The sequence below is a fragment of the Aulonocara sp. 'chitande type north' Nkhata Bay genome, linkage group LG4 (assembly GCF_057382095.1).
Source record: "Aulonocara sp. 'chitande type north' Nkhata Bay isolate Kocher_YH1m ecotype deep benthic linkage group LG4, A_spYH_male_GT1.1, whole genome shotgun sequence".
In the NCBI taxonomy this organism is placed as follows: Eukaryota; Metazoa; Chordata; class Actinopteri; order Cichliformes; family Cichlidae; genus Aulonocara; species Aulonocara sp. 'chitande type north' Nkhata Bay.
Window position 1 is genome coordinate 29,267,522 of NC_141347.1, and position 71,123 is coordinate 29,338,644.

Here is a 71,123-nt window from a genome sequence, read left to right on the forward strand (position 1 = left end):
TGGAAATCTTGAACTAAACTGTAACAAAACATACAGTTGGTGACTGTACAGCTTCTGCTGCTCTGTTTCTCTCACAGAGATTAATGAAATTCCAAAGCCTTTAGTAACGACTGCTAAAAGGAACTCAGAAAACACAGGCAAGAGTTCCTTAAGAGAACCGGTGGCTGCTTCTCAGGAAAGCATTCCAGTCCTCAACTACACATTCTAAAAGACTGCAAAAAAACATCTGCAGGCACACATTTAAATGCAGCTCCAAGTACTCAGTCATACCTCTTGTCTAATGTCTAACAACTTCCCTTTTTCTAGTTACTTCCTCAATATTAACTTCAATGAAGAAACAGTCAGTTACAGTAAGAATGCATAGTCCTCTCTTTGCTGGACATTATTTCCATTAAACTGAGATGTTCTATAAACTCCTTGCATTTTAAAAGAATAATTACCCAGGAAAATTCAGGGCTAAGCCATTGTTATTAATGTTATCCCAGTTTTTCTGTAAACATTACTGGGTTCTTTGACAAATTAAAATTAATTTGGAAAACAGTTTTCTCATGAATCAATAATAGAAATGTGTATTTGACACCTCACGAAAAACATTCTTCTCCATTTCCCAATGCTATCCAACATAGGTTTACTAAACATGGCCAAAGTCAACAAATCTAAAAGCATGTATATTATAATAATGTTCTACTAAGCTGCAATCTTTCTATACATTTTCTATATAGTGAGCTCATCTTAATACAGTCATATTTGCACTTTCTTGCTATCTTGCAAAGAAAATGAGAACAGGATATTTGCACAGGAGGAACAAAAGGTTTTTCGTTTAAGGGTGGACTTGGACCAGTGCTGCTTCGCTTGTAAATGCAGGCCAGGAGTTTGACTCTGGGCCAAGAAAGATCCAGCAAGCATTGGTGCATTATGGAGGCCCAGCATAACTTGGACCTGAAAAATAGGACCTGCCAAGAGTGACTAATGTAAACAATTACATCTGGTGAATGTAATTGTTTAGCTCTATCAGATTACATGAGGGCTCTAATGTTTAAATGAAACAGATAAGAGCATAAAAAGATATATGACTGCATATATTGCGACAACATATAATAACATACATAACGGCTATTCTTATGAGGACTCCTATAACAAATATAGCAAGTTTTTTTTTCTATCACTAATATGCTCTTAATTTTTTTTACCAGGTAAGAACATCAACATATCCATGTTTAGAGTTAGTACAGCCTTTGTGACAAAAAATAAAAATAAAATGAGGGTGCCACTGAGAAGTATAAGCAGTACGACGGAAATTATATTCTGTACAGTAAAATCTACAGTAAGCCACTATAACAATTTACCTACCAATGGTCACCTTTGATGTTTAACTATTTAGCGATTCATTTAAAATGAATATAATTTGACTAAACAGTAATTTCATGTGTATACACGCGCTGTTATTGTGTGCACGCGCACTAACTTCCTTCTAGCCACATTCACCGCCATTTCACATAAAACTTAGGCCCAAAATGTTTGAAGTATTCGTTAAACAGTCAATCATGTAAATCGAGAAATCGAGTTCTCGACAAACAGCGGGAAACACTGAAGTCAGAAAGCTCTTAACTTCGTTAAACCGTTTATGATAAATACTATATATTCTTCACTTACCGTATTTCCCGTAACTAGGCGTCGGCCGATGGCGATCTTGACATCATGTAGCTTCTTTCCTGTTTCCGCTTGAATTTCGAAGTAGTTTTTGGGTTCCCTTAATTTTTACAATAACAACATTTAACGCCAGAATTCAAAGACATATTGCGCTATTATTAATCACTGACTGTAACAGTATGTTTAAATGTTGCTCGGACCGAGCACAATGTTTGCGTGTGGCTGTAAGGTATAGTTGTGCTTTTAATTTGAAGATAAAATGCACTCTCTTCATGTAAGCGTCTGTTTTTAATTTAAAGACAAGAGGATAAGCGGTCGTGCAGCGGGAAAGGGGAGCTGTTTAATAAACTGCACATAAAAAGCCTTTGTTTGTCTGTTTGTTCTATGTTGTTAATAAACTATTACTATATATCGAGGTCTTGCTTGCTTTCTGCTGAGATATAGATATTTGTATTTTAATATATATGGCGTTAATGATGTATTTTACCAAGATGAGTATCTACAGTAAATCTTAATTAAATTCTCCTCGCTGGAGATTTTAACTCGCACTGACTATCTTCTGTCTCAGACAGTTTTACATTTACAAATATTAATCTCACGGAACTAATTTACAGTCCTACTTGTCCAAATCTGAAATGCCCTCTTTTACTAACTCTCCCCATAAATATTCCCATATTGGTGTTTTGCAAATGGTGCCAGTAATCACTGTGTTATAGATGCAGTCAGGTAATCGATACTCCTGAAATCAAGACAACAAATTGTTTTTTAAACAACATTTTTTTTAGCAACCTTTCTTCCGCAATTCACTGTAACTTGAATAGAACCTGATTAGTGATATTGATTTGCCATGGAAATACATTTTCATTAAAATATTAAATAAACATGGCCCTATCCGCAAATTTAGAGTAAAATGCTGTCCAGTCACCTCAAAGAAAATGATGGTGGCTGGGCTAAGGCCAGAAAAACTAAACCTGGTTTATTCCTAGCTATAAAAAAAGTGACATTCCTAACGGCTTTAATAAATATTTGGTTTCTTCAGGGTCTTTATTTGAATCTTTACATAAAGATTTAAAACAGTTTAATGAACAGGTCATCTTTGCAACTACTAGAAATTAATCTTGTATTCAACTCTTCAGCTTTTCTTTTCTGAATGTCATGGCGATCCACAAGGCTTTAAAGCTGCTGGCTACAATGAATTCAAGACCACATCAATTTAAATCTTATTTTCTTAAGCTGGATGAACCACAAACTTATCATTTTTAATCGTATGCTTTGGAACAGTGGTGATATGGAAATATAGAAATATTCCCTTTTTTGATGATAGGGAGGTGATAAGGAGGTCGTCCTTCATACGTTAAAAACTACAGATCACACAGTTGGGCATGTAATGTTAATAAACAGACCGAACAATAGTGGTTTATCAGTAAAAACTAAATGACTTGTCAGTTAAAACACAGTGTGTCCTCTTTGCTGAGTCTTCTTCTTTGTTTCTCCCAGTATCCACAGGAGCTCCTCAGAGATCTATATTGGGACCACTCTTTATCTCTCTATATGTAAATAACCTTTGTGATATTTTATCCAAATACTGCATTCCATTTATCTGTAGATGACACAGTTAACTATTTTTCATCCCCTTGAAGAGTGCAAACCTTTTAACACAAACCTGCCTTTGAGGTTTGTGTTAAATCCAAGTTCATGTTATTCTCAAATGGCAAAAGAAGTTGTTGTCTACGCTTCCTAAGAGCAAAAGGATTCAAGTAATTGAAATTAAACTGGCTACATGTTATAAATATCTAGGTATCATTGCATATCATAATTTGTCAGGTGAAAACACACTGAAATGCTTGTGTCCAAACTGTTCTCTGTATGGTGCTGCCAAGTAGCCAATATCCATAGACTTTCCCATTGGTTGGTTTTTATCTGAAAATATAAATGGAAATCTCTGCTTGGGCTGATTCCTCCTACCATCGGGGAGTTTAAGTCCAATTTAAAGGAGCAGAAGAATAGTTCTTTTGGTCAGAGGGACTGTTTTTATTATTACTCTTGTACTCGCCTCTGTCAGTGCGCAACAGGGTGGCTGTGGCTACAATGTAGCTTGCCATCACCAGTGTGTGAATGTGTGTGTGAATGGGTGGATGACTGGTTGTGTAAAGCGCTTTGGGATCCTTAGGGACTATTAAAGCGCTATACAAGTACAGGCCATTTACCACTTACCAATGATCTGTTATTGCATATCATCCAAATGTTTGTCTTGACATGTCTGTACTGATTATCATTCGTATTTGTTTTTGTAATTGTTATAATTTTATGTGTTGTATTTGCTGTAACATCTGCTGCCCTCTTGGCCAGGTCTCTCTTGAAAAAGACTGACTCACTGACTCACTCACTAAATCTCTCTGAGAGTTTTACCTGGACAAATAAATGATAACAATGATGAGTAATCTAACACAGCATATCATCAGCCCCTACGTCATGGTGTAAGAAAAATATCTGTATTTATATGAATCTACCACAAGATGGAGCGATAACCTACTTAAGTCTTTTACAGGTTAATACACGGGGCCATACGACATGCATTGTCCTCTGAGCTTCACTGATGTGAAGTCTAAGTTGTGTGTTTAAATTGGTATCTTTCACGCTCATTATTTTTTATAAACATTTCAATCACTTGTTGAACAGGATAATGCACTACAGATGCAGCAGAACTCACTTGTCCTAAAGAACATTTCAGGAAATCATTCCTACAGTGATACATTCCTACATTCTTCTACTACTCTATAATAGATGAATACACTTGTCAGGTAATAGGTTTCCACAAATACTTATAGATTTCTGTATTATACCTTACTGCTCATTTCTTTGATTTATAGTGTAGACATTATATATTAATACTATTTCCACTACTCTTTTGCACAATGTCAGTCTCTTTTTTTTCCTCATGAATATCTAACTTCTTAAAATGTTTGTCTATCTGCTTCTACATCTCTAAATGACATTTTTATTAGCCACCACCAATGAATAAGGATTTTGTCATTTAATTTTAGTGGCCAAAATATTGAGTTTTTAATCCAATGTTAGTTTCATTTTTAAAGACAGGCAATTTAATTTAAATGGGTATTTAAAAAAACCTTTTTAGATTAAAATAATTTTCTTAAAATCCTAAACTTCGTGGAGGTTTTCACCTCAAAAATCAAACATGTAAGCCTATGCGCAAGGTAGTTTTAGCAGTTTCATCCATAGAACCATGTTGATACTTATACAATGATGCTGATCTCTCAACGGATCTTTTTAACGATCACTGTCTTTTCCATTTTGTCTTGTTAGAACAGCATTAGCTTCTGTTTTAACCACTTTCATGGAGCTCATCCCACTGACTTCTTCCTAGAGTCTCCCATTTAAATCTTGATAATGTATTGATAATGTTAAGTAATGTAGGAGAATGTTTCATTTTGCTAATATTGGACTTGACCTCTGCCTTAGATATCTGCCTTGACCATCACATTATGCCTCATAGGCTGGGATACTGGATACTGGAGATACTGGTCTGTTTTGGAGTGGTACTATCTGTATAAATGATCTGTTTTTCTGGCTGCCTTCTAAGTGAGTGCCACAAGGTTCTGTTCTGGGGGCTTTACTGTCATAGCTGCTTGCTCTTCATTGCATCTCAAGAACTTTTGATGTCATTTCTTATCACTATTATGCAAATGACATTCAGTTACATATTTGTACCTAAGGTAATAGAACCCTAGGTTCCCAGGCCACATTTGTTAAATTTTCTACCAGGAACCCTCTGGCAACGTTTGCTTCTGCCTTCACTGTGGATGATCATTTTAAATCTCTGGTTCACTCTTGTTTTTTGTCACTTATGAAATACAGTCAAATTGAGTTCCATTGTGTCATAATTTGACTCGGAAATTGTTATTCATGCCTTTATTTCATCATGTTTAGATTACTGTAATTCATTGTTTACTTGTATCAACAAAGCCTCATTGGAACATCGGCATGTTGTTCAGAAAGCCAATGTGAGGTTTTTGATTAAGTCTTCAAAGTGCTCACATTGTTACTCATTCAGCTGCACTGGCTACCAATTAACACTAGAGTCCACATTAAGATTCAGGTTTTGACTTTTAGAGGTCTGTATGAAAATGCACCAGTGTACATCAGTGAACTTTTACATCCATATATCCCTAAAGCAGGCCTTGAGGAAGCTCAGAGTTTATAGGCCTGCTCATTGTGCATCAGACAAGGCTGAGAACTAAAGGGAACAGAACTGTCTCCCACTGAGCTTGAGCACTGTGAAGTTGGTGGATTTTTAAAAAGTCAGCTTTTTAAACTTGCATTGAAGTTGTGCTATTTTTGTTGTAAAGAACTTTGTGATATTTAACTTGAAATGTGCTTTACAAATAACATTTTGTGGCTTCATCTGAAAAACGTTCTGAGATGCCCTTAGGTGTGGATGCAAACCAGAGAGGGTGACAGCCCGGGAGGGGGTACGTTTCTGTACGAAGTAACATTTTTTGACACTTTTCTGACCAACGGCAATAGATTTTCTTAGCTAAGTATTCCACTCAAGCTGATTCTGTCATTTACAAGCATCTTTGAGACAGAAATGCATTTTTGTTTCCAAAGTAGCCTAGCTTACAACTGTCTACCAAACTACACGTTCCAGACAGAGAAATCCTGTGTGCCTTTCTAGTTATTTGGTATATAGTGCTTGACCATTGTATTTTACCTGGAAATTGTCTTGCTTGTTTTAGCCATTTGCATACATTATATAGCTACTGTTTGTGTACCTCTTTACATTCCATTTGCATTGTGTATGTAATCTGTCATGCACCCATCACTTGTGCAAGCATTACACAAGATATTTATTTGAAACCAACCAGTTCAATACTTTTAGTATAATATACCATCTGATTAATAACAGAACACAAACAATCTATTAGATGTTGGGTTCAAGCTCATTTCTAATTGATGCAAAGTGGAAAACTATCTTCTGGTGTGACAAACTAACATTTGCTTTTAATTTAGGCCAATATCTTTAAAAATACAAGGGTGTATTTGTACAGGTTAAATGTAAAAGTTAGACATGCTGCTATCCTTTTGACATATTTTTCTGGGAAGGTCTTGCCTACTTCAACAAAACAATGCCACATTTTACAAGTATTACAACAGTGTGGCTTTGTAGAAAAACAATGCAGGTGATAAACTGGCACACCTACAATGGTTTCATGCCACACATTATGCATCATGAAACAAAAAAAAAATATGAAAAAGAAAGCCATGAACCGTAAAACAAACAAGAATGTCAAACAAGAATAAGAAAATAGTTTTGCTTTCGAAACTACAAAACATGCTGCTGTCCCAGCTTTTTAAAAATGTAGGCCTAGATGTTGTTGAGATCAAATTCCAAATAAGATGTTTCACCCTAACCCCACCCCCCAGATCAACAGGAGTTGAGAAACCAAACCAAAAGAAGTACATCTTGGGCCCCTGAAGGTATTTATCTATATCAGATATCATGGCATCATCGTGTTGCCTAGTAGCCACTGAGCAACAAAATAAAATCACCAGTTATATAATTTACGCACTAGTAACACATAAAAGGTTAATATAATGTTTCTTTCTCATTTATATCAGCAAAGGTCTGATTATACATCCTTAGCAACCACCTAGCAACGGTCTAAAATAAGGTAATTTTAGCATAGAAACGACATCTACAACCTCTATTTTTTGAAGTTTTCTAGGGTCATGTAATGCGCAAGGGGAGATACTTAATAATTCTATGCTAAATTGCACATAAACAAAGCCTTTATTTATTTGTTTAATTTATTTATGTATTTGTTCGTAAGTAACCACCTATTTAACCTATTTAAATTTCTTGCTGTTGTTTGCATTCTGCTATGATACAGCAGAAAGCACTTTAAATATATATACATGCTTATCTTTTAGTTTACTAAAATGAGTAGTCTATTTAATACAATATATTATCATGTGAGAAATGTGTTGATCTAAGGCCCTTGGAGGTTCTTATCTATATCAGATATTATGGCATCATCATGCCTTGAAAGTAATTAACAGAATACAATGACCCAATATTTTTTGTTTGAATGCTATTTCCAACTTATTAAGTAAACGTAAGCTTAATTTGTTTTTACTGTCTTAGGGCATTAAATTCAATGAAACAAAAAACTAAGTTAGTTTCATTCTTTGTCATTGTTATTTTGCTCAAATATGCCAAACACAACCAGAATGAGAAGAATTGGTTCCATGCCTTTAAGGAGCCCCCTTTTGTCTCACAGCTTTAATTCAAGTGAATTAATTCTTTCTATTATTGAACTGCTCTTACCCTCTTAACCACCCAAAGACAAACTAAAATTAACATGGAAAATATTAAAAACTAAACAAAAAAGAAACACTTTAACAAAACTGAAATGAGCAAACCCACTGTAGAACCTAACAAATTAAAGTGACAACAAAAACTAATAATTTTAGCTAATGTCCTGTCCATTTGTCCTCTTTGAGGCGTAAGTTTAAAATTAGACTCAATCAAAATGTCGGTCACTGTCTCAGTATTTGAGATAAAAACGTTTGTGTTGTCTCGCAAAAAGTGGGACACTAGGTCACTCTGCTCTCCGGTTGCCTAACACTTCAACATTCACACAAGTAAAATACACATTGTGTAGACGTAGTCATGTTGATACGGTCTAGCTTTCCATGTACAACGCTGGAAGTTGTTGGTGGATATTGGCAGTGAAGTGTAAATTCACCGCAGAACGTCCTCCCCACCACAGCGCGCTTCTGTTGGACACAGACTGAGCGAGTACACAACTGCTGCTGCGTTCAGAAAATGGCCGACAGATTTTCTAGGTTCAACGAAGAGCGTGATTTCCAGGTAATGCATGTTAAATATTTGGTCCACCTCCATATTTTTTAAAGTGTCGAGGTGTTTCAGTAAGTTAATATCTATTTGAAGGTTAAGGACAGTTTTGACGTATCGTGTACACCATCGTGCATTTCGCTCTAGATCCCCGTTGCTAGCACTGCAAGCTAGCTATGCTAACGCTAGTGCACTGCGGCTCTTTTGATATTAACTTGCCTTACGGCTCAGTGTTCGCCTGAGTGCTATATTTGACCCATGTCTTGGATTATCGTCTTCATTATCAACCGTTTCTTTCTGAAACTACAAACATTTAACCACGCAACAGCAAAATAGATACTGGAGTCCCAATTAGCTCATTAGTGACCTTGGGCATTCTGATTATTTTTCGACATATGCTAAGGATGGATAGTGAGCTAACATAGCTAGCTTGTACGCACATTGAGCTGTTGTAGCATTAATAGCCATAAATGACTGTATTATTTTGACAGCTGAAATTCCACCACAGTTGGTCATCATCAGGTCAAGATGAATCTAGCAACAGATAGCTGTCGGATATTATTCAGAAATTGCCCCCGGTATCGACTTGAAAACACAGAGTGTAAGTTAGGAGCATGTTTAGCGACACATTTTAAGTACAGTGTCCTTGGTCATTCATATACTGATTATCTGCTAATGTAACTGTGTAAATGAACTGTCTTTTAGCATTGGTTTCACACCGATGACACTTTTGTTTTGTTTCCACCCGCATTTAAACGTCTGGCTGAATATTGACACAGTAACTGGGAGTCTTTGTAAATATTTTGCGTTATCTTAATAAGTACATCTCCGATGCCAGTTAAAAATCTTATGTTTGTCACATGACGTTATTCAGGTTGTATATTTGGCTTGGTTCTGTAGCTGAATAGATTAATTTCACAACCTCTGTTTGAGCTGTTTGTCCCCCACAAGCCCATCTTGGATCTAAGACCGCACCCAGTAGAAACCAAATACTGTTATGCTTACTAGACTACAAAATAAACTTGCATCTTGACTGTTGGTATTGTTTAATTATAAACCCTTCGCTAGAGGGTCATTCGTCCACTGTGTAACTCAATTCTTTCAAACATCTAAACCTTTTTTTTTTTTTTTTTAAATTCTTGTGGACTTCCCACTTTTGACGTTGTTGTTGTTGGGCGGTCTATAAGCTGTTACTGCAAGTGAGAATAAAGTAACTGTTTTAACATCTGTTTGAAATGTGTTATCTGGTTCAAAGATACTTCAAAAGAGTGGATACATGGCAGTGTGGCGATTTGAATCTCAGATATCATTCTGATGCACATGTTAATGCTTTTCTGTTCTTAATTACAGTACACTAATGTGGAAGGAGTTTTAATAAATAAAACAAGCCCATCACCAACACATTTAGCATGGAGATTTCAAAACACTGATTCTAGGAAGCATCACCCTATCTATTTGAAAAACTTGCATTGCCTCATTGTACATACATGGACATAGTTCAGTTCTTTTTGTCATGTCTATGTCCCCTTTATTTTATACTTTTTGTAAAAAAGCAGGAGACTTTCTGTGTTGATAGCAGTGTTCAGGCTGGGTTAGTTTATGAGTTTAAAGCTTTTAATTGAATGCTAATCCATGGATGAATGCTTGTATCTATGATTTCTGCTCGTATTTCTTAGATTTTTCTGTTCCGTTATTAAGATACATTTTAAAAATGACATTAAAGCATGTAATCTTTTGGGCTGGTGTTAAGCTTTTTGGTTAAAGTTGGGTGTATTTTGGTAATAGTATCAAACATAATTACAGTTGGAAATCAGCTGTTTCTTTGAGCAGTGTTGTGACAAACTACCAGACATGCAATTAAGTTCTAATTATAAGCTTGCATATAAGAAACTGTTTTGTTTTTTCCCCCTCTGCACCCACTGTGGAACTTGTTTTTTTTGCTGGTTTGTCAGTGAGAGATGAATTGCTGTGTGGTCTGAATGAGTCTGTTGAGGGCAGCTCCAGCACAGCACAGTAGAGCTCTGTATGTGAGAACTGCTGCGAAGGCATTCATATGCTCAGTATTCAGAAAGTTTCTCTCTGACTCCATGGATAAAAGCTTGCTGCCAAGCAACACTATTCAGGAAACACCCACAGATGGTCTACCTAATATCTATAGCACAACTAGCCCAACAACCCTGTCCTCTTTAATGACTTAGCAGTGCTGTTGGACCTGTAGAACATGACTAGTCTTGACTTGCAGAATAATATAACACAATTCATGAGCTCCTGCATAGAGTAACTCTCATTTCCTAATGCGATGTGGTATGGGACATCTATTTAACTGCAATAGCACAAGTGGCAGTTTACTCTCGTAATGCAGATTGGAGAACATGGTCAGAGTCATTTCTATGCAGCACTGGTGTGGGGTTCATGTATTAAGAGTCAGAGTGATGAGGAAGCAAACGGCAGTGAAAATTAGAAGTCATTGTGGTGGATAGAGGCAGTGTTGATAGCACATTAAGTGGTTTGGACAGAAAGTCTGTAGAAGAGGAGATGAGGGGGGAACTGCAGGGAGCCATCGATTTGTTCACAAATAAGCCCTTTGCGCTTCCCAAGCAGCTCTTCTTCTCATAATCCCCGGCTTCGCTCATACTGATGCAGGGTCCTGTTTCGTCTGAATTAATGACAGCAAGTATGGCATCTCATCACCTCATTATAGTAGGCTGAATTAAATAGTTGCTTATCTCTGCAAAACCAGGCTTCCTGAAAAAAAAGTGCTGCAGTTCCATTGCCCAGCCACATAAGCATTGGTTTCTTTTGTTTTTAAACAGACATTTCTTTTCAGAGTTTCACAAAATGACCAAAGTGATGTATGCTGTAGAGTATTAACAGTTATCATCCAGTGCAAGAAGACTTAGGAATATAGAGGGAAACTAAATATTCTTCTGCTTACAAAACTTTGCTTCTTTTTCTTTTCTATTTTTTTTTAATAGTTGCTTTTGATTTACCTGTCCACACTAACCTGTTTGTAGATGCTACAAGTAAATAGTAAGTAATACACCGTCCAATATCTTTGTAGTCTTTCATAATTCTGAGGGTAGAATAAAGCAAACTCATAAACATGACCTTTGTCTCTCCTCTGCTGCCAGAGAAAGGAAGCCATCTGTCTCTGAGTAGAAACTGCTCTGTAAGCTCACTCCTTCAGTTGGGGTGGTAAGCCCATTACTCACTCTCAGCCTGACCCAAGATTCAGTTTGTATTTCTAAAGCTATGCTTCATATTCAGTCAGATATCCTGAGGAAGCATTAAGTCACTGTAACTGCTGGAAGAAATTTAATGTGAAATAAAGAAATGGAACTCAGCTGTCACTTTAGTTTTTAGTCAAGGTTATCAGATCTTTTAGTTATTTGTGTGCTGGTCTGTTGCTCAGTGTAAAGGGCGGCGTAAAGGTGTACCAGGCACAGGACACTCCTCCCTTCATATTGCTGTCTCATTGTTTTGAAAGTGCAGACATAAGAATCAAGCAATGTGTTGTCTTGAAATGCAGATTTTATGTTCATTCCTGAGTTCTTCCTACAAATTTCTTCCTGTGAACTGCTATCAGTGCTGCAGCAACTAATGGTTATTTTCACTTGCGTGTCTAAGTAACAGCTATTTTCTCAATTCAGATGAATCATTTGATCTCTGAAATGTGAGAAAATTGTGAAAAATTACAGATCTTCGTCTGTGTTTAAAAAGCGTGTTTTGTCAAATTATTAGTCAGAAGACCAAATGATGTTAAGTCATTTTCAAATAAAAATATTAAACTGCTTCTTTTATCAAAGTAGTTGCCAATTATTTCTTTATTAATTGACCAGTTTTCTACTAGTTTTCTACTTTTCTGCTTTCTGATATATTTCTACTTTACACTTTTAAATGTGTCCATCAGGGTGGGAATCACTTTGACCAGTATGAAGAGGGTCAGTTGGAGCTGGAGCAGGCATCCCTGGACAAGCCCATCGAATCGGTAAGGCTGCATCCATCATCCTGCACCATTGGACCAGCTGTGAGAGTGGATATGATTGGTCCAGGGAGCAATAAGAACAACACCTTTTACTCCATTCATACTGTCCGTGTAGCTGCATCCAGTGTTTTCTTGAACACATTGCCACCTAACTTGTAGAATCACTTGTCTCATGTGCATTAATATCCTTTAAGTCCCCCCGCCCCACTTCCCATGTCCTATGCCTACTCCATTTCTTGTGTGACAGTTCAAAATAAGTATGTATAGGCTAGATGTTCCTGTTTTATGTAGAGCTTAAAGATAATCGTTAGATTTTTGTATCAGTTTCCCATTAGTCATTGTTAGTCATCTAAGCGCTAGGAGAAGAAATTGCTGTGAAACCATGGAGTGGATGAAGCACTGTCATTAGTGGCTGGTTTTTGAGTACTTACAGAAAAATTCATACATATTTTAATATGAAAACTGCATACACGTTACACATAGGTGTAGCATGAGTTTATATGCTAAACAAAGCTGGTCACTTATATTTTTTTATGAGTCACTTTGAGATTTCAAGGCTTTTTTTAATTTGTATTTTTTTAATTTAATTTATGTAGTCCTAAATAAAGTCTTAAAAAAAGGAAGACCAATAGAATGCATTTTGCAGTGCAGATATGTTTTTAAAATGACCACATTAGTTAGTTTACAGTTGTATATCTGATTGTTTTGCAGTTTGTCAAATTTATGTTTATGAAAACTATGCAGTGCTTATTCCACCCCATTTAGCAAACAAGCGAGTGCACATTAGATGGTGTGAGTGGATACATTTGTGTTTGAGTGAGTGTGTGTCTATGTAGCTTTAGAATTTGTGTGTTAGTGTTTGTGTCTATAGGACAGTTATCTTATTGTACACAACTTGGGGTGTTCGACATTTCTCTCCTGCAGCGAATTGGCCCCTATTAGCTAAGCAGCAATGACCCGGTTTGTATTTGCACGCTCTGCTTTCTTACTCCTATCTTTAGGGTCCTTGTAACGCTTCTCTGACTATCTTTCTCTCGCTCTCTCTTGCTCTCTCTCTCTCTCTCTCTTTGGCTATCTCTGTTTCACTACTGTTAAACTTTACATCTATTCTCTCTCTACCTCAGTTTCTCTCTCTCTCTCGCTCCCTCCCTACTACACAGTGATTCGGTGTACAGTACCCTCTGTCATTCTGTGCTGGCATGGTGCTTGTGCAACTGGGACTGCATTTTTCGCTGAAAAGGCACTTCGATAATAGCGCAGGCAGCTGTCTTCTTTCTGTCTTTCTTACTTTCTCCATACCCCCGTTCTGTCTCTCAAGCAGTGTGGTGAGCAGGCTCAAACTCTGCTTACTTTCAGTTTTAGGTCACTTTATGAAGCATGTCAGATAGAATCAGTAACCACATAGAGTTAAATAACTCTGAAATACAATTAAATTATTATAAAAACAGAAACAAATTCTTTAATCACAGAGTATACAATAGTAAATGAGTATAATGATGGATGAAAAATTATGAACTCAGGTGAATTATAAGTACTGTAAAATAATTTCTAACCTCAATATTAGCTTGAAAAATAACCTGCATGTTTTGGATTAAACATAGCTGTATGCTATAAAAGGATTTTACCGAGCCCTTGATTTGACCAAGCCTTGTTGAATTTTTAAGAAAGGGTAGTAGGTAGTACTCTGTTAACCAAGAACATTAAAAGATTCTATCTATGTAGAATTTTATGTATGAAGCAGTTCCTCACAGATACAAAAATGATTGTACCGTGTGGGTGAGAGAGGGAGAAAACAGTGAGGGGGAGAGAGGTGGCCTGCTCACCCGGCTTAAGTGGCTCTTTTGCTCCTGCGCTATTATTTGTGGAGGGGTCCTGAGGGCCATGCTGCAGCATCACACAGCTCCTCACACGTCAGCAGAGGTGTTGTCAACTGTCACTTAATTGCCAGTACCGTTAGTGTTATTGAACATAATTGTTTTGGATGGTGCATGCTCAAAAGCAAGGTGATTTTACCGACAGTGCTGTGCAAAAGTATGTAGGCACCCACCATTTATTCATATTTTCCTTTCAAATAGCTAGACCTTCTTGTAATTTTTTTAAGTGGCCTTGTGCAATAGCTCTCCAGTCTTTCTGAAGGTCTTTAAAGGTTTTTCTTTGGACATTAAATACTTTTTCATGTATTTTAAGACTAACTCTTAAAACGAGAGGCCATTTTCAGAGGCTATTGTTTCTTTGTTTTTTGTTTCTTTTCTTCTTCTTTTTTTAATGCCACTTAACACTGACCTGTGAGTAGGGATGGGTATCGAAAACCGGTTCTTGTTGAGAACCGGTTCCCACTGTTTCAATTCCTTGGAATCGTTTGCCATTTTTGCAAACGATTCCCTTATCGATTCCAGTCGCCCCGAATGACGTCACCACGTTGCGGAGCGTCATTTACCTGGCAGGAAACATGGCGCCTAAGCGGCTCAAACGCTCAAAAGTTTGATTATACTTTATGAGAACCGATGACAACAGGGCAACTTGCAAAGTAGATATTTCATTTAAGGGAGGAAACACTACGAATATGCAAAAGCATTTGCTCACAAAACACACGATGACACGCGTTTTTAATTCCGCTCCGGACTCGTGACTCTCAACCCAGCAGCAGCGCTAACGTTTGCACGTCCTCTCCTGTTAATGCGGCAGGTAAATAATCAACTAACAGTGCATATTATGTTAGCGCAATCTGCCTTATTACAAGACCTGCCATTACTGTACATGTAGGTGACCATGATGAGAGAGACAGACAGAGTCTGGCTCAGATGCTGGCAGTTCTCGCTGCAGTCTACCGGTAGCGTCTCCTTTCAGGCCAGGATAGACGAATGTCACCGAGCAGTGTCTAAGTTTGTGGTCAAAGGCTTGCACCCATTTGCTACAGCAGATGCCCCCGATTTTTGGTAAGTGAATGTGTTTAATTGTGGGCAGGGACATTACTGGATATTCTTGTGTAATTGCCACAGAACAATTTATGTTATACTTTGTTATTGCTACAGAAGAATGTTGCAGCTTTAAGGCAGGGATGACTCCTGGAGTTGCTTTCTCACTGCATATGCTTTATTTCACAATCAGATCGATTCGATAACAAAAACATACAGCAGCTCCTCTCCTACTCCTAGCCCTTCGCTGCGGTGGAAAAAAGAACGACTTCAATCCCCTTCAAGGAACATACGTACAAAATAGTTTTCCTGATACACCAATGGGGCGTTCAATGCCATCTTGTAAATATGAGTACTCTGGCAGAGTAACAGTTCAAATGAAAAATACACCAGAACAAACAAGCAAACAAAAAAAGAAGTGTGGGGTACCTTTGAACCAATGAACAAAATATAACAATTTATACTTTTTAACATAACCCGACCCCGTCAATATGTGATATGTCTCACAAGAATATTTATTTTATTATTTTACATTTACAATTTTTTTTCCTGGGGACCCTGTGACACCCCATTGAAGAGCCGTAGGCTGGATCTCTCAAGATCTCACTGTTGGGTTTGTAAGGCCATGTTACTCCTAAATTTCTATCTTGTTCAAAGAGAAGATATAAAACAAAGCTCTGAGCTAATCGACCTTAGTGTTCTCCTTTTTTTTAAAAAAAAAAAAGAATCGATAAGAGAATCGATAAAGAATCGAATCGTTAAACAGAATCGAAAATGGAATCGGAATCGTTAAAATCTTATCAATACCCATCCCTACCTGTGAGTCACTGGAGCATAAAAAAGTCACCTTTTCAAGATTTGAACCTGTGTTGTTTCTACTCTACTCATAACTGAAAATGTAGCAAAGAACCACATTTAAATAATATCCTTAGGCACTTTGTCACTAGCCCCATGTAATGTTTTTTTTAAAAAAATATTTGAGTTTCAAGAACTGGAGGACAAAATGGCAGGCCTTTAACAAAAAAAAAGCAAATAAATTTATCTGAAAGAAAACATTAAACGTGAGAAAAAGAAACATGATATTGTTATCAATATGTGTGGAAGAGTTCAGGAGAGGGGTACAACCATTTGTAAGACCTGTTGTAGGCTCTGTCATGGTTTGGGGCTGCCTTTCAACCAGTGTTGTTTAAGATCTTTTCTAAATTTAAGGAATTATGATCACAAAAAATACGGGCAACACCTTCATTTTTCAGCCTGACAACGGTGCAGTGCAGTAAAGGCATGCCTTTTTATAGAAATGCACACTTTGGAACATTAACAATCATTGATTGGTTTCCCCAGACCATGGCCCTCAACATTATTGAAGCACTGTGAGATCATCTTGGCTGAACTTCTGTTTTTGAACAGAACTTCTGTTCTGTTCAAAAAGCAGCCATCATCCAAAGAAGAGTTTTTAACTGACCTCTAATTAGCCTGGAATACTATTCCTGAGGACTGCTTAAATAAATGATAAGAAAGCTTAAGAAGGTTCAGGGTGTGCTGATGAATAAAGGTGTTCATTCCAAATTTTGACTTTCATACTCATTAGAATTGTACAAACTGTTTTTTTTTTTGTTTTTTGTTTTTTTGCAGATGTTTCAATAAGTCGCTTCACCTATTTCCCATTCGCTAGCAAAATATAAATAACCGAGGGGTGACTCACGACTTTTGCACAGTACTGCAATGCAAGGAAATATCAGATGATATTTGGTGATTCAGAAGATATTATGAGGCTGTTCTTAATTTTAAATTTTTAAAAAAAAGGTGTAGTACAGTTTTTAAAGCAAAAAACGTAACTATATTACGCTGACCAAATCCCCAAAAGCATGTTTTAAAAACAGAATTTCATACTTGGATGTAAACAACACATAAATAGAAGTAGATCTAAAAGTCTGCATTAAATTTTAAGCGAAGTTTTTATGTTGACACTTCTATCACAGCTTCCTTAGTGAAAACTTCTAAGGCAGTAGAATTTGTGGCACTTGATCACCAGTGTTACATCTCGGAGCTGTTGGTGAATGCTTTGGCCCAGCTTCTCGGAGCCCCTCTCCAGCCACTTATTGTGTGTGATCTATAGGCAGCTAGAGGTCTGTGGTACTTTATTGGGATCTTTTTTTCTCTTCCTATCTTTCCCATTTGGTCTTTGCTATTTTCTCTAACACTGTTTTTTGCATTGCATGTGTTAACTTGATAGCATTCAGTACTATTTCCGCTCAACACTCTGTCTTAATCACAACTACAACCTTTTCTCCCAGACTCATTTCCCCCACGTCTCTTGACCCTCCTAGTCCCTCAATCCTACCATCCTCCTTCCTTCCCTGACCTGACCCAGTACCAGAGCGATATGCAGTGGGCAGCCTCAGAGCCACAGAAACCACACAGATGTGCAATCCAAGAAACATGAGTATTCAGGCCACAGGGAGATTTATTTCTTTATTATGTATTTCTAGGCTTCTTGTAGACATTATGATTGTCTCAAAGTTACCAAGGTTCTAAGAGGAACATTTGGGTGACAGTGTATCAGCTGTTACTGAAGTATGTAGGGTCTTGCATTACAGCCAGACAGTATCTGACACAGCTGTTTGTCCTTGTTTGACGTCTGTCACATAAAAGGTAGGAAGAACAACAGCACAAGCAAAAGGTCAAACACAACTGACCCACATTTTCACAACACCACAGGCTCTAAATTTACCACAGCTACCAAAGGGGTCATAATTGAGACTATCACAAATGATTTAAGTAGCTATTGGACATCAACACACTCTCACACACAAAAAGAACAGGAACACTTATCTGTTTGGAGGTGTTTATTTCTTAACTACACTGCTAAATTCCCTCACCTTGAATTGTGGCTTCAGAATTATGAGGTAAGTACGTGTTTTTAGTTATTTTATTTTCAATAAATGAAATAAAATTGACCCCCCCCCCCCTTTCTCCCTAAATTAGTAAGTGAAATCTTTAAAATCTGCCACATCTACACATACAAATAGGCTTATTATTTTATTTTTTTGCCTTTTCATGCTCTTAGATGGTTGTTTTCATTTAGTCATACGTAGAGTAACTGACAACTACAGAGCTTCACTTTCAAGGCAATTGCTAAAATGAACGAGGAGCTGCAGAAAGCAATCTTGTCTACCACCACTGAAAATACGTGGTTTTTGTTAGCTTCGGTCCATACGTTTATGAGTATGCCTGTCCAGTGTTGGCATGTCTTTATTAATCTGAGCTAAAGCAATTTCTCACACCCTGACAGGGACACACACATACTGTCTCATTAAAATGGCTGCATAGGCTCTCACTAAAAGTAAATACTCTGAGGTCTCTAAATGGGGTCCCCTGCATATCACTTTCCTTTTTACATATATGTTGCCATGCACTGTGCCATTGAAAGCACATTGCACACTCTTGAACACCTCCTCTTGTAGAGGTCTTTGTTTGGATAACATTTTCTATTTTTTTTCTTTCTCTTATATTAACAGTCAGTTGGTGGATTTATTGAAATGCCTACCTTTTCTGTTTGTATACAGTATTATGTTTGTTTTAAAGCAGAGAGAGATTTGTATTTTTAAGAACTAGAGAAGCTAGCAGAATTGCAGTTGAAAGCGTTTGGCCGGTTTCTTACGTTGTGTCACGTGTGACTGTTTTTTTGACAGCCCAGTATTTTAAAGCCAGGTTCGTATGGAAATGCCTTCACTCCACTTGCACTGCTGTTGGACTCGCCGTCGTTGCTTTCATCTGTCTGTCTGTCTATTCTTTTGGTGCACTCGTCTGTTCAACACCCAGTCTGCTCCTCATCTCCGCCCTCTAACTTTTGCTGAACACATTTTGAACGCATCGTTTTCTTACTGTCAGCAGTTGGAACTGTTGCCTCATCCAACATGCCCTTGCTGGGTTTTTTTTATTTGTTTGTTTAGTTGTTTTTTGTTTTGTTTTGTTTTGTTTTTTTTGGGGGGGGGGGGGTTCCTAGTATAATTACTTGATTTAAACTCAAAAGATTGATTTGTGAAAGGAAGCATATACATTTATGGCACTTGAGTCTGAGTCTTTTTTTTTTCCTAACAACCACATTTTGTGCTGGAAAAATAAATCAGCTAACATCAATTGCGCAGGGGATGAGGGAGTGCCTTTCTCAGCAGTTAGTTCAGGGTGGATTTTATTTTCTCAATTCCTTCTTCATAGGTCAGCTAATTCCCCTCATCAATAAATGCTTTTCTGTGTAGAGTCTTGTCAGACTCCAATATTGCAGTTAAGGACAGAAGCAGGTCCTGTGTCAAGAACAGGAGTGGCTTTCACTGCAGCAAATTCTGCAGTGTTTTCCCCTAACAATAAATTCAGAGCACATTTTGTCTATTAGGCATGAAGAAATGATCCTTAGTGGCCATAAAGCCTCTAATTCATATAAGTCCTTGCCCAACTGCTAGGCAGCAACAAGTAATAAACAGTGATTTGCAAGACTTTTTAATTTAGCCTTCAGTGTCCTGATTTAGGAGTTGATTCAGGCAGTCTGTCTCCAGTTGCCTTCCTGCCATGTTAGTCCCAGCGCATATTTCTCTCTTATCTCATTCTACAGCGGAAAGGATCTGACATTTGCACAGTAAAGGAGTAAAAAAAAAAAAACCAACCCATCAAACTGTAACAGAAACAAGACGTGAAGAATTTGAGTCTTTCTTGAGCATTTGCTGCAAACATCAGCCAGATGATTTGGATATGTTATTCGTGTCACCAAAATGCAAAGTATTTTTAAGTTTCCTGAGTATGTCATATTGTACAAGTATGTCACTTGTAAAATAGGGCAAAGGAAGGCAACAGTTTGCTTTGAAAAACCACCTTAAAAAAGGGCTACAGCCAGATGTATCTCAATTAAAGTCTCGTGGGCGGAGATGCAGTATGCACACTGCGTGTGTGAGTACCACTCCCCTTCACATGCACTAACTCATACAAGCCCAGTTCACTTTCACCACCCTAGAAACTCACCCTCATCATGGCTCAGCCTGCTCTGTTCTGCTCCCAACCTCCTGTTTTTACCAAAGAGAACTAATTGAGCCCCGTTGAGCCATCACTTTCCTCTCTGTGCCTGAACCACCTGAGACTAACACAGTTGGAGTTTTGTTAACCCGCCCACACCCCTCAGCCCGCCCCACTCCTCTGTATGTGTACCATTCACAGTGCGCTACTAACACCGACGATCCTTTTTGTTAAAACTCTTTAACAAAAAGCTGCATGCAGTTTTTTTTTCTGTTTAAACCCCTTCACTTTCTGTTTGTGAAAGTTGATGTCAATCTCTTTGTGATTATAAATATCCTTTTTGTTTGGTTTGTATGTTTTTTGGTAGAATGCAGCACTCTGGTGAATGTTAGACAAGCTTGGAATAGTTATAATCACAACAGCAAAACACTGCTTATTAAGAAATCTCATCGTTACCTGTTTATTTGTGCTTGAGGATGTACTGTAGTGTGTAGTGGTGGGACGGTCTTGCATTTCACTTAATGTTTTTGTTTTCTTGCTGACCCATACTAGTGATATAACGGTCTCCGACATGCACATTTGGCCCCACAGTGTGCTAAGAGTTCCTGTTGTGTATGTTTTTGCACTCCTCTTGCCTCTTTGGTTCATTATCAGTTGCTTGATCTTGTGATGCATTTGTCATAGAAATCATTAGTATTAAAAGAAAAGCCTTGCACGCACGTTCAGAGGCCTCAAGTAGTTTGAAGGTATGTTTTCTCATTTCTGAATACTAATGGTATCTATGAAAATATCAAATTATAAGTGTTGAAATTGGTTGGATGTGACGATTGATAACAGACCAGAGCCGCTAAGGATGTCCAAAAACAAGCACAACAGCTATTTTTCGTATATCTGGTGGGGCTACATGCACACAATGTGTTCCTCTCTTCACCTGCACACCCGCATATCCCCTCACACATGCATATTCTATCCACCCTGGGCCTTGTAATGGTAATCCAAGGCCCACTAGTTCCACTTCTGTCTCTTCCTGTTGCTATAATTTTTTGTGACAGCTGCATATGTTTCATGGTGCTCTCCTCGTCATGGTTACAGAATCACAGCAAGCTTGGAGTTTCTGGTCTTTGTTTTGTTTATGCTAGATTTCCATACCTGTTCTGTGTTACTTTTCTTTGTGTACTGAGATCTTGCTCTGTAGTGGTTCATATATGTATGCGTGTGATACATATATCGCCCTCTCCTTCCTCCTTCCTACTCCTCCTCCTCTTAACTTCTCAGTTAGTGGATGTGACTTCATGTGTTACCTTTATCAATGGAAAAATATAGAAATAATCACGCCCAGTTTCTTTGCCTAATAAAGGTTTTTAAAATGCACTCCTACTTCAGGAGGATATCTTGTAGTTTACAGATTACATATAGCCTCATGTATTGTTCATAGTTGAATTCAACCCTTCCTCTCAGTCTCCCACTTTTTATTCCCCCACACCCAGCCTCCCTTACCACTCTTTGTGCTGGAAGACACTGATTATTACACGCTGTAGGTGATGACGATAATGACGATGGTGTTGGTGGTGGTGGTTGTGCTGATGATGGTAGCGTGATCTGAGTGTTATTTATTTATTTTTTCTTTGTTAGTGTTTTTTTATTTTAATTTTGTTTTTATTTTATTTTTCACCCGTGCTACGGGTAAAGCTCCTCTTATTATTGGAATATTTTTGGTTTTTTTCTTCTCTTCTCTCTCTGCTAGGATAACATCGGGCACCGGCTGCTTCAGAAACATGGCTGGAAGTTGGGCCAAGGCCTTGGCAAAACCATGCAGGGTAAGGGCACACTCTTCTTTACACTTAAGTTCAATGTATGATGGTATTGGAACACTATGTATCATTTTCTTTCCTCTCACATTCCCCCCTTTTGTATTATTTTATTTTATTTTTTTGTGCTAGATTTTCTTTTCTCTTTATCTTTTCTCTGCCTTCTTCCTTTGTATCTGGTAGTGTGAAATTGATTGTTATTCAAGGAAACATTGTAGTTGTTTTTTTGCTCTCATACTGCTGTTACTTTAAACTGAAAGAGGGAAGAAAATATTCTTGACCTTGATTAAGACTTAGGGAAGGGACTTTGGGGCTTGGGAACTAGAATGGAGCTAGTCATCTTCACATAATGCTTTAGTTGACAGCAAAGTTGAATCTGCCCTTTGTTCACATTCAGATTCAGTGCTTTTGAACATACAGTTTGCTGATATGGTGGTTTCTTTGTTGCCTCCAGGGGACATATTTGTTTTATCTATTTCAGATCATGCCCTGAACTTGAAAGCATGTGCTGATCATATCAGAATTTTCTAAATATGGGATAAATAAAGTGTTTATCTTATCTCATTTTTAGCTAAATTGGATTTCTGTTAAAAAACATGTTAAAACATGAGTATTTATTTATTTTAGTTGGATAGGGGTGCAAATAAATGAGAACACATTAGCTGGGTTTTTTCCATTGCAAGAACCTTTCCCAGGGACTAAAGACTTTTGAAGGACCTCTTGATTTTAACTACAGAGGCCCAGAGACCCTCTGGGGGAGTTATTTTACCCCACAAGTCCCTGAACGTTGGAGTGAGACTTGTAGCACTGATTATTTCTGATTCACTTAGTTACCGACTTGTAGCATTTTAACCAGCACTTTGACCAGGCTCATCTCTCGGTCACATAGATGGTAAAAACCAGTTTTGTTACTGTAAAGTGAACCTCATAAGCTGGCAGTTTATAAATATGTTAATCAGCAAGCTAGTATTGAACAGAGTGATGATTCAGAGAAATGCAAAAAAGAAAGAAAGATGGTTTTACAGCCATTATGTTCTAAGTTCCTAATAAACATGCCTACACCTCCGCGCACCTCCACAACCCTACAGGAATGCACTGCATTGCCATATTTTTGTAATCAAAAAGAAGTTTTTATGCTGTCCATTGTGTGGTTGCTGTGTGTGTGCTGGTCATCACACGACCTACAGCTCTGAGACCGCAAACAGAAGTTAGAAATAGGGACCATAGGTCCACTAGTAGCTAGCAGACATTTGATCAGACACTGTGTTGGACAGTCCCATTAGTTGAACACTTCTTGTATCATTAAACTCAGTGTTTACCCTGTATACCTATGACTTTATACAATTGATGAGTCCAGCATTTAATCTAAAAATCTGCTTTTCTATTACTCTAACTGCATGCCCAAGAACATATTACATTGTATTACTCTATTAGTTTAAGGATTGCTTTGTATTTTGAGAGTGACTCTGAAATGCTCAGTGACCTGTGCACTAGAACAAATTCTCTAAGATGTAAAAGGCTTTAGACTAAAAAGCTGCATTAAGAGAGGTTTACTTTCTCTTGGCCATTCATAGTAATCTAATGGCCTTGTTTATATTGAATTGCACGAACTTAGAAGGCTGCACATAGCTGAGCGTGCGGGTTAGACCTTGGCCGACGTTGGCACCTCATTAGCTCAGACCTGCTGTGCTCATAGGCTCATTGGCTCAGTGGCAGTGGTGCAGAGCCTTGGCATGTCTCCACCAAGCCATTTCCTGTCTCTTCACTGGCTTTCCTGTTCTCATCAGCATCTTCATTTTCTCCTTTTCCTCCCCTTTCTGTTTCTACTCGTAGCCTCACCCTTCCCTGAATTCTGCCCAAAAAGAGTGATGTATAGCATTCTATATGAGTGATGTCAATGCCTTCAGGGCAAGCGAGTCCTTGCAGTCTGTTAAGAGTGGAGCTTGTTTTTCTACATAGCTTCTGGTATTAATCTTATCTGCCTCCTCCTCTATGTCCCTTTCTATCCACTGGATCCATAACATTTTAGTCATGTCTGACTTATCCATCTCCCTCGCTCACTTAGTCTTGCTCAGTTGCAATGCTTTCTCAAGTGCATTGCCCTTCCTGTAAACCTAGCAGCAACATCTGTTTTCAATATTGGCATTTTATTGAGAAACACCACTAATACTGCAAAACAGTGAAAAGCACACGCCCAAATTACATAGTTGTCTTAAATGTGTTGGGGCTTAGGCAGAGCTTGTATCTGGGTTGCTTAAATTTACTTGTCTTATATATACAGATCTATAAACATGTGTCCAGGATAGTGCTGCTTAATTGTTTTCATCTAATCCAGATTTCCTTGTTTACATGGTTCTGGGAATAGGATTTTTCAGTACACTGTATTGCCAAGTAAAAGAGTGAGAAAAGGGGGTCTTGAAAATGTCTTGGACTGTGTGCTTGACAAAATTTGAACACAGACTGCCTAACTAAACAGTGTCCTTAGTTTACCAGAATAATGGTAAGTGTTGACATTTGGCTGACCAGTAGAGGAAGACGAACATGATGAATCCTCTCTCTACTGTTAACATAGAGCTGTTATGTATTTTTTGTTGGTTTTATTTGAGTGTAGAAAGGTATTAAAGTAAGGTAATCACTATAGTCTTTACCTTTTTTGCTCATGCAGAATTACAGCATGCATGGTCTGTTCTTTCCATGTTAAAATGTTGCTTCTAGGAATCACTTGTCCTCCAGAGACACTGAGCTCTCGTGAGCTCTGGTTGTTGAGTTTTATTGTTGCTGCCACCCTAGCAGCTCTCACATGTACATATATGGCCTTGGCTCCTAGTGTTGTCTCTCATAGGTATTCTCAGGCTGACCATGGCCAAGGACCAGAGTAGGCCAAGAGGCTGCTTCATTTCTTTCTGGGCAGGCTGACAAGTTTATGGAGGGTAACAACAGCAGAAATTTCAGAGCTTAGCGTTCAGTAACCATCATTGTTTATTTCCATCTGGCCATGAACCAGTGAATAGCAGACTATTTGATGTGATAAGGATGTGTGCTTTGTGTGGAGGAGAGAACAAGTTGCAGAGGCTGACTGTGCTCTTGTTTTTGCCGCTGGCACCAGTCATGAGATTATGTAAGCATCCTGCTTTGTGGGCAGATGAGACTGCGGCAAATTGTGTCCAGTTGTTGTGCTGGAATTAATGGCCCAGTGTTGGAGCACGCTATCTCCTGTTGAATTTTGCTAATATACTTAGGAGTAGGCATATCACATAGGTGAACCATTGCATCTCATTGAAGTCTGCTGGATAATCACTATAATCTTCCTCTTCTTTCCTGTCCTCTTTGCCTGAAGAGACGGTTGATGAAATTTGACATTAAAGCATTGTGTCCCCTTTTTTAAGTTTTTCACTGTATTGACTCTGTTCTTATTCTTCTTTTGTCCCTTTTGCCCTTTTTTTAGGTAAGGTTTGTTGGATCCTCTGTATGTCTGTGTGTGTGTGTGTGTGTGTGTGTGTGTGTGTGTGTGTGCGTGTGGGTGGGTGGGTATGTGTGTGTGTGGGTGTGTTTTCTTTTCCCACTCTGCAGTTGACCTCAGTGTAACACCCCTTTTACAGTTTATCATAGGCTAATGGCCTCTGTCAGCTTCCTCTTCTTTGCTTTATAATCACTAAACCTTTATTTCAATCTGCTTATGAGTAATGTGCTTCAATTTGAACAAAGGACGATCCATTTTAAATCAAGGTAGATTTAGGAAGCCATGATTCATTCAAAATCCTTAGAATCATCATCTCCGTGTATGTTAGATTTTTTCCCCCCCTTCTTAGAATTTCTGTGGCTGCTGTTGGGTAATCTGATTGGCTGTAACCATGGCTCAGACTGTGAATGGCTTGCAGAGTAGACAAGTTTTCTCCCCTCTGCTTGTTTGCCTGTTTCTACCTCCAAACCTGTGAAACTCATGTGTATGTGTGTGGTCATTATGTGGAACTGAGATGCGTGTGTGTCTGCTACTGACCGGGCCATAGAGTCAACTTGCAGGGAAAACCTCTCCACCTCTTACACCCCAATTGTCTCTGTCCCCATGGTCACAGGCTCCCATCCTCCCCCCGTTTCTTTGCCCCTTCAGCATAGCATGTTTGTCCCAGAGGTGCACTTCTGCCTGCCTCCAACTGTCATTCACCTGGGGCTTTAAGCAGTGTTGGAGGTAGCACACTAAACGACTACGTTCACATGATATAGGACTATATGACAAAACGATTGGATGCACAATTAACATCTTTAGTTGTACTTGAGTAACGTTGCTGTTCCATAGCAATAAAGAAACTACTCTAAGCACTGCTCAAAGCCTTGCTGGCTCTTCCCTCAGGTACATTTTATGTGTAGTTTGTGTTCACTTTTTCCATGGTTAAGCACATCCCAAAATGAGCTTGCTGGCGGTAGGCTAGCGAGGAAATGAAGGAATCTCAGGGAGATTTGCTAACTGGGCTGACAAGCATCTGCAAGGAAAAAAGCTCAGAGGGGGAAAATGGTGGTCATCCCTAGAGACACCTATTGTCTCAATCTAGATATTTGACCACATCTTTAAAAAGGCAAAAGTATATTTTTGATTCATTACTTTTCTTAGGCGGTAAGCCTCCCTCTAGACCCAAAATACTATCAGACGTGGCAGTTTCTAGTCTTTTTACGCAGAATAGCTCCTTTAACAGTTCTTATTTGATGAGATTTCACTTTTTTTTTATTTCCCAAGCTAAAATATGAGGGATTTCCAGGGTTTTTACTAGATGTAAAACCAACCTGCTTTTCCACTACAGGAACTCAATGACATATGAGAATGCATACATGCATGTATTAGTGAAATGGTAGCATTCGTCATGATAAAGTTTAAAACCATGTTGTTTGCGCTATGTTATAGTGTTGGTTCATTTAGCACAATCTCCTGAGGGGAGCTCAGATTTTGCTTCCGCAACTCCCACTGCCCCATTTTTTAGCTTGTGTTCAGTTACAGGTCACAAGTTCCCATAGTGGAAAAGATGTAAGGGGTAGTAATTTGTTTTTTGGGATATATTTTGTTTGAGAAACAAGATGACATCAGGCTAGGGGCCTGGGGACTGGGATAAGTGGTTGGGAGAGAGTGGTGAGAGGAAATCCCTGTAAGCACCTAGCCCTGAATGAAGGGATGAGGGGGGGTGGGGCGGTTGACACACAGTAGCCCCTCTGGTAATGAACCCCCCTAAATCCCATAACCACACTCCCAACCCCACCCTCCCTTCTCTATGTGCCTCAATCTTCCTGCTTAACCAATTGGTGTTTCTTTTTTACAGCGATTTGATCCTGCCCATGTTGTGCTGATGGTAAACTTAGTGGTAAATGTTATTTTATCCCCCAATTGAATTGTTTTCTGTTTGTTTTTATTTCTCCAATTTTTTTTTGGTTTGTTTTTCCTTTCATCAGAGCACCAATGCTACATAGGCTTTAATTCTCTCTGTATTAGTCTTCATTCTGCTGCTTGTATATTACCATGCATATGTATTACTCTTAGAACATTGTCATTTTGTTTGTTTTCAGTTTTTTTTTCTCCAAAAAACCTTGTGATTCACACCCTGTGATTTAGATGCACATTGTTTTTGTCTGGTCCCTTTCTTTTTCACTGGAATGGGTAATGTGGAAGTATTGTCACTGTGTTTAAAGATTGGTGATAGTTTGGGATGACTGTAATTGTTCATTAATCTATAATTCTAGGCCTGACTTGTGACTTGTCAGAGAGACCACTGCAGTGGCTGGCTAACAGACTAAACCCTGTTTTTGGTTTCACTTCTGCTGCTGCTTGATAAAGGGCATGAACTTACATGTCCAGGCTATCAGTAGTCTTGTGATCTCAAAATCAGCAGTTTTCTTTCACTTCCTTAGTTTGAATATGGCCAGAAAAATCATCCAATCACTGTTAGGTATTCTGTTTAAGAAAAAAAAAAAAAGCCTGCCTAGGTGACAGACACTGCCGTGGGACTGAGAGTGCAGGCAGACTGTTATACAGGGTGCTACTATGCCCATGCATTTGTTTTTAAAATGACTATGTCATTGGGCTATGATGGCTAAAAGAAACAGAGATTTGCAATAAATTTTTTCTTACTTTCCTGTCTAGGAAAGTAAGAATGTGTAAGAAAGCCACTGCGGTTGTGATAATTTTGAAATTTTAATCAAAACCAAAAGGTTTTGAACATATTATTTACTCCATTACTTATGTTTCGTTCTCTTGATTGAAAATCATCTGTATTTACGAATAGGAGAATTCTATTTTCTCTTCTTTATATATGGCACCAACTGGTAGTAAGGTTACATCTTATTTAGCGCCACTGTAATTAAATATTAGTAGTTTTTCCATATGCCCAATGGTATACATAGAAATTTAATTTGTGGAAAAACCTACATTGGATTATTGGATTTGTGGGAGGGGAAAAAAACTGAAACCAAACTGAATTGATAATCACTATCAGTGTGATTAATTATTACATCTGGCTGGCATCAGGAGCAGCAGACTAGTCCAAATTCTCTTTATGCCTTTTGTTTTGAGATTCCCCTGTCTGTCTGTCTGTCCCCCCTCCTTCTCCTCCTACTCATGCCCATGTTTTACCAGGTAAGTATCCCCCATCCCTTGCACTGTCACCATGGCGATACCTGGCCTGTGACGTCACTCTGCTGTAGTTCAGTGCTTGTGTCCTTTTTTTCTTCTTCTTTTTTTTTTAATTTGACTCTTTCTCTCTGCTTTGTTTGGCTGATTATGAGTGGATCAAGCAATTCAGTGTCAATCTCCAATGTAGTTTTGATTTACATATATTTTATATCTTTAATGTTTCATTCTGTTTTTGTTTTTTTGGTTGTCTTTGGTTTGTTTATTTTTCTACAAGTTAATTTCCTTCTGATCTAGCTCTTTTCACAGCTTACATAACATAGGTTAAGTAAACGGAAGAAAAATCTTTCAGCTTCAGTCATAATGAGGAAAGGGGGGCCTCTGACAAGGGAACAGGTTTGGACCTCAGGACAGTAAATGGTCAGACAGACAGTTCAGCAAGAAGTGATGCAATAGCCTTTAGATAATATTGGGAGCCTTTGTTACTCTCAAGGAGGATGTCGCAGTGGTGTTTTGTGAGCAGCAGCTGCAGCTCCCCTCACACACACACACACACACACACACACACACACACACACACACACACACACACACACACACACACACACACACACACACACACACACACAGTCCCTCGAGCTGCAGCGTCCTTGATAAACTTGGCATTCTGGTTTAACAGGACTGCAGGAATGAAAGGATGGAGGAGGGGTGCCAGAGAGGCACAAATGAAAACATACCGGCTTAAAGATCAGTATGCTTTGTAGTGTACTTCTATATCAAGACATTTTACTGAGCAATCCTGATCCCCTTGTCTTCATTTACTCCATCAGGAATCCAGTGCAGCTAATTTGACTCATTCATAATGCAAACCAGCAGCCCGGTCAAATGTAACAGGAAGGCTAAATTGGTTTGTAGCTGGTGGCTGCAGTAAGCTGTGAGAATGGCTGGTGTTTGGTTCACTGTAGCTTTCTGGTCTCTTTGCACTTGAAGGCAAAATTCTCTAACCCCAGCACCCTATGCTCTAAAAGCAGGCTGTCTCCGAGTTGGTTCTTCATCCAAGCATTAAAAAAAGCTCACCTGGTCCTCTCTCTCTCTCTCTCTACCCTTAGGACGCACTGACCCTGTGCCCATCATCCTTAAGTATGATGTCATGGGGATGGGACGAATGGAGATGGAGGTATGATGCTCATTTTTATCGATTTGTACATTTTCTTTCTTTCTTCTTTTTTTTTTTTGCACCTTAAGTGCCCAAGTAGTAGTTTAAGGTGTTTAGATAAATATTATGAACTTGTTTTGACACTGGGGTGAGTGCTTTGACTGTGAAATAGAAATGACTTTGAAAATGAGCAGTTGAGCTAAAATGCTGTGTTATACAAGGTCGCATGGTTTTGAAAATCCCATGTTTCAGGGTTGCTCCTGATGAGTCAACCAGATAGCCTCTGGACCAATCATCAGGAGCTCTAAAGACATTTACATAGCATAAAAACCATACTGTTAAGTATTAAGAAACACTTTGTGAGTGAATAATTAGCACAAATTTTTGTATATCTATCTATCTCATAGTATGGGATACATTCCTTTGCTAGGTCCCTTAAGAGAAGTCTCAAGGCTATGGCACAGTGACTTCCTACAGGACTACTTAAGTATAACGGGTCCTGTTCACAACACGCAGTTCATGCAGAGGTGTTCTGTGTTCAACATATTAAAGATCTTGACTGCCATGGACAGTCTTAACCACTTCAAATACCTTCAGACATGAATGATGAATGATTCTATTTAATGAAAACAAAACATGTAAAAACCACAAAGAAGAATGTGACACCAACACTGCCCAGCTAAATAAAACTATGCTTAAATTTTCAGCGAGCATCACTGTCAGTTATTTCAGCTCCTGCCTTTAGTCTTTGATATTTGTCTTGAAATAACATTCACCTACCTTGGTCGCATAGATGTTTCTACAGCAAACAGTCAGTCAGCATGATAAACGTGTAGCATGATAAACGTGTGTAACAGCACACAAGCGACACAAACTGACCAACTGTTCTTCTTGGAGTTTCCATGTGCTGTCTTCTATAGTCACTGTAGGGACTCGATGCGTTCAAGTCACATCAGCTCTTCTATGCACCATATTAAACTCATTTTTGGTATATAAGATGAACTTGGACTGGCTTTGACAATGTTGTTGCTTTATGATGTGACTTTTTTGTTTGTCCTAGCTGGATTATGCCGAGGATGCCACAGAGAAGAGGAGAGTCCTCGAAGTGGAAAAGGAAGATACAGAAGAACTGCGACAAAAATACAAGGTGAGGTTGTTTATCTCTTTGTCACAGTGATAATAATTGTTATCACTTGTATTTTTTTGATACTGTATTTTTAAATTTCCCACTAAAAACAGGACCAGATGGAAAAAGAAAAAGCCATCGCAAAAGCTCTGGAAGACCTGAGAGCCAATTTCTACTGTGAGCTGTGTGACAAACAGTACACCAAACACCAGGAATTTGACAACCACATTAACTCTTATGACCACGCTCACAAGCAGGTACTGCTGTTTAGCAAGCATTGCGGTGTTGATGTAGATCTGTTTTTAATTAAAGACACGATGAAATGATGTTCCCGTTTTCTCTGTCTTGCAGAGGCTTAAAGAGCTGAAGCAGAGAGAGTTTGCTCGTAATGTGTCATCACGTTCCCGGAAAGATGGAAAAAAACAAGAAAAGATGCTGCGGCGATTGCATGAGCTTGCTGAGCAGAGAAAACAGCAAGACCGGTAAGTATTTGTTCCTGGAGTGCCATCTGCTGGATGGGTTGTGTATATATATTTAATGGGACATGGTGAAATTACTTATTTTATAAATGTCACTGGTTCAATATGTTAGTCCAAACTAGACAAATTCAACAAAATGTATTTCATTTCACTTACTGTAAGTTAAAACATATTTTTGTATATTTTCATCTTTTCCAGTAAGCATGATAAAAATTAACGTCAAAGACCTCGATAGTAAAAATTTGTCCAGCATCACATTGGTGTAATGTTTTCTTTCAGAACTCCTGGAAGTGGACCTATGTTCAAAACAACTACAGTCGCTGTTGATGGAGAGAAAGGAGAAGACAGCAACAGCATGACACCCGAGAACAGTATGACACAGTCTTTGGCAGACACTGCCCTGGAAGGATCACTGTCAGATAAAACTGGTCAAGCCTCCCCAAAGTCTGGTCCAACCTTTAGCTTCTCTCTGGGAAAGAATGCCTCATCCTCGCCAACTTCCAGCAACGCATCAAAAGTCAGTGTATCATTCTCTTTTGCCAAGAAAGCACCAGTAAAACTGGAGACAGCAGCTGCTGTTTTTGCTGATCATGGTGAGGAAGCTATGGAGACAGAGGAGAGTCAAGAGGGAGAAAAGGCTGGAGGACAAGATGACACATCAGGCTGTGGCACAGACAGCCCTAAGGGACTGTCTGGAGGAGGTGAAGGAGGAGAAGGAGGTGATGCAGCAGGTACAGAAGAGGTGCAGCAGCCTGATGATGGAGGATCTTTAGCATCAACGCTTAGCAAATTGAAAATGATGATGAAAACCAATGAAGGATATGTTGGACAAGAGCCTCAGTACTACCACTATGTACCACCAGCTCACTGTCGAGTAAAGCCACACTTCCAGTTTTTGCTGTTCATGAAAGCCTCTGAACAGTGTCAGAGCAAAGATGAAGACGATGAGGAAGAGACACAAGAGGAGAACAAGGCTGAAGAAAGTCCAGAACAGACAGAGAGCGGTGTGACAGAGTGCAAAACTGAAAAGGAACATGGCAATGTTACTGTAGATGCTGACCCAGACCTAGTTCCTCTATCAGCTAACGTAAAGGCAGAAGAGGAGACCCCTTCATGTGCAGAAGATGCAGCTCCTGCTGTACCAGCTTCACCCACCCAGAAAGCAGAGACGCGTGATACTGTGGATACAAACGCTGGTCCGAAAATGCCCACTGGTCCCTTCTTTCCAGTCCTGAGCAAAGATGAGACTACAACCCTGCAGTGGCCATCAGAGCTCCTTGAATTTACAAAAGCTCAACCTTCCCTGTCTTACAGCTGCAATCCCCTCTACTTTGACTTCAAACTGTCCCGTAACAAAGGAGTGCGTGGTGGGAAAGTGGCAAAGTCCCCCAAGCCTGGTGAAGACACTGATGACAAGGGACAAGAAGTGAATGCTTCACCATCTGAAGTAGAAATGGCTACTAAACCTGGAACTAGTGCTGACAAAGACAAGCTAGTGTCAAAAGGAGAGTCTGGGCAGCCAGAAAGTGAAGAACAAAAGCCCACAAGTGGAAGTAATAGTGCAAAGAAAAAAAAGAAAAAGAAGAAGCATAAGAAGTCTGCAAAGCATTCAAAACGCAAAGGAAAAGAAAAAGGAGCGAGAGAAGATGCAGAAGGTGAGACTGAGGTAACACAAGAAAAGCCCAAAAAAAAGAAAAAACACAAACGTAAGAAGAGCAAAAACAAGGCTCAAGATCAAGCTGAGGCAACAGGTGAAGAAAAGGAAAAACCTAAACCAAAGTCGGAAGATAAAGCTGCTACCTCCTCTGTACAGCTGACAACTGGAGGGGAAGGAGCTACAGGAGCAGAACTGGGGAAGAGGAAACGTGGTGCTAAGGAAGTGCCTTGCAAATCTGGAGCAGAAGGAGGGAATGGAAAAAGTACTGACAAGGCCAACTCATCTGAAGAGCACAGTGGCAACAAAAGACAAAAGACTGACACCAGTGCATCTCAAAGTGCCTCGTGCTCCACCTCAGCCCAAAAGAGTCCTGGCTCTGGTAGACCTCCGAGCAGTGAAAGTGAAGAAGGGGGCTCTAATACCCAACGCTCACGTCATCACAGGTCAAGCCCGAGGGAACAGCGCCGCCACCATAGTGAAGAATCAGGGCGATCCTGCAGCCGTTCATCGAGACGGGGGGAACGACGAGGTAGCAGTCGCCGACGTCATCGTGGCCAAACCTCCCGTAGTCGCTCTTATTCCAGCAGCTCTGAGCGCTCCTCAGCAGGCAGCAGTGCCTACAGCCACCGTAGCCGAAGCTACTCAGACAGCTACAGCGACTATAGCACAGAAGGTCGCAGACGTAGGCGCTCCAAACGTTCATCCGACTCAGAGTATGACCGCAGGAGTAGCCGAGGACGTAGACGATCCAGGAGGCATCAGTACACATCTTCCTCTTCAGAAGACTCACGCTCACGTTCACGCAGCTACAGCCGCAGGAAGAGGCACAGACGGCATCATCGGAGCAGCTCCAGAAGCTCCAGCAGCTGGAGTCGCAGCACTAGTGCAAGATCCTGGAGGCGGAGCTACAGTCGTAGCTACAGCTCTGCTAGCCGCTCCTCCAGTTCAAATAAAGGGTCTCCTCACAGGCGAAGCACTAGGGGTCGAGAGGATAGTGACACCCATCGCAGAGACTTCAACCGCTCACGCATCTACCGCTCCCAGTCTCCACGGTCTTCTTCTTCACGAGGCCTTAACCGTAACACCCATTCATCCAGCTCGCTGGGTCTGAGACCAGGGGGGTCTCGAGATGCAGGAGAACAGAAAAACACTCTAACTGCACGACAGCTGTTGGAGAAGGTTCAGTCCAAGAAAAGCTCTGAAGATTCTACCACAGGAACAAAATCTGGGATTAAGATTAAAGACCCACCGCAGGGCTATTTTGGCCCAAAACTACCCCCATCCCTTGGAAACAAAGCCATGCTTCCACTAATTGGTAAGCTGCAGGCAGGGAAAAAGCCAGCAATTCCTTTAATCAGACCTGAAGAGGGAGAGAAATCAGGGACGGGGAAGAGCTCTGAACCTGAAGGAGAGGTTATATTAGTAGAGCCTATAAGGGAGTTCCCACCTCCACCACCACCTCCAGCTCCACCAGTTCAGAAGGTTGAGGAAGCCCCACAGAGCACAGTGACTCAAGAAGAGACACAGCAGCCTGCAACAGAAGACCAGGGGCACCAAGAAACCCGGCCAGTATTTGAACAAGAGCCCTCCATGATGATGCCCCAGTACCAAGGAGAGTCAGGACAAGACCTTTCCCAGAACCAAATGATGGAGTCCATGATGCCTGAAATGCAGCAGCAGCAGGCTGCCATGCATGCCTACCCTGGTTACCCACCGCCCAGCTTGGAGGAGGATGGCATGGAGGCAGAGGAGGATGGACTGGCTCCTTTGGAAAGTCAGCCAATTACATTCACACCAGAGGAGATGGAGAAATACAGCAAGCTGCAACAGGCTGCACAACAGCATATTCAGCAGCAGCTTTTAGCCAAGCAGGTCAAGACTTTTCCCTCAGCTGCTGCAGCAGCCGCTGCCGCAGCAGCTGCCACTTTGGCCCCAGCGCCCCCTCCACCAGCCCTGCAGCAGATCCATATTCAGCAGCCAACTGTGTCCGTAGCTTCTGGCACATCCATCACCACAGTGCAACACGCCATCCTTCAGCACCATGCAGCCACTGCTGCGGCAATGGGCATCCACCCAGCTCATCCCCACCACCCACATCCGGCACATGCCCAGCTGGCCCAGGTACATCACATTCCCCAGCATCACCTTACCCCCATCTCCCTGTCTCCTTTGGGGCCATCACTTGGTCATTCTCTGGGACACTCACTGGGGCATGCAGGATTGATCCCTGCCCACCCAACAGCCTTCCTCTCTGGTCAGCCAATACATATTATCCCTGCTTCTGCACTTCATCACACCCCCTTAGCTCTCCACCATGTTCCACACACAGCCCTCTACCCCACACTTTTCACACCCCGACCCTCACAGGCTGCAGCAGCAGCAGCGCTTCAGCTCCACCCACTCTTACACCCAATATTCTCAGGACAGGACCTCCAGCACCCCCCTAACCACGGCTCTTGAAAACAAATGAAAATGAAGTAGTGTGTTCACAACAACCAACCACTAAATGAAAGACTTAACCTGAACTCTCTTGGTTTAGGGTTTTAAATAAAGTCTTTGTTACATCATGCAGGCTGTAAGATGTGGATCTTATGAGAACTTTACTGGCCTTCACAGTGCAGCACGTCACCACAAAGTGGTTAAGACTGCTGGGTTCAAAATCAACACTAACATTTTCTTCTGGTACATGTGAGATTTTTATTTTCTCATTTTTTCACAGATTTGTTTCTCCCCCCTCTACAAACTGTAGACACTTCCTCTAGACCATTGGTTTATATTCCAATTTGGGGAATAGTAACAGCCTCAGAAACTACTGGAGTTTTTTGTTGTTTTTTTTGCTTATTTTGGCAGCCAAAGAGATACATGATGGCTAAAGGTGTAAGCAGAATCGTGTTACGATTCAAGGAAGTGGTTTTGTTCTAGAGGTGAACATTTTAATCTGTGTAATCTAATTTTCAGAGATGGACTCTTTCATGATTACTGATCTCTTGTTGTGTTTTCAAATGACTACTCACTCTCTATTGGATTCTTGGTTTAAAAGTAATTTGTAATGCAGTAACTTGTACATAGGTCAGTGTGTAATGTGAAGAAACCCACCAGTGACAGCCATATGAAAAAACAAAACCGATATGGTGTCCAAACAAGTATGACACTGTCATACAAGAAGCCCTCTCTAAATCAGGGGAAATGTGATGAAGGGGTGTAAATCTCCTGAATACTCTGAAGCAAAGCTCTTGTTCCCTGGGATGAGGGTACATCTGAATCAATTGCACTGAAATCTGTACATCAAGATGGTGCCTGTGCATCATATAATAAGATTGTAGTATACTGCAATAATTGTATTTTTCTGTTTTTTAAATTATTTTCCAAAATGCTCTTCAAAAGAAGAGCTGTGTTTGGCTTTTTTTGTGTGTAATTTTGTAAATAAAACTGCTGTAGATTAACCTATTAACGTTCTACTGGGTTGACACTGCTGTTGGGGGGAGGGGAAAAAGCAGACAAATGACAAATTGGATGGGAGGTGGACACATGTATTTTATCACGGTGGTTTGTTCATCCCTGCTGGGGTGCCAAACAGCAGTGACCTGTTTAAAAAGAAAAGTAGCAACTCTGTATTTTTTAAAGACTTAACTCTGTTTCACCAAATAAAATCCTGAGTTTGTGTGTCTTTTTCCATATTTTTTTCATTATTGAAATTGCCATGTAAATAACTGTAGATGGTCACATGAAGGTCCTGCCTTATTTCCATAAGCTTCATCTGACGGTCAAACAACCCCTGCAGATGTAAATGTCCAACAGTAGATGGTGCTGGAGTTACCTGGAATAGGCTTCGCGAAAACAGTCAATCCGTGTGAATGCAGCATGCATTTAGTGTATCTGTTCACAGGCTATGATTAATACTGTTTACTGTAAAAGGGGAAACAGTCCTGTCAGCACTTGCAGAACCATTACACGAGGCTGTAGAAAGAAAATTATAGATTTAATTTCTTTAAAATCACTCACATAGTGAGACGAGACCAAGAATAAATGAAAGAAAGCATGTGACAGAAAGGGGCTGCTTCCATTGATTTTCTTTGAACTATTACCTACATATATTATCAGTTCCCAGCTTATTAGGTACAGCTCGCTAAACCTAATGAGGCTGTCCACTAAGTCCTGCCTTAATACAGGATATAATGTTTGTGTTGAAAGTCTCTAATTTTCTGGTCATTGTGCCTAATGTATTAGAATTGTATGGCATCAACTCGATCCTACTTTGTCCACTACATTAGACTGTATTGACCAGGTGCAGCTAATAAGCTAGTAACTGAGTTTACACCATAAAACAAGAATTTCTGGTGAGAATTCTTAAGTTGCATTGTGATGAAACACTGAACATAACATTTTCGTACTTGTATTTCTTTAAAAACCATGTTTATCAAGGCGGAAGAACACTGACGGCAACTTGAGGAACAGTTAAGTATTTATAAGAAACCATCTGTGTAAAATCACAGGAGAAATTTACAGTTTCAAAGTGGTTTTGGTAAAAATGGAAAGTGGCACACTGAGCTTCACATGGATTAAAAATACTGTCTGTAGTTTAAGGTCTTTGCCAACGTCACCATTTTATCAATAAACATGATGGAAAGCCATTAAAAGAAAACTAAATGTAAGGGAACAACTTATGAAAGTTGGTTTTAATGTTAGAAATTCATATCATGAGGGACGATGTGCTGCAGAAATGTCCACGACTGATCAAAAAGCCGCCCTTGTGGATGGTTGGAGGTCAGCCCAGGTATCTGATTACCAGGAACATGAAGACGCAGGTCAGCAGCATGCCTCCAATCATGATGAACTTATCTTGAGTGGCTCGCCTTTCTATAAGTCTCATCACTGTGTTTGACAGCCCCAACATGTTAGCCACATCCAGCATCTTCTTATGAGTTCCCTGTGCAGAGCCAAAACAGCCACACTCATTTCAACAGTAATGATCACATGTGACAGTTTATAAGAGCCATAAATAAACGAAATGTTTCCATGACCACATTGTAATTATCTCCACTAATTCCTCTGATTTTGAGAGACGTTGAGTGCCAACGCCCTCCCTGACGCGCCACTCCGTCAGAGGTTTCTCATGGCTAGACAACCAGGCTGAGAGTGCTGATCAACAGACACACCCTGATAAGAAGAGGCCTGAAGCAAAACCAGGAAGCCCATCTCCTCCTTGGAAACACAGACTCGCCCTCTGAGCATGAGCACACTAACAATACGACTATTGTGATCGTCGTGGACACCAGAAAGTGGGTCAGGAAATTTAATTCAGTCCACCTTCTATTCCGCTTCCTTGTTTAACAAATGGTTTAAATAAGCTACAGATGTAGACTTGTTTTTCTGCTGTGTTAAATCACTAACCTTTAGCGTAGATCTCTGATCTCTGAGACCATTAAGGATGCTGCTGCCACTGCCGATGAGGTCATCAATGCCTTTGTGTGCATTGTGCAAGTTGGAGTTAAACTGTAGGGTCTCATCTATGGGGATGGAGGTATCTGCGTCCTATTAAACAAAAGGAATCTCTGTAATTTACACAAACTCTAGATTCTTTTTTTAGCTTAAAATGTTGCATTCACATCAATACCCATCACCAGTTTGATCACTATTAGACAATTTACATACATTCGTGGTGAAGGTGCGGCTCATGAGTTCCTCCCTCTCTCTTTCCTGGGCCTCTCTGGCATAGCGTCTGTGCTGGAAATTTTGCAGGGCACTCCGGAGGTGCTGGACATCATACTTGAGCTGGTCCACTCGTCTGAGAGAAAGAAAAGGATTCAACTGTGTCCAGTTTTACAACTACAACAAACATTTTCCAATTTAAAGTTGAGGGTCCCTGCAAATCTTTACAAAGCAATCCAGTCACCTCAAAGAGTAATCTATAGAGATTTCAAATGCATTTTTGCCCACTGTGGGAGGTAACAGGCTACTTGGAGTTTTTGAACACTTCTCAATTTAAGCTTGCAGTTCCTATAATGTGCAAGTGCTATAGCCAGGGTGTGATTTGTCAGGGAGGGATTTCTCCCACTCTGGTCTACACATCCCTGTCTCTGCTAAATAATTTTTCATCCCTGGCAGGGGAAAACAATGTATTCCTCCCTCTGACTTTTAGCACCGCATCAGCCAAATCAGGAACTGACTTTCAGCACTCAAGACCCTGTTACAGTAAGGTTCACACTGCATGTAGTGGATGATCATTTCATTAAACCAAATCCTGCTGGGTTTTTTAGTAAAAATTATTTTTAACTAGATAAAAGAAATTAACCAGATTCTGTGTTGGGAGACTCACAAAAGTTACATATGTAACTATGCACCAGGCTGCTGTCTGTCGACATCCTCGTTAAATTGTACCAAATAAATAAATAGAATCAGCTGATTATGAAGAGGACAGGAGAGGAACTTTTAACAGATTTGAGGAATTTAATGTACTGTCTCTCCACCCTTGTTTGACAGTGGTGCTAACTCTTACTGCACCCTGTTTTTTTTTTTTTCACAATTCAGTGTATCAGCAGTTGTACTGAATAAGGAGAACATTTATTTTGCTCTCAAATCTTATGTGCTTGTTTTGAAGAGTCCCCACAACCCCCCACCCCCTTCCCCTCCCTGAGTTCACTCAGGCCCCACCAGAGACCTGCTAAGATTAAAGGAGCGCTGTGGAATGGGGTGCACTGTCCCCCCTAAGGCCTGTTTATCCAGCTCAGAAATGAATCTTTGCCCAATGCAGCAGGAATGCTGGTGATGACGGGGGCTTCTGAGGAAATGTTTTCACAGAGCCACGTTGCCACAGGGCAGGACGCGGCTGCCTCTTCATCATCTAACCCTCCTTCTGCCTTTATTGCATATGATACATCCAGCTGTTTCTGTGTCTTTATGGTCACCGTCTATTGTTTAAATCCAAACTCACAATTTGGCATTCTGGCGGCGGTTTGGCGGTTCCTTGCTGGCCAGGATCTCAAGGCGTTCTAAATGATTGAAGATCTGGTCGATTCTAGCTTGCAGTTCATTTTCTAACACTTGTAAAACAGAGAGAAATGAAGAAGAGAGAATTGCAGGGAAGACATCAGTTAAGGCTGTGAAATTACAATTCATAATTTTGAAATTTACTGGCTAATTTACTTACATACTGAATTGATTCAAACATGTCTTCCAATATATATAAAGAAAAGAGTGTGGGATGCTGTTTGTCTTCTAATAATATACCCAGGTGTCACAGGGTAGCATTCATCACTTAAGCGACCCCAGCTCATTAGTAGCTGCATAAGTTTACATCCTCCCCTGGGGTTAAAATAAACCTTATGTCATCATTTGTGAAGGGGAGTTCACTGCCCGGCTCCCACCATTATCTGCCATACCACCCACCCTACTACTTCCTGTCTTGGCAACAGCTGGGCACAGAACTGAACGGCCAGGCACTATCCACAGAAAACAATTAGCTCTGGCTTTTATCATTATATATGTGAGAGGAAGAAGCAGCCATAACAAGGACCCGGTTCTGAGCAGAAATTAGAAGCTCTTCAAAGGGGATTTCATCAGAGGTGGTGCCATTAGGAATGACAGCTTTGTACCACAACAACACTCCCACACAGAGCAGGGGCAGAGCCCCTTACAATCATGACAGCTGGTCACTTACAATGAACTGACTGGCGGTCTGTCTTTTCCAGATTTCCCATTAGAGACTGAACCTCCTGGATTTGCCTAATCCACAACGATCATACCGTTAGTGAGCAGCAATAAAAACAATTTTTGTTTTAATTATTACTGTACATGAACATATTGGTATGCGCCATATTTATAGTTTAATAATCGTATTATGCTGATATAAGCCTGCTGCAGCAGAAGTAAAAGTGATAATAAGTTAGGCTCATTAGCAGTGGTAGCTAACGGGCACCGTTTCCACATCAGACAAGAGAACTCACTTGTTGGTCTGGTGGTAAAGCGTCTCCATTTTTCCCGATCTAAGAAACGCTTCGCCCTCCCTTTACGTTATCGTGTTATTTTTGTTATAATAGTTTTAATTGTGACAAGCGGCTCTGTTAGCTTGGTAGCTAACGTTAGAGGAGTTTACACGTCATCAGCGGAGCTTTTGTGTACGGAACTAGGAAACCGGAAGCCGCGCGACGTCATCACACAGAGAGAAATATAGAAGAGAGCTCACTCCTTCTTAATTACACATCTCTGTCAGCAGACTGTAAGAGGAGTGTTTTTATTGCGGTTTTTAATGTTTTAAATAAAAATCTTTTTTTAAAAAGTGACGAAATGAACACACCCAGAATACCCCTGCTCCTCTATTTATATTGACCAAAAGTGGAAAAAGACATAGATAGACATAGATTGTGGATTGCACAACACTGGTCACTACATTCTTCATTTCCGGTTAATACTTGTACAGCTGCTGTTATTGTGTATATATTTATTTATATTTATATTTCTTCATACATTCTTATATAGTTCTATATTGTGTATTTTGTTGTACAGTTATTTTATTTTCAACTTTAATTTATGTATTTTATCTTATTCTTTCCCAGTTAAATTTACCCTTCATTCTAATTTGTGTTGTACAGTTATTTCATTTTTAACCTTAATTTATATTTTATTCCTTCCTAGTTAAATTTACCCTTTTTAATTTTTCATATTTATTTCCTATCTTATTCATAGCCTTTTCCTTTTTTGTTTTCTTTAGGTCACGAGCAGTTGTCCAAGCATTTCACTACTGTGTATGACTGTGTACGTGACAAATAAAATTTGAATTTGAATTTGAGATAATATACGACAAATACTGCATTAACAGTGAAATGAAGACGCTTTATTTTTTCAGTGTCCAGGATATACCATGTAAAGCATGTCATGGAAAGGTTTATACTGTATTACTGTATATTGATTATTCATGTGATTTAAGTGTTGTTGTTTATATATATATATAATATTTTATGTTAATTAATTCACTTGTTCAAATCAAATTGGATGCACTACTGTACCTGGAATACTGGTACAGTCTATTTCATAATTGTCAAAGGTTAATATGTAATACATTTTACTTTTCCTGTTCTTCTCTTAGTATTATGTTTTATGCATTCCCCCGGCACTTTGTTCACCTCTTTTTGATTGGAAGCCTTTTCATGTACTGATACTTTTATTATGTCACTGTTTATGTTTCAGAAAATTTTATGGGAGAAAAGACTGCTCACTCCTCCTCAATTTTGGACGCTGAAAATGTAATCCCTTACGTCTACCAGTCTTTTTAATTCCTAAAATTATATTCCCAAAATATATTTATAATATATTATAATGTTATATTTATATACAATAATGTTATAGTTTTATATTTTTTTAATGTATTTTTGCTTTAATTTTACTCTTTTTTGTGTGTGTTAAATTCCGTTTAGTTCCAGTTACTTTTGTTACTTTTATATATTTTTAAAATATTATTTGTTATGATAGTACATAAATAATGATAATAATAAATATATGACACAAGATAGTATAGTAACACAAAATGTTGGGAATACAGTTGGCTCACAGACTCAAGCTCAGTAAATATATAGAACATTTCGATACAATACAGTTCAAAATTGTAATTTATTTTAATGACTTTAGAAAACAAGAATCATGACTGACTACAAAACAAAGGGTAATTTCTTTTTGCCAGTTGGACTGAACAATAGTCATGGGTACTCAGTGAAAATCTCAGAGAGAAAACTGTAGATTTACACAAGTTGGAAAGGTCTGTTGGACAGAATTTCTAAAGGACTGCAAAATGATTCTCAGCATTATTGTAGAGTCTTTATTTTACAACATAAAGTGTGTTGAGCGGACTATTTTTTTTTATTTTTAATTTTATTTCGTGCTACATAAATAAAACTACGTTGAATTGAATTGAGTCAAATGGAACTGAATTCCTGCACTGTATCTTTGGAGGACTAAAGGTGAGGCTTTCAAACCTAATAACTCTGTTATTAGGTGTCAATCTGGTGGGGGTCATGGTCTTAGCCAGTTTTGCTTTTGGTGCTACATTGCACAAAGAAGATGGAATAGCTGAGGAAGAAGACAACCTCTAAATTCTTCAACTTCACCTCAATTATGGTTTTGGAATGGATAAAGCAGGTTATTCGCTTCTGAAATGACCTTCACAAAGACCCGACTTCAACCCTATTCAAAATTTGTGTACTTCAAAGTCAGGTTTGTGCCAGGAAATCAACCAATTTTAATGAACTCTACCACTTCTTCTAGGAAGCGTCGTCAAATATCCAGGCAGAATTATGCACGAAGCTTGTTGATGGCTTGCAAAAGCCTGGTTATCGTGCAACTTGCTAAGAGACATTTAGCCATACACTAGTGTATAGTGGGAGTGTATAGATATATTTGAGCCTGTAAGTATACTTTTGACCGTGTGGTTTATCCAAATTAAATTCAAACTTATGAACTCAATTCTTGTTTGTTTTTTTCAAAGGTGTATGCCGTACAATCATTGCACTCTGTAAAAATAAAAGTTCAAAGTAACCATAAAAGGCCAAAAATTACCATGACATTCATGCTTATGATGAATGTATGTAAACATCTGACCATAAGTGTACATAAATAACGTGAAAACCGGGCATGAAACTCCTGTTTCTGGACAGGCTGTAATTGGACAATGCTAAACTCCCAACGTATAAATCTGAGCCTTAGGCTACATTTTCCATTGCATTTGATATTCTTTTAGGACACAGAGGTCTTTGGCCTACAAAGACAAGCTTTGAGAAGATACAGCATAATCTGTTGACACGTAGACATGTCACAGGAAAGACTCTAAGAAACATGTCCTAAGGCGAGCTTTTGTCAGCTCTCCCTGACTAGGTCTAATTAGGCCATCCTCTTTTTCCACAGTCAGGTGTCAGAGTGTTCCTGTTTGTCCACCCAGAAGCTGTTCTCCTCTTCTTGCCTGCAGCCAGAGTCACCACAACTAATATTATTAAACTTCATAGTGAGATTACAATTCACAAACACTGAAGAGAAGATGTCAGATTTGCCAGCCACAAACTGGCTCTGTCATGGAGTAGGGTGTGAAAAAACTGTCTAAATTTCACAATAGTTCCTTGGTGATTTATTATGAGGAAAGCACCTTGGAGCGCTGCCTGGCGCCTTAATAAAACCACATCTCAATCACCCTATACATACCCTCCATCAGTGTGGTGTCTACCTGTTAGGGAAGAAAGAATAAATGAGTGCAAGGGAAAGCAAGGGAAACATAAACATTAACATACTTTGTGCTCCTGTTTGGAGGTGATACCTGTATTTGTTTTCCTCATTCAGCACAGCAATCAGAAGTTGGCCCAGACACTTTTCCACGGCTGCCTGATGCTACATGAGTTGATGGTTGTATCTTCAGGCAAGACACTTCTGAACAGAGGTCCTTTTCACCCACCCCCACATGTCAGAAATCTTGAGATCTGTTCATGCCACTTCTTGCTCTTGCAGTTCACCATTTTTGGTTGTCATAACATATCCTCGGGGTAGTGGCTGGATGCGTACGGCTTTAACCTGTTGCTCAGAATAGACAAGAAGTAGCGAGAAGGAGGAATAAACCCTCTTAAACCATTTCTGAGCAATACATGAGGCACATCTCTGGAGGTCGTGGGGTTCTCTCCGTCTGTCCTTTATGTTTCAGCCCTGAGGAAAGGATGAGATGAGCTTACTGGTTTTCATCCACACCTGATCACCACGGGCGCAAACTGGAATCCAGACTCCAGGTGTGGAGCCTTGATCACTTTGACTGAGCGAGTTAGCGCCAACTGTCACTGTCATACGTTAATACACATGTCTATGGAGCACAGCTGGTGTAACATTCATCCTTTTCTCCCATTTTAATTAATTTTCTTGTAATTTTAAGGAATTTGGATGATGATACAGAACAGAATTATTTTATTGAGATACTGCTTTAGAAGAAAACTGTATTACAATTTTGTTACGTACTTCTGCTTTCTACAGCACTACAATATTTACCCTCAGTTGTAGTATAAAGTAACAGATAACTGAACTACTGAGGGGTAATGTATAGATTTTACTGCACAAAAGTGTTTGCATAGTATTGTGGAAAACCTTTATATTTGGCAAAGAAAACAGGAAACATACATAAAAATACAGTAAATAAGAAAAAAAAATTGTTTGCAAAATACTGATGAGCTTGAAAAGTACAATTTAGAATGACCACCTTTATTTCTTAAGGTAGCCAGAACTCTCTTTTGTAATTTCTTTAACTAGTCTTTAGGACTCGTTCTCAAGGTTTCTTTTTCCATTTTTCTTAAGGGCATGACTTTCAGATACTGCTCATCTGATGTACATACTTTTTATACATACATTTTCCTCCACTTGTTGTGAATCCTCAATTTTTTTAAGAACACGTTGCACACCATGCCGAAAAACGCCAAGTTTACAACAAATAATTCTTTTGGAATCACCTTGTTGGTTCAAAAATGCTATTTCCCGTCAAACTGTGTTGTGTTTGGCATTTTTCACAGATTCACCTAAATAATGGGAAATAATTTAGTGTTTTTATGACACAAACAAAGTGTCTAAAGATACAATTTCTAATTGGTTCACTACTAAGTTGTCTGTTATGTGTAGAGACAACACTGATTTATCACTTTGAGTCCAAATAAAACTCTAAAAGTCCTTCAGGAAGCCTTCTCACGACCACTGTAAAAATTTCTGGCTACTTGGAAGCAAAATACAACATAAAGAAATGCGAGGTGGCTCAAGACTTGTATGTTAACAATGATTTTAAGAGAAGCACGGGTATGTATTAAATATATTTATATGAGAACATGCATGTATGTTGCTGCTTTGTTGTTAGGAATGTGATTTATCTTAGCCCCTTTGGAGGTCTTGTAACCAAACAACATTTAGTGCTGCATCAGTCTCCCTGCACTGCTTAGAAAACACAGCAGCCTGGTTATTGTTCAGTAGAGAAATGAAAGCACTGGATGTGCTCAGAGACTTACCCCCCACCCCCGCACCCCAACACTGTTTTGTTCATCAAGGGAAAATGATATGTTATTGAATCACTTCCCTACAATGTACTTAATGATGTTTTCCAGGCAGTATAACACATCATAACTCTACAATGATTGCCCAAGACAGACACAGTGAAGAAGCCAATTATGAGGAGCAAAATTGCCCAGGGTCAACAATTTCTGGATACCAGTCATTTTTTTAAAGGCACACTGATCTTTTCGCTTCTTCCCTGAGGCAGGTGAGCCACTCGTCTTTGAAGCTGTGGCGAGGCGCTGAATGAAAGCAAATGAGGGCCTGTCAGAGATGACAGGAAAAACTCATAAGCTCCCAACATCTCAGTGGGTTTTACTGTGAAAGGAGTCCAGCTGGGGGTCCAGAGGGCAACACCCCCTCCTCCCACAGGGACAGTCTATATGACCACCCCAGTTGCTGCGACAATATTACTTTTAATGATGAAATGTCTGCGAATAGCCACAAAGAGACTAAATAAAACTAAAAACAGATAAAGGACAACAACATAATGATGCAAGACAACCGCAAATAAGCATAAAACCACAGGGTGATTGTCTTACATCAGCCCATCGCTGCAGGCTGTGTGGAAATACAACTGCCCTCTTTACTCTTTTTATTTCAAAGTGCTCTAAAGTTTGTATTTGTTATTTGGTATTGATTTAGTGCTATTTAAGAAATAATTGGTCTATTAAGGTCTTGTACATGGTGTAAGGAGCTTGGAAAGAAAAGCGTCTGGACTTCTTTAGGTGGCTTGAAGACGTTTCACTTTTCACTTTTCTTTCCAAGCTCCTTAGACTACAATGACCTGGATGACTGAGAACCTTCACAGACATCTTGTACATGATTTGAGTCAAATGCATTTTTTGTAAATCTATAGATTTGCGGTTCCCAGCAACCTTTTTTCTCTTCAGTGGAGAAGACTAAGCTTTTGAAATGGGCACAGGTGATCAGCATTACTGTCTCCCTCTGTTGGTTCCTGGTATGCTGTATGCCATACACACATACCCACAGATATGCAGCCCTCTGGTTAACCACCTGTGACACTAAGACCTCTGAGGATGAGAGATGCTGTCCACCCCTGTGGTTGGATTTCATCTTTGCGAGGATGCGATTAAAAACAGCAGTGGCACGAAGTACTGCACCGGGGTTCCCCGGCCTGACAGCTCCCTTCCCACAGTCATGCAACCACTTTAAACCACACTCTCATCATCACGCTGTGTGTGTGTGAACAAAATTGTGTGGTGTACAGAGCTCAAAAGAAATGTTTTTGTCTACCTGCATCCCTTTAATGAGAATCATGATTGAATTGTGAACACTGGTGGAAATAAAGCCAGCAGACAGCATAATTGTGTAGGTATTGGTATCACAAATAATCACAGGCAACATACCAGACTTCTCTTTCAGAGATGTTGCCGGTTGGGGAGAAGACATAGCTCAGAACATTATCTGTGTTTTTCTTTCCTGGACATAGTTGATGTGGGAAAGTTTAGTTTTGATTGTGATGGAGGTCAGTGAGTGTATGCATGTGTGTGTGTGTGTGTGTGCAGTGTGCACATGTGGCTGTGAGAGAAAAAGCAAGAGGAGTGCCATTTATCGAGCAGAGGAGTCAGTTATGTAGGTGTGTGGGCTCTTATCACAGCAGCTGCCATGTAAACTCTTCTGTTGGTGCTGCAGGTGTTTCTGTGGAGTAGCATGAGAACAGCCTCCCACAGGAGCTTCCCAATGGGTGGGTAGTTGTGGGGCTTGAGAATGGACAGTTCAAGAGGAATCGGGTAAACATCTGCAGGTATCTTTGTTATGTAAAACCAGTTCATCAGCACTCCTGTGTTATACTTTTTTTTTTTTAAACTACCAGAAATCAACCCATTCTGTGTGAGTCTGCCTGTGAATGTGTCATCGGCGCTGTCATTGTAGTTTTCAGTACTTTGGCAGGTGTTTGTATGTGTTTGTGGAATGTTTTTGTCCAAACCATTAAATCACAACCTGTGAAGGAGTCTCAAGACTTTACAGATGGGTAGCTCAAACAAAAACAAATGAATCTCAACAGGTTCGAGAACCCAAACCTCAGGGAGAAGGAAGATATTTGGAAACAAAAGATCTTAGAGTGAAATCAAAGCTTGAAACTTACTGGAAAATCTATGGCTGCAAACTATGGGTAGTGACTGGTAGAGATCTTGGATACAAGGAATTTAACTTCCTCTGTGGGTGTCTGGGCTCTCCCTCAAAGATGGGTGTCATTCAGTAGGAGTTTAGACACTAAATCTTCCACATTGAGAGGAACCATTGAGAAGGTTCAGGCATCAGACTTGGACGCCCTCTGGGTAACTCCTAGGTGAGATGTTTTAGGCATGTCCTAATGGGAGGAGACCCCGGGGCAGACCCAGGACATGCTGGAGAGATCATATCTCTTGGCCGGCAAGGGAACACCTTGTGGTCCCACTGGAAGAGCTGGAGGAGGTAGATGGGGAGAGGAAAGTCTCTGTGTTTCTGCTTAAACCATTCCCCCTGCAACCTGGACAAGTTGCATAAAATGAATTCAATTCATGTCGATTTACATTCAGTTTTATTTGTATAGCACCAAATCACAAGAACGGTCCCCTTGAGGTGCTTTATATTGTAAGGTAAAGTCCTTGCAATATTACAGAGAAAAGCCCAATAATCAGATCTTCTCTTGCAATTCGTACCCTCTTTCTGAACTTAAAACTATGCATACTTTAAGGTGAGCTGAGCCTAAAGCACAGATGACACAGGCTTTTGCTATAGTTGCATGTGTTGCAGGGGATAGAACCTCACCAACTCTCCACATCTTTTAAATCCCACTTGAAGACACATCTTTACGCCCTAGCATTTAAATGGGAGTGAGTTTATTACATTTTAGTTTTGTTTTTTAATGTGTTGTCTATTCCTTTTAGTTGTACTGCACTTTGATCAACCCATGTTGGGGGTGAGGGGAAAGAGAAGAGAGCAAATGAATGCACTAATGGACCTAATGTTCTATTCAGTGTGTAAGCTCATGAAGTCATCAGGATCAATTAGTGAGGTCACTGAACAAGGGAGACGGGACTATTTTGCTGCAAATTTATTTAAAACCGGATAATTTTTCTGAGTCTTCCCTCGGTGACGATGAAAAAGAATGCAGGCTTAAGCCACTGCCTGTGATCTTCAATTTTTAGACCAAGCTACATCCATCTATTAAACTGTCTACAGTGCTAACATGCTTAAAAACACCATAAGCTTAGAAGGATTTAAATTGGAATTAAATCAGTTCAGTTTAGAAGAAATGAAATTAATTTTTGAAAAATGTGAAGATCCACAAACGGTCAACGATGATATCGCTTCCCTCTAAGAACCATGAGGCTGCTTATCCCTTCCAACTCTGATTTATGAGAGACAAAAAGAAAAGAAAATGATTTCAATGTTTTATTGACAGACAAAATAGATCCTCATTCATTCTTCAGTTGATTACCTTGTCAGTAAATTTCAGCTCTAAGGCAAAGCCTGTACTCCAAGTTTCATATTTTTCCTTTGATTGATTTAGTATCCTATATTAATTTGTATGACCTAATCATTTGTATTGTAATACCTGTCAGCTCTTCTTGTTTTTCTCCATCCGCAGGTGAACAAACCAAACTATTCATCATTTAAACCTTGTGCCCGCTTAATTGACCATCAAACAGGCATGCGCTATCTCATCACCTACTGCGAGGAACTCAGCCACCATCCCAGTCCAACCCAGCCCTCTGAGTTCGAGGTATGCACTCAGCCTTGTCATAGCTCTAGGCAGTGCATGTTCTTGTTGTGGGTTGAGCAACTGCATTAGTCATTTCACATTCCAAATTCCTACCCCATGCTGTATTCACAACTCTCTGTATCTCTCTTTTTCCTCTTCTTCTTCACCAAATCCATTCCTCTCCTCGTCGTCTTCATTATTTAATTATCTCCGTGTGATGTCAGGGTGTGGGGATTAGGCACAGCTCCAATGCTGTCTAAGAGTCTCCTCTCCAGAGGCGGAAGTCTTGTAGGGTGTAGATGTTTGACCTGGGGCTCAGAGGTTTCGATTACAGGACAGGACTTCGCTTTGTGTCCTTGAGCAAAGTATCTACCAAGCCTTCCACGCTTGAGTTAACATCTACTGTTCTTACACAAATGAGTGATGTATAAACCTGAAAGCTATGTAAGTCTCTATGGATAATATATTTTTGCTAAGCAACGCAAATATAATACATATCTGAAAAAATGCCCCAGCCCTGATTTGCCAATTCATCTTCATCTATCACAGCATGGTGCACTGCTGCAGCCCAACCCGGCATAGTAACCTTTACCTGAACCAAGCCGGTGAAGACACAGGAGATAGTGTTACCATCAGCCTTAACCTACATTATCTATGTTATTCAGTGTCTCAGGCAGACAGAGAGAAGCTCCGGCACATGGCAAGGTGACTATAGCCCACACCCGCACATGAAGACCTCACTACAAACACGGCTGAAGTGACCACAGGTGTGCACTCGTCAAGTATGCTCACACACACATATGCAAAAACTGTTTCGCCCTCACCTGTCTGCTGTCAGGACTCTTTCAAACACATACACAGGCGCTTGGCTATTGCACCTCTGCTCAGTCCAGCCTCCCCACCCAGCTCAAAGCTCCCCACCCCTGGGGCTTGTGCGTGCGAATCCGGCCGTGGACTCAGCAGCCCCCATCGCTGCACCCCCTCCAGTGAGGGTAGTGAGGGAAATGAAAGCTTTAGGAGTTCATTATAAAACAACAAGAGCAGCAGCAGGGGATAGGCCTCCCGGGGCCACAAGCTATCCCTTCTCATCCCTCCATCCTCATCTTTTTCCTTCATGTCCCTCAATATCTAAACCCTGCTCCACCTTTCTTTCCGTGACACACTCCGCCGTCTTGCTCTTTATCCTGCAGCTTTTTAATACATGACATTCATGATGAATAAAGTTAAATATTGATCTGGATTATTATAATATGATGAGTTAATGTGGTGAGTCAGTAGTCTGACCACACGAACTGGTTTGACCTCAGTCATTGGAGAGATGCTGACGCATTTTGTGTACTGCTGAACTGAATTTTTCAACTTTATTGTCTGAGAAGGGAAATTAGTTTTGCAGCAAAGGACACATTCAAAAGTTCAAAGAGGCAATACAATATAGTTGCTGGACAGACCAAAGAATCTTGCTGCGGTCCAGTGGAGATCACATATCACTAAAGTATGAACTCTTCAATATCTAAAAAAAAAAAAAAACTGCCCTATTTAACCAAGTGATTCTTTAAATGATCATGTTAGCTTAAGGCTTTGGGAAAGTATGTGAAACTGTCCTAAAGACTATGGGAAACAAAAAAGGTGAAATATCATAAAGTCAGAGTTAGAGTAAGCCGCTGGTGATTCATAGTAAGCAGTGGTGCATTTTATTGCTTGAGGTAAAATACCTTTAAAGGCTCTGCAGTGGCTTTAACGAGCTGTCAGAATTCAAATCACTAAAGCCGGATATGTATCATAGTGAAAATACATGAAGTTTAGTAAAACTGAAACTTTGAATATTTGCATACATATGTTTGGTTTTGGAATAGTTTTCGACAAAAACAAGAAAACATTTAAGATTTTTTTTCTCTATTACCCAAGCTAACCTTTCCCTATTTCCCCAAGGTGACATTTGGCTCTCCATAAAGTTTTGCCATTAAAGCAAACAGCTGTTTTTTTCTTCTATGCAAGGTAGTCCTAAAAATTCATTAAAATATCTGAACAGCCAAGACAAGTTTACTCATCTTACTTAAAAACTAATTTGCCCCAACAATAACTTGCTCTACATCAATAATATAAAGTAATTTTAAAAAATTATCTTATAATTTACTGCAATGCTTTGGGTTTTAAGTGAATGTTCTAATAAGGAATAATAATGCGTAATCACAGTAATTAGAGAGCAACATCAAAAGCACCAGAGAGCACACTATAAATACCTTATACAATAGCCCTCTGTATGCTGTAGGTTCACTGATGCCTTGCAAATGAGTGGAAAGTTATGATTCAGGGATAATAGCACATAAACTGCTCTCATCATCGTTGTGGGGCGGTCGATTGTAACTTTCTAATGGTGAATTGGGGGTCAAATGCTCTGAAAGACAGCGCTCCTCTGAGTCACCACCTTTGTCATCATCTGCATTATGGTTGTCATCGCGGCTGGTGCGCTGGCCAGAGGCACAACACCTGTAAGCGTGTTCTCCGCGCACGCAGCCCTCGCCTTTCGGTTGGGCGGTTGATGGCGATGCAGCACGACCACAGGATTTTCAGATGAAAAGGAGGCCAGGCCACCATGAGCAGGAAGTGGTTTTTTGCTCAGTCGATGCACAGAGCCGTGTTTCGGGCAGGTGTATTGCGCTCGCTTCCTTGTTGCGTGTGAAGTGTGTGTGTGTGCGCATGGTTTAGTGTGTTTGCCTGCAGCAACTGAGCAAGACACAACAAACACGTAGGCCTTGTGACTCGTTGTCCATTTATTAACCTTATTTGTTTTAAATAAGAATGTAAAGCAACTAGATTTTTATAAAAACTTGCTTTGGAAAAATGAGTATTCATATATTACCAAATTAAAAAGAGCTGTACAAACATCTCAAATATGATATTTATAACGAATGCAGAGGGGAAAACATGTATCTACAGAGAGGATAACTCTGCATAGCTCATAAATCTTACTGATATTTGCCAAAAGATGAAGTGAGGTAGAAAATTATGATTCCACATTGTCAGACGCCAGGACCCCTGACATGAGTTATACTCAGATTATATATACAGTTCAGAGTCCCTCAGAGAAAACATTAACTGGCCAATAAAAACAAACCTTTGGGGTCCGGCACGCACTTTTGACCTGCACACATGGACACATTGAAGTTGAATATATAAGGGTAGTAAACTGGGTGATTGTCTTTGATTAGCAATTTTAGCAAATAAGGAGCATGATTAGCCCACTTCAAAGGCAGTCAGAACAAAGACGTGGCTAAATTAGACTTTGAAGACCAAATGGTTCGGCCAAATAATTTTAAACTTGAAAGCATAGCAAAGTGTGTGTTTCTATAAACAGCAGAATTAGAAGAGCCAGGCTGGTATGCTGATAAATTAAGCAAAAAAGTGATCTTTAACCACAGTGTTTGGTGTTTCCCTCACTATTGCCCCAGGTATTTCCCTTTGTTCTACTGAGCCCACATTAGTCCACATGTAAAGATTTCCATAGACATTTCCATAAGAGCAACTGAAAGCCAGCTTCTCTGCTTGCACAATAAGCTTCTCATGCATCAGTTACAATGTAGGTTGTGTGGCATTAATCACTGCTCAAAGCTTCCAGTGATTCTTTCTAATCATATATTTAGGCCTAAAGACAAACAATTCATAATGCACATAGGATCTCATGAAGCAAGAGCAACTTAAGTGCTTTTTAGTCAGGACTGAACTTTAGCTAAAAGTTCACCACAGCAGACAGAAAGTCAGACAGGTAGGTTCCTTTAAAGGCTATTTTAGCCTCATTGATAACAATTGATTCCAAGAATTAAAATATAAAGCAGCAGTACAACAAAACTGGCACAATAAATAGTGAAATGGAGGGAGACAATTACAACACAACAAAATCCCTTTTAGAGCTTCCTTGCAGACAGGATTCAGCATCCGGTGTCTTCCAGTCCGGTCCAGTACCTGCTGTAAGAGCATTTTCCCTCCTCATCCTCAGGAGAGTGAGATTTCAGTGCATTCAGCGAGAGAAAAGCAGGGTAGTTTGAAAACATCCTCACCTACAGTAAGCTGTTGCATATCAATTTAGTGACTATAACCAGCAGTATAATATTATTACATTTGTATATTCCATGCAGTTCACAATCCCTTAGTGTTAAGTGTCTATAGGAGATTACAGTTCAGTCCTGTCCATGATCAGTGATTCATTTTTTTTTAAATCACATTTTCCATTGACTCAAAGGATCATTCTTTATTCAGGTCTTTGCAAATGTCTTTATCTCATCATGCAGCTATGCATTTTTGCAGGTATATACCTCCTCCTCTCTCACACATGTCTGACACTCCACGTGGCAGCACCAGCGTACCTGGCAGTGGCAAGACAGGCTGGTGAGGCGCATGGCTGTGTTATAACCACGTCCGCAGCACAGACTCTGACAGCTTGTGTCTTTGGCGCACGAACGGCCACCTGTACCAGGGGAGTAGCGAGAGGGCCTGCAGAAGCTGGGGGAGTCTTCCAGGTAGACCAGGTCGGTAGTCCGGAGGCTCTGACCTTGGCGACGGGGGCTTGCGAGTTCGGTCTCCCCGGTGGCTGCGTTGGTGACGCTCAGCACTCGCACAGCAGTGTCGTATCGATACTTCAACAGGCGTCCAGTGTCGTGAAAAGGAGACAGCTGCTTCCAGCAAGTCCGTACAGCACAAGAGCCGGAGACACCATGGCACTTGCAGGTTGTTTTCAGTCCGCTCTTCACTGCCTGGGATAAGATGGGAGGTTGAGGGGGGTAGGAATTGGAGGGAAAAAGGGAAGAAATGTCAGTTCCTTCACTTTGATTCATTACCTGGCCTCTTATCTGGGAGGTCTATCTGGCAAGAGTGAGACAATTTCCTGCAGGGTGCATAGGGGGTTAGGAGTGGTGGTCCGCCAATATGTGCCTTTAGCTCACCTCAGTCAAAAATTTGACATAATGGATTGAAAGATGCTGTTCAGCATGTCATATTTCACCCCGCATTTCTCACTTGGACAGCTCTTGCTATTTTTTTTTCCTCGGTGTGTTGAAACTAGCTCTGTCGGCTTCTCTCCTGCCTCTTTCCTAAAGCCTGAGGCAGAGGTGACAAACAGGGGCGAGTGGAATCTCTCCACCCTGTTTTTAGTACATGCCTGCTCATGGAAAACATCAATAAGAATTTCTGCGCAAGAAGTGCCAAAAACATAATGCAGCATTTGGTAGTGGTGCCCCTCATTTAGGTTAATAGTTCACTGAGCTTGATGGTCAGTGATGAGAGCAATCACTCAGCCTGAGAGCTGCTGTCTTTGCAGAGGCCAGAGACAGGTCATACAGAGAGACCCAGAGGGTACTTCTAGGTACTTCTGCTCAGTTCCTCCTTTTGCAGGCATGAACCCCTCGGGGGCTTCAGAACACCATTAATGTGAGATGAGGGATGCCGACCACTTTAAGTTTTTGTTAACATGGCTCCTGGTCTCTTCTGGCCACACTGGTGTCAACTGAGGAAAACATTTAACTCAGTAAAGATTAGATAAGATAGTTGTGTTTTTCCTTTTTCTCCACATCAGCCTTGTCTAGGTGTGAGCTACAGGAGTAGGACCCTGGGGCCTGCTATTTCACAGCTACACAGTGGTGGTTATGAACATTAGGTGGATTTATGAAGAGCACAGTGATCCAGTAAGTGGAAAAAAATGCTTGCTCGTATATTAAAAAGAGGCCACGGTTATAATCGTTCTCTCTGAAATGAGACCTTTAATTTTCTGCTGGCCCGCACAGCAAGCTTTATCATGCCTGAAAACACCTGGCTCCAACCATCCCACAGCCATCTTGTCTCCTCACTACAACTGCCTCACCCTCTGCCTCTGTATTATCCGCTCGGGCCGATGACAGCACCAAATCAGAGAGCATTTATCTGGCTGGCACCATGAAAAATATAGAGGCGAGGATTACAGTTCAATAACATTTGATACTCGGGACTGCGTCAGAGGTGTAATTGTCAGGTAAAATCGCAGAACAATTAATCGAACTGAGTGTTGCTAAGGCGTACGTTTTGTCGCCTCAGGCTTCAAGGAGTAAGCTGTTTTGCTGCAGAATAATTGATGTAATATTTCTACACTCACCCGAATTCCAACGTTGATGTTGTGGGCATCCACCAGAGCCCTCAGGTCCTTGCTGACCCTCTTTTGGCCGAGGAACTTTTTGAGAAACTTGGTGCTGTATTTCAGGTTGTCACCACAGACCCCCCACTGCCACGCTTCCCGATGCTGGATCCCGGGGGAATCGTCACAAGTGCACCTCTCCATTCGACCTGAGCTGCATGCTTTGGCAAGTGCATGGGTCAGTGCTGCAGAGGACACAGCCAGCAGGAATGCAGTCTCCTTGAAAGCTGTGGCAGAGGGATCAGGGGAGGTGGAAGAAAAGAAAAAATATTTAAAGCTACATTTTTTCAAGGCTTTGGATGCAAAAGCTATTGGTGCTCTGAAACATTTGCTCTGAAAGAACAAAATTTACGACAAAATGCTTTTTGCGTCACCGATTAACCTTTTAAGCCAGAATGTTTACAGAGGACTCGATGCGTTGTCAGGGTTTACAACAACATCAGCAATTCTGCAAGTTTTCTTACGTTGCAATTCCTCTCCTGACATTTCCTTTTGGTTTTGCACTGTTATTTGCTTCACCCAGAGCCATCACCATGGTATATTTTGATCCAATTAATTATTATTTTGACTAGGAAGGATTTTCCCAGATGAAAGTGGGTAATCACGCCACCCTTTTCCTCTGGGAATGGCCACTTTCCCGAGATAAAAATAACCACAGGGCTTGAGCACTCTGCACCGCACCACATTTCTTGGCTTTCTACTCCCTCATTACCTCTGTGCTGACCTGTTCATGTTCTCCCACACGCTGATATCCATATGCATAAAGCTTAGAAGATCCTAAAGGAGTTTATGTGCACAGGAGGGATTTTGAGCTATATGCAATATGGTGATCCAACGGTAGCTAATCAATAGGTGTATCAAGCCATGTAAATTATAAAGTATTCAAGTAAGCAGCTTCTCAAAAACTTTAAAAGGTTGTATCAAGTCAAGGGGTTCAGAGGAGTTACCGAGTGTTATCTTGACACATTCTTTGGTATACAGAATGACTTAGGAACATTTTTAACTTTAAATGAGATGAAGAAAATTAATTTTGTCACTGGTTTTCTCAAGCAAAATAACTTACCAAGCTTTTTTTTATATACAGGAATCATTTTCAGCACTTTGCTGCAAATAGTTGAAGCTCATGTCTCAATTGTTTATTTAGAAATGCAACAAACGACTATTAGGAACAAAACAAAGAACCTGTAAAACCTTATAAACGGGTGTATATTCAGTTTCTATCTTGTACAGCATGTAATACATCTTATTGAAAAAGTTGCTTCCCTGTGTGAGAAAGGGGCTTGTAAAATGTTGTATTGTTTGAAATAAAATAGAAAATATCAGTTTAATTATTTCGTTAAATTTGAACAAGAAACCTTATTGTTTACAAACTTTTACAGCTGTTAAACTGGTGGTAAAACGTTTACGCATAAATTTTTTTACTGGTTCATTTTTCTCATTTTCACTTTTTGATTGATGAGCTTATGTCGACAAAAACATGCCTGCAGCACTACAGGTGTGCTTATCTATAAAACATCCTGTTCTTACTGCTCAGCCATGCACTGCAGGTAAATAAAGACGAAGACATATATAATTTGTAGTTAGATAAAAGAGAATTTCCGACTTTCTCAGTGACCTTGAGCAAGAACCCAAAATTGAGGAAAGTGTTAAAGTGGCTCACCTCTTTTCAGAAGACTTCCCCGACCATCCATGCTGCAGTTCCAGCGTTCGTTTCTGAACTGATACCGACACTCAAGGAGGCTGAGGCGCACCGACTCCCGAAGCGTCTCGGCTAAGCCCGGCTCCCTGCGACAGAGTCTCTTCTGTCTCCTCGTCAGAGTCATTTGTTCGCACTGCTTCAGGTGGGCCTTTCCTGATGGAGCTTCATTGGAAAACGGAGCTGGTAAAAACACCAGAGGTTCCCGACCTGTCAGTCTAGGATTATAGAAGAGGGGGAAAAATCACATTAGAAATTGTATGTGTGTGACAAAATACACCAACACTGCGTCCACAGTAATGAAACTATTCTGTCACCACTCCAGCATATGTTGTTATTACAAATGTGTTCCCACAACGGTATTTTCTCCCTCGAAGAAAATCCAGGAATAAAACTTTTATGTTCATTTACCTTAAAATACATTTGAAATTGCGAATATGGATTTTTTTTTTTTGTTTCAGTGGAACATATTAGCGTGTACATGGACTTCGAACAGCCCTATAAAAATATAATTACGCGTGCGTAATTCAGCTAAAGCTTGTAAAGGTTGTGGCTGTGGTCACTTCTAATGATTTAAACAGAAAAGCCAAACAACCGAGATGAAATGTACAAGTAAAAGTTCATTGCCTGACCCAAAATAAGCTGCAGTGTGCGACAGAAGGATGCAGAGTGCAATGATTCGCAATAGGCAGGCAGTCCTCGGGAGCCTGGAGCGCATGATGCCGGGTTGGCGCTGTTCCTCATCTCGCTGATTCTTCAATAGAGAAAGTCCGTGCCGTTTGCTCGGCGCTTCTCTTTAAGGGGCCCCTTATGCACGCAGACCCTCAATCCGCTGCGCCAGGCGCCCTGGTCCGCTGGGAGGCAGGACTCTTAGGGGAGGGTACATCATCCTGCCGCACTGTCATTGGATTCTCTCAACATTGCTACTGTATGTTCCCTCCCACTGTAACGCCACCCAGAAGATGCAAGATCAGCTCATAATAATAATAATAATAATAATAATAATAATAATAATAATAATAATAATAATAATAATAATAATAATAATAATAATAATAATAATAATACAATTAAAACTTAATTAAAGTCGTGATTGAATCTAAAGTTTGAGTAGGACTGTCAGTTACCTGAAGCAATGAATAAACAGTAGAACTGTTCAGACATAGGGTCTATATGCATGATGATGGTTATCTAACAGCAAGCATCTGTCTGATCAAAGGGGCTCAGAAAGCAAAAAGATTTTTTCTTTGCTTAACATATAAGTTCTTATATTGTATTATTAAAGAGTATAAATTCAGTGATCCTGCAAACACACTGAAAGAAAAAAAAAAGGATTTAAAAAAAACCCCGCATGGCTAGAAAGCAAAGGATCCGTGTCTGAAAATAGTTCTGAAATTAAAGGACAGAATCAGACACTGAAGTCTGTTATTCCAATCAAACCTATTCCATCTGGTCCCAAACAGTCGAAGGAAAAAAAAAGAAAAAGAAAAAACAGGCATGGATGGAGCCCCATCTAGAGGATTTTTGAAATAAAGAATAAATCTGGGAATACAAATGAACGTAGAGACAATAATACTAATGGTTTGGTTGTGTATCTACATTTGATTCACGTTTAAGCTAAAGAAGGAGGCATGGAGGTTTTTTTTTTGTTAAGGCAGTCCCATCCTTTAATGGAAAAGTCTGTCAAATTATGTTGTAAATTATAGCTTAATACTCAATAATATTACTTTATCAATTTTTTATTAATTATATGATTGGATATATCCATCCAGAGGCCAACAGCAAAAGTCTTGAGTAAACCCTAATTTTTTTATATTTTGCGAGAAAAATAGGTGATGTCTGCAAACACAGGAATACAGTCTATACGGGAAAAACTGAATTTGCACAATACTGACCAGCTGAAAAGTCAATATTTGGGATGGTTGCCTTTATTCTTCAATGCAGCCTGAAATCATCATGCTGAAAAGGGAAGCTGTTGCCAACCAGACACTCCCCATAGTATTGGTTTAGAATCTGGTGATACTGAATGTATAGTTCAATCAATATTGACAAGATTCCCAATGCCACTGGCTAAAATGAAGCTCCAAATCATTGTGGAGTCTCCACTATGTTTTGTACATGCTCCTCTCCTGAACTCCTCTGTACTAATTATGATTTGAACCAAAAATGTTTAATTTGATTTTTTTTTCTCTTCAAATAAATCAATAAATCTTGAGTCCAGCTGTTGCCTGATTTGCCATACCTGAGTCTTTGTTTCCTGAATTAGATGGATCAATTATAGGATCATCTCAATCCCATCTCTCAGGTCCTGTGTCAGTCTTTGGGAGGATTTTTTCTTTTTCTGAAGGACATGACTTTCAGAAACTCTTCATCTGCCGTAGATAGTTTTTTCTTTATAGGGTTTTTTTTTTCAAGCCAGCCACTACTTCTTCTGTCCTCCACTTGTCTAGTTTCATCAAATTCGTTCAAGGACATCAACCCAGGTTATGTCAGATTTCTGGATAATAATCTTTTGGGAATCACCTTGTTAGTGATTGTTTATGTGTTTTCTTTGTTACTTTTTATAGATTCACCTAGAATTGTGGTAACAGATGTGCTTTTGCAACAGATTGCTAGTAACAAAGTGCCTATAGACATAGTTCAAAATTATTTATTTGCTAGGTTATTAATATAACCTTGCTACACAAAATAACTTATTATTTAAAATTTATTTAAAATGAGTGGAAAGGCAGCCAAATGTCCAAAGGAAAAAAAAGTTTAAAGACCTCGGAAAGCCTGGAGGATTATTGCTGAAGACTATGTTTTTTTAAGATACTGAAGACTTTTGCAGTCCTGCACTAAGCTTGTAATGTCACCTTCTCACCATTTGGTGAAGCAAACCCTCGATTTTAATGTTTTCAGCCGCTTCAAATCACACGAAGAAGAAAATGGTGACGAAGAAGAACACGACGTCGCCGGAAAACGCCATTTTGTTGTTGAACCGGATCGGTGGTGTAGAAGCATCGAGAAGCGCCAGTGAAGGTAACATTTTTCTTTTCATTGAAAAATACTATATAGTTAAGCCTTATGAATATGTATTTCATTTGAACACAGAAGAAGGCCGCTGATGTTTAAGTCCTGCAGCTCGGTTGGTTTGAAGTTGTAGACGCTTTGAGCAGGATACTTTAAAGTTCATAAGCTGTTTCCTTAGCAGTTTAACTTTAGCACCATTGTGTTGACTTAAGAAGTTTTTGATCGCTGGGTACACACCCTTATTAAACAGTAATCAATAACTGTATTAGGCGGTGGCGTTTTTGAGCTCACTGTGATCTAAATGGCTAATATTACGCGTTATTCCGCTGGTTCTCGACCATAGCACAGTTAGCAAGCTAGCGTCAATGAGCTGTCACTTAGCGTTAACGTCACACAGCTCCAACTCACCCATAAAACCTTAAAGGAGATTAAAATAATTTCTTTTCTACTGCTTGGTGGCTTAAAGTTGCCACCAGCGCCATTTAAATTGCACCAGAGCACTGAAACTGAAATTTGTGTTTATTTATTTTTTGTTAATCAAAACGTTTCGTCTTACGGGGGTTGAGCGGCTGACCAAACTGAGGGACAGGTTTGAAACACAGAGTTAAGTAATAATAGTCAGTGGTTTAAAGACACTTTTAAGAGTTTTTGTCACCCAAAGGTTCCCAAAAAACCCCAAAAAACTTCGCAGAAACAGTCGCACCTCTTTCATTGAATGGAAGGATGGGTGGCGCTTCACCTCTGTGATCCTGTCAGTCCTGTTTACTCAAAGAACTGCTTTACACCTACTGAACATCACTTCCTCATTCCTCGGACCAAAAGCATGATGTTTGAGGATTTATAGGAAGCTGAATGCACTGCTGCTTCCCATGAGGTTCTTGGAAAGGTCACAGCACAGTAACTGGACCATTTTGGATAGAGTGAGTTGTGAAATTTTCAAACTCATCTTTTTTTCCTCTTTTTTTTAAAGTGGTGACGTCACTCTCCCACCCAGCAGTGACCATCCCTCCTTAGTTCGCCTAATTTGCTGCAAACTAAGCAACTTTGTCACTAGACTTGGTGACTTTTAATACCCCGTTAGCTGTCTTTTCCTGGCTCATAATGACCCTGTGTGGGTTTGAGTAAGCTCAAGAGCATGGTTAGTCCACTTGTAGTAATGGTGATGAGTCTGTCTTCGATCACTTAACAGAAATTTGTCAAATTTCCTGCTATTTATGACTAATTGATTGAAAAGGTGTATTTAAGTAATGCACTGCTTTAAAAAATGGAAAACCTTGCCTTCTAAGCAACCAGTAAAGCACATATAGACAGTGCTCCTCTGTGAGGGAGGATCAAACTTTCTTGCAGAATCCAAGTGAAGTGCACTTCTGCACTTTGTAACTTTATCCCAGAGTTTACATGTAAACACAGACATTTTTTGCGGTTATAAAATTAAGCACAAGTCACCAGCCTTTTAACGTTAATGCTGCTTGCAGGGGTGTGTATGTGCATCATGTGCTCAACCCAAGAACCACACCTACCTTTAAACTACCAAAAGTGACCAGGTATGAGTCAGCGTCTCAACACAAAGTCTAGAGTTGATGTATGAAAACGGTTTTGACAGTAGGCATCAATTGATACTGAACTCCCTTAGGTCCATAATTATTCATTTCATTAACATTATAAGACTCGAGTGTGCATTAACTGGCCTAATATAGAGCTGGAAAAAATGTTACTTTCATCTATTTTTATAAGATTCTGTTCCATTGCTAATTTTTCTTTCAGCAATAATTACTTACTGTAGGATAATAATTAATATTTTTTCCCACAGTATTTTTAAATAAACTAATCTTTAATATTTTTTTCAGTCTTTCAGCTCTTCAAAAAACCTTCAGTCTTTGAATGATTAGCTAACACTGTAATGTTACATAACAGAGAAAAGACAAATATTGACCTCTGATGTGATACCGTAAAGCTGTCTTGTTTCCTGAAAGGCTGCTTGCTGATTCCAGTATGTTATTCTACCTCTAATATTTGTTTTTCTCAGTTCATAATAGCTTAGGAGATCCTATTGTCTTTCCTTTTTTATTATTATTTTTCTCCCCAAACATGCATATTAATATTTTGAAATTTAAAATTTTAGTGCTCATCTCAAAAAGCACTTTAATTTGTTGATGAAATCGATCACTTTTTATAGTGTCCCTAAATATCGGTTTTCTAAACATAATTAATGCTTTCTGTTTGTGAAACTGAGAGTGGGATGCATCCCAGAGCTCAATGCTGAAAAGATAACAGTAAATTTAGTTGGCAGTAAATCCACATATTCCAAATCTCTCTGTTAAATCGGTCCTTTTCTTTTCCTCACGCTGGAGGCCGATGCATTAATGTCGCGGTGAGCTTGTAACACTCGATTCTGGTGTTTTGTTTTGGGGGGTTTTCTTGTTTTTAGACTACCGCTATTTTTATCAAGCCTCAGGCATGCAAAAGAGTCGGTGTTTATCGTGTGCATTCAGTGGGCGTTTTGAGGAAGTTTTTTTGGCACTGTTAAATTCGCGTCTTGGGTTTACCACATTCTTGCCAGATGATCAGCAGGAGCTGCTGGTCTCAAGTACATGTTGTAGCTGTGAAATGACTACAAAATACTGTTCACGCTTACAGTCAACAAACGGCGTACATTTGACCAAACGGAAGTGCTCATATTAATCCAGCTGTTGCCACTGGCCACATTATAACTCAAGTTTTACTTGCGCTGTATGCTCACATGTATGCTGTGATTACAGCTTGCAGTAGTGTAAAGACAATGATGGGCATTTACTGTCTTTCTTTTCTAAAGAAAAACTGTAATGGCAATTTATTACATCTAGTGACACAACATGAGTCAAATATAATAACAGAAGTAAACCTATGGTAGTGTTTTCAATGGAATATAATTGCTTAGCACTTTAGTTCCACAGTAACAAAAGGAACTTAACTTTAAAGTAACTCTTCAGTTGAATTTGAACATTATTTTTATTTGTATGTTGTATGTATTTGTATATGTATGGTACAGCTTTTTAGCAAGTTGGTTAAAGCGCTGCTTTTCCACCATGTAACCTTATTGGCAGGTTTCATCCACTGTTTGTTTCCTGTCATACAGAGTCTGTCAAGCCAGTGCTGCAGTAGTGGTGCTGTAGAAGGTGTAAGTGTTCACCTTTTTAGCCAATAACCCGTGAGTGACACATGTCTCTCGCTTTCAGATATGTCTGGGCTTGTTGTTGTGCATACTTAGGAATGTAAACACATGGTACATGAGATCTTTTTTTTTTTCTTTTTTTATCTCTCCCTTTTCTTTTTTTTTTTTTATAGCACATAAAAATGTAAATAGAGTGCACAGCCCTAAGCCTGGTGTTTTCAAAGCTACTGAGTGGTCGTCCTGTGTTCTGCCTGCTGGACGCTACACAGTGCTCTTGGCTGTGTCATTTCCAAAGTGAGAACACAGCAGATGCTCACAAGCTCCAGCTTTATGCTACATGTGAGAAATAACAACTTTGGGGAGTGTCTCACCGTGATCTGACTTTTTCAGTAGTTTGTGTGAAAACAACTTAAGCCTCCCTTTTTTAAAAAATTGTATTTTATTTTTTTCAAGGGAAAAACTTAATTTTACTGACTAGAAATACTAGAATTTAACACTAAACTGCACTGATTAGAACAGGTGTGATCCGTACAACTTTCCACCCTGCTGGTTAAGAACATTTTGGCTTCTTGCAACTCTTGTATTTCTTCTCCCAGCTATTAAAGTGACCTTTAATTTTTTAGGTGATTAATCCTATACATACCCTTATCCAGTATATATCATTTATCCCTATTAAAGGTATAAAAATGGTATTTAAAAAAAGGTATAAAAATGGATCTCATCCAAGTTTACACCAAATAAACTGCTGAGCAGCACAAGTTGGTTTGTTCTGTCTCATAGTCGTCATGAAACGTTTTGTAAAAGCCCTAAATCAAGAAGCAGGGTTTATGAGGAATAAAAGAAATTTTTGGTAAAAAATTATTTAAGCTGCAAATTTACTTTATGAAAACAATATCTAGTAAGGGTGTATGGTTTCCTGTATGGTTTGGGTAAAGAGTAAGTTTACAGGTTAATGTTTCGATGACATATTATTTTTCAAACAGTATCAAATCTATGTGCTTACACCTGTGCCTCAGACTTTGAAGATGAGACCACAATTTATGAGAAAAAGCAGAATTTCTGGCATTTCAAAAGGATTAAAATAAAAATGTTTTCCCTCTTCATCTGTATGTAGTGAAACCTCACCTCAGTAGTTCATCTGATCAGGTCATCTAACTAGGTTAAAAATGTGCTGTGCGACATTTCACTAAACTATATTAGCTAAATGAAATCTCTTCCGTCTTTTCTAAGTAGTTAACCAATTACTCCTTTGTTATTAAGACAACCTCTGTCAGCTTATTAAGTGTAATGCTTTGTACTGGTTCTTGTTTACCTTAGCCACAAGCTTGTTGGATACCCAGGACAAGCAGCACTGCCACTATGGCCTCTGTTTAACTTGGGAGGTGTGTTTGCAGCAGCCGTTTACTTGAAGGGCAAATATTGTTTCATTTTAGGGCCAGGAGGATGTTACAGAAGTGCTTTTTACGGTCATTAACACTGACACAATAAGGAATATAGGGAACAATAATAATGACACTTTCCTGCATGAGATTCTTGTAAGCAAGTAAAATTTTATTTATATAGCACATTTCTAGATAAAAAGATCACAGTGCTTCACAAGGTATAAAACAAGATCTCAGGGATCTACTGGGGACATAGGGCTGTAAAAGTTCAATGATGTAGGCTGGTGCTTGTCCTTGAAGAGCTTTAAATGTCAGAACCAGTATCTTAAAATGGACTCTTAATTCAACGGGGAGCCAGTGCAACTGTATAAGCAACGATGTTACATGAGAGTACTTAGTAGGGGTGCAACGATACACAAAATTCACGGTTCGGTTCGATACTTTGGTGTCACGGTTCGATATTTTTTCGATACAAAAAAATGTTCATGTATTTTTAATTTGTCATTTATTAAAATTATAAATATATATTTTAACTCAAAAGTACAGTTTTTAAATTTAACCCTAACCCTTGTGCGTGTTTTTTATTTTGACAGCGAATGCGCACCTGCGGACCACTTATGTGCAGCCCTGGTTATTTAGCTCGTCATATTGCAGCCACAGAAATTCTTTTGTCCATGAAACCATAAAGCTGCACTTTCTTTTTGCCTTATAGTCTGATTTGTCATAACTTCTCCGTTTTGTGGTAAGCTTTTATTTGGCTGTCACTTCTTCACCCTGACCTGTCTTATTTGGCTCAGCAGAACTGAAATGCTTTTACACACGCACTCACATAAGCTCAGCGATTCTCTGCGCGATCAACCTCTCACATGTTTAAGCTGCGGGAGATTTCACTTGTCATGTTTGCATAGTAAGCTAACGATTAATAAGACGATGTCAGAGGAATTGGTGCACAAATTATCATCACTCACAGATCAGTGCTGTCGCTCTCTATACACAGTTCGCACGATTGCAAAGTGAAAGCAAAAAAACAAGCGCAAATTCAAACGCGACTTCAATATGTCACATATTGACAGTGGCTCACCGATGCCAATGACATAATTACCCAGCTACATTTCTGAAAGAATGCAAAAGCATCGACATATATTTTTCCTACAATAGCCCGACGGGCAGGGAAGAGATAGAATTTTGGTAGCCCGACTGAAAAAATCGCTAGCTCCGGGACGTCGGGCTAGCGATATTGCAAGCCCTGTATCTGATTGAGGAATCACTCATCTTTGGAAAAGAGAGTTTATTACAGAGAAATGGCTCTTTCCAAAATAAAAGCTATACTATCCGCTTCTTCTGGGCTATATTCTCAGCAGCATAAGGAGAATCATGTGCTAACAGCTGTCTAAATGACTCTGGTAAAGTTTGTAGCATGCATGCTTGTTGTTTTTGTCTGCTTCCACTTGTCTTTGCACTAGGATGATGTCAGCGTAAATGTGCAGTCATATTCGTTGTGTTCCCACTAGTGCTTTCAGGTTAATCTCGTTGAAATGACCTTAACGCCACAACACGGCAAATCTCCGTTAACGAGCTACCGCCGATCGCTCCGTGCATGGGGCTAGACGGCCAACACGTTAACGAGCTAACTGCGCTAACACGCTAGCTCCCACCCATGTAATTGAGCATTGCATGGTACATCCAACATACTGTTTTACTTTAGTCCATGACTCGCTTACCTTCAGGGTCATACGTCACATGAAAACCAAAATAATTCCAAACGCCAGATCTGAATGAGGTTCAATTTGCCTGTTGCAAGGAGAGCTTAACTTCTGTCTCGCTAGCTTGACCTGCGCTCTTCCTTCTGACTGTGTTGAGCGCTCAGTGGATCTGCGCTGGACAGTGCAGCCTAGGCGGAGTAGTCGAACACAGATTCACTGAGCGCTCAACACAGACAGCATCGTCAGAAGGAAAATTGATAAATTACAAATGTTGTATTGTTCGATACATATGCGTACCGAACCGAAAGCACTGTATCAAACGATTCAATATCGATACGAATATCGTTGCACCCCTAGTACTTAGATGTTTTTGTCAGAAGCCTTGCTGCAGCATTTTGGACAATCTGCAGACACTTCAGGGAGTTTTTGTTTAGACATGTAAACAGTGAATTACAGTAGTCCAATCGTGATGAAATGAATGCACGAATAACAATCTCCAGTTCAGTATGAGATACTATAGGGCTCAGTTTAGAAATGTTTCTTAAATGATAGAAGCATGACCGAACCAGAGATTTGACGTGGACATTCAGGGTAATAGCAGAACCAAAGGTTACTCCTAGGTTCCTGATAGATGATTTCACAAATGTTGAAAGAGGACCAAGAGCATTCATTATGTTAGGTACATGTCTGTCTGGAGCACATACAAGGACTTCAGTCTTTTCTTCATTAAGTTGGAGGAAGTTGTCAGCCATCCAACCTTAGATGGTTTCTAAGCACACATTTAGAATCTGCAGCTTAGAAACATCTTCAGGTTTAAAAGACATATATCTGGATGTCGTCTGCATAGTAGTGGTAGCGAATGTCCTCAAAGGGGCTCAAAATGTAGAAACTTAACATCACCCTCTGATTAGGTTTGTTTGTGGCGACTAATTTCTAAGTTCACTTAACAAGGGGAAATCAGTTGGACTAAATGACTAATTTAAAACAAGAAAAACTTGGATATCAAATTAATTTGAGAACCGTTTATAGGACAATGCCAAAAACTCTCGAAACAAAAGCATTTGAAACCATTAATCGCATTCTTCAGTAGGGAATCGAGCCACTTAACTGTGCAGCACTTTATATCATGGTTTCCAAATGTTGCACGTTTCTTCCGCGTTTATCCACGATCTTATTCTTTCACTTTTAAAATAACCAACAATAATTATTAAAAAGAATTAACAAAAAGACTCTGCCTAGACTAACAGATTCATGGTGTTTCTGATCAACGATGGTCCATCTTGTGGCAGATGGTTGCATAACGTTGCGCAACAATTTACCAGCATTTGGCGTCAGTGGAAACGTTTAATAATTGGATTAAATGACTAGAACGTCTGGCACGACTGACAGCAGCAACGGTTAATTGACTAGTTTCGCACATTCCTACTTCTGATGTCAGCACTTCAGCTGTGTTTGTGAAATTGCTTTTAGTTTGGTATCACATTATCAGAGACCTTGCAAACTGACAGTTTCTCCTCCTGCAGGTGAGACAAGATGGGAAATTTTGCTAGCCTTTTTAGTAAATTGTTTGGAAAGAAGGAGATGAGGATCCTGATGGTAGGACTGGATGCTGCTGGAAAGACCACCATCTTGTACAAGCTCAAACTGGGAGAAATTGTTACCACAATCCCTACCATTGGTGAGTCATCCCCCACATTGTAATGAGAATTTCATTGCTTGATACAAAACATTGAAATTTTGGCATTAAAAAAAGAAAAAAAGGCAACACACGGTTGAAACTTGTTTAAACCTTCCATCTCTCACTTTAGGTTTTAACGTTGAGACGGTAGAATACAAAAACATCAGTTTTACAGTGTGGGATGTCGGCGGTCAGGACAAGATCAGGCCGCTTTGGAGGCATTACTTCCAAAACACACAAGGTGAGATAACTTATATCTTTTCCATTTTGGTGTATAAGAATTAGTTCATGGTTGCCCTCAAAACTGACCCTTTTTACTTTACTTTCAGGCCTCATCTTTGTAGTGGACAGTAATGACAGAGAGCGAGTGGGTGAGGCGAAGGAGGAGCTGATGCGAATGCTGGCTGAGGATGAGCTGAGAGATGCCGTGTTGCTCGTGTTTGCAAATAAACAGGTGAATTTGTGTTTGAGAAGTCAAAGAAGTCACCATATTTAACCCCCTTTCAGATGAAACTGTGCAGGATATTCAGAATTCATTACTAGAAATTACAGTTGTACTTGTATCAGGTGAAGGTTATTGTATTTATTTGAATACATCTTAATTTAAAATCACTCGAAGGTAAAAACTACACATCTGGCTGCATTACCTCACAACTACTTGCAAAAAATATATAAGATGTAAACATCTTATACATTTTTGAAATGTAAGGTCAATAATGATACAGTTCGTGGTTTCAACTCTCCTTTTTTTACTTCAAAATAAAAGCAAAGGCAAATTATTCGAGGTAACCTATCCAGGGGACGCTTGTTATTAACGGTTAATTTCTGCACCTGTAGGACCTGCCCAACGCCATGAATGCAGCTGAGCTTACAGACAAACTGGCCCTGCACTCCCTGCGTCACCGTAACTGGTATATCCAGGCCACATGTGCTACTACTGGAGACGGTCTCTACGAGGGTCTGGACTGGCTTTCAAGCCAGTTAAGGAACGCAAAATGATCAATCACTGCCAGCTCTGTGCGGTGTTTTGGGAGATTGCACTGGTCCTGGTCTCACGCTCTCCTCTTTTTTTTCCCTCTCTATTTTTTCTGAAGCGTCGGGCCTTTTGGCTAGTGCTCCCCTGCATTTGTACTGTATGTGTGTGTTTGAGTATTTTTGGATGAACGGACGAACGACTGTGCATGTACGTGTGAGCTAAGTCGGAGCAGCCCTGCTGTGCCTTGAACACAGTTAGCTCTCAAGACATCTCATTCCTCCAGTGTCAGCACATCCAGAGGCACTGGTTCCCACAAAACAGAGAACAACACAACATTATTGCTGTGGGTCATCTGTCAAGAATGTTTAGAATCACAAAAACCAAAAGGTAACAACAATTAGGTTTTTACATCAGCCTGTCATATTAGAATTAAGACCATTTTCACAACTGTTTTTTTTCTCCTCTCAACCTTGCAAGATGCACTGTGCTATGTAACTAGTGTCATTTTTGGTAAAATAAAGTATAATGTGTTACATCCTGGAATAGTTCATGTTCTTTTGAAAATTATGCATTTTGACATTTTTAGGGACTGGATAAAGTTACATTAAAAAAATCTTTTAATTCCATAAACGTGTAGATCCTGTTGATAATCAGATTGTAATCGGAGTCGGTGTGTCTGTGAATCTTCCACATTAACTTCCTTAGATTTTACAAAATTCAGGTCACATCATTTTGCTTCTGATAGTTATCTGTTATTGCGTCTGTCTTTTCATGGGGTCTTAAGTTTTTTTTGCAGAGGATTAGAAGAAGCATCATCACTGGGTCTACAAAAGGCAATAAATGTTGCATGTTTACATGTGTGGAGGAGAGTGTTGTAGCTACTAGGTCATTGGTGGATGTGTGTGGGTTTCATATACTCCCCACTCATTGGAACAACAAGGCCTTTTTTAGAGTTGCTCCCACTCTGGCTTTTTATTTACTGGTAGATTTATTTTCTCTTGTATGTAGCTCCTTGGTTTAGGGTCTCTTTTCTATTATATTTTCTTTTGTTAGTCTTTATCCACGCATGGCCTGGTGTGGGTTTTTATTTTGTTGCTCTCGGGACCAGTTGGTTGGTTTCAGGAAGGGTTCATTGTGTTTGGTTCAGCACGAGGTCACCAGAGGGGACGCGCATATGCTCTAGACCACATTGTCAGCACTGTGACAGACGGTACATTTGTACGACAAGTGTATCAGTCAGTTCTGTAAATGCTTTCTTAATGCTTCAGTGTTTTCTCTGCATGTAGCTGAGGTGCTTCTCTTGGTGTCATTTACGTCACATCGGGCCATTTGCACAACCTCA

At 39.8% G+C, this 71,123-nt stretch overlaps 4 protein-coding genes across 11 annotated transcripts; 2 read left to right on the top strand and 2 right to left on the bottom strand.

Moving 5' to 3' along the window:
- Positions 1–8,388: 8,388 nt before the first annotated feature.
- gpatch8 (G patch domain containing 8) lies at positions 8,389–36,942 on the top strand. Of its 8 annotated transcripts, XM_086289722.1 has the most exons (11): positions 8,503–8,545; positions 12,441–12,518; positions 13,440–13,475; positions 19,123–19,141; positions 22,179–22,251; positions 27,546–27,587; positions 29,959–30,026; positions 31,066–31,152; positions 31,245–31,388; positions 31,483–31,613; positions 31,890–36,942. In XM_086289722.1, exons 7-11 carry the CDS (start codon positions 30,000–30,002, stop codon positions 35,725–35,727), a joined length of 4,227 nt encoding a protein of 1,408 aa, XP_086145848.1. In that variant the 5' UTR covers positions 8,503–8,545; positions 12,441–12,518; positions 13,440–13,475; positions 19,123–19,141; positions 22,179–22,251; positions 27,546–27,587; positions 29,959–29,999; the 3' UTR covers positions 35,728–36,942. The 8 variants fall into 8 exon arrangements, with proteins under 8 accessions (XP_086145841.1, XP_086145848.1, XP_086145844.1 ...); XM_086289718.1 differs by having other exon boundaries at positions 27,546–30,026; XM_086289716.1 differs by lacking the exon at positions 27,546–27,587.
- Positions 36,943–37,155: 213 nt separating this feature from the next.
- gosr2 (golgi SNAP receptor complex member 2) lies at positions 37,156–41,404 on the bottom strand. Its single transcript, XM_086289724.1, has 6 exons — positions 41,211–41,404; positions 40,925–40,989; positions 40,199–40,307; positions 38,920–39,052; positions 38,659–38,799; positions 37,156–38,194 (listed from the first exon to the last, which is right to left on the bottom strand). The coding sequence occupies exons 1-6, from the start codon at positions 41,237–41,239 to the stop codon at positions 38,033–38,035; spliced, it is 639 nt and encodes a 212-aa protein (XP_086145850.1). The 5' UTR covers positions 41,240–41,404; the 3' UTR covers positions 37,156–38,032.
- Positions 41,405–52,773: 11,369 nt separating this feature from the next.
- Positions 52,774–58,775, bottom strand: wnt9b (wingless-type MMTV integration site family, member 9B). Its single transcript, XM_086289725.1, has 4 exons — positions 58,512–58,775; positions 57,844–58,097; positions 56,145–56,410; positions 52,774–54,774 (listed from the first exon to the last, which is right to left on the bottom strand). The coding sequence occupies exons 1-4, from the start codon at positions 58,595–58,597 to the stop codon at positions 54,313–54,315; spliced, it is 1,068 nt and encodes a 355-aa protein (XP_086145851.1). The 5' UTR covers positions 58,598–58,775; the 3' UTR covers positions 52,774–54,312.
- A 2,038-nt stretch (positions 58,776–60,813) lies between these two features.
- On the top strand, positions 60,814–70,324 carry arf2a (ARF GTPase 2a). The gene is made up of 5 exons (XM_086289726.1): positions 60,814–60,900; positions 68,651–68,805; positions 68,936–69,046; positions 69,135–69,259; positions 69,643–70,324. Exons 2-5 carry the CDS (start codon positions 68,661–68,663, stop codon positions 69,802–69,804), a joined length of 543 nt encoding a protein of 180 aa, XP_086145852.1. The 5' UTR covers positions 60,814–60,900; positions 68,651–68,660; the 3' UTR covers positions 69,805–70,324.
- The last annotated feature ends 799 nt before the right edge of the window (positions 70,325–71,123 follow it).

What these genes read in the sequence shown, in the direction of transcription:
- gpatch8 (XM_086289715.1), top strand. Translation starts at nt 8,501, where the DNA reads ATGGCCGACAGATTTTCTAGGTTCAACGAAGAGCGTGATTTCCAG. An exon ending in ACGAAGAGCGTGATTTCCAG is followed by an intron (nt 8,546 to 12,440) that starts GTAATGCATGTT and finishes TGTGTCCATCAG; the next exon opens with GGTGGGAATCACTTTGACCA. An exon ending in CAGAGAAAACAGCAAGACCG is followed by an intron (nt 31,614 to 31,889) that starts GTAAGTATTTGT and finishes GTTTTCTTTCAG; the next exon opens with AACTCCTGGAAGTGGACCTA.
- gosr2 (XM_086289724.1), bottom strand. Translation starts at nt 41,239, where the DNA reads ATGGAGACGCTTTACCACCAGACCAACAA. An exon ending in AGACCGCCAGTCAGTTCATT is followed by an intron (nt 40,308 to 40,924) that starts GTAAGTGACCAG and finishes CTGTTTTACAAG; the next exon opens with TGTTAGAAAATGAACTGCAA. An exon ending in CGCCGCCAGAATGCCAAATT is followed by an intron (nt 39,053 to 40,198) that starts GTGAGTTTGGAT and finishes TCTTTCTCTCAG; the next exon opens with ACGAGTGGACCAGCTCAAGT.
- arf2a (XM_086289726.1), top strand. Translation starts at nt 68,661, where the DNA reads ATGGGAAATTTTGCTAGCCTTTTTAGTAAATTGTTTGGAAAGAAGGAG. An exon ending in TACCACAATCCCTACCATTG is followed by an intron (nt 68,806 to 68,935) that starts GTGAGTCATCCC and finishes CTCTCACTTTAG; the next exon opens with GTTTTAACGTTGAGACGGTA. An exon ending in TCGTGTTTGCAAATAAACAG is followed by an intron (nt 69,260 to 69,642) that starts GTGAATTTGTGT and finishes CTGCACCTGTAG; the next exon opens with GACCTGCCCAACGCCATGAA.
- wnt9b (XM_086289725.1), bottom strand. Translation starts at nt 58,597, where the DNA reads ATGCGCTCCAGGCTCCCGAGGACTGCCTGCCTATTGCGAATCATTGCA. An exon ending in CACACTGCAGCTTATTTTGG is followed by an intron (nt 58,098 to 58,511) that starts GTCAGGCAATGA and finishes CTATAATCCTAG; the next exon opens with ACTGACAGGTCGGGAACCTC. An exon ending in GGGAAGTCTTCTGAAAAGAG is followed by an intron (nt 56,411 to 57,843) that starts GTGAGCCACTTT and finishes CCTCTGCCACAG; the next exon opens with CTTTCAAGGAGACTGCATTC.